The sequence below is a fragment of the Dendrobates tinctorius genome, unplaced genomic scaffold, assembly GCF_039654945.1.
Source record: "Dendrobates tinctorius isolate UK_male_01 unplaced genomic scaffold, ASM3965494v1 ptg000155l, whole genome shotgun sequence".
NCBI classification, from domain to species: domain Eukaryota; kingdom Metazoa; phylum Chordata; class Amphibia; order Anura; family Dendrobatidae; genus Dendrobates; species Dendrobates tinctorius.
Window position 1 is genome coordinate 16,685,882 of NW_027361822.1, and position 65,079 is coordinate 16,750,960.

At 42.9% G+C, this 65,079-nt stretch overlaps 1 protein-coding gene across 1 annotated transcript; it reads right to left on the reverse strand.

Moving 5' to 3' along the window:
• Nucleotides 1-16,097: 16,097 nt before the first annotated feature.
• LOC141051033 (uncharacterized) lies at nucleotides 16,098-54,830 on the reverse strand. The gene is made up of 7 exons (XM_073547832.1): nucleotides 54,734-54,830; nucleotides 36,844-36,987; nucleotides 36,535-36,714; nucleotides 36,328-36,451; nucleotides 36,147-36,244; nucleotides 31,860-31,950; nucleotides 16,098-18,167 (listed from the first exon to the last, which is right to left on the reverse strand). Exons 1-7 carry the CDS (start codon nucleotides 54,758-54,760, stop codon nucleotides 16,381-16,383), a joined length of 2,451 nt encoding a protein of 816 aa, XP_073403933.1. The 5' UTR covers nucleotides 54,761-54,830; the 3' UTR covers nucleotides 16,098-16,380.
• Nucleotides 54,831-65,079: the final 10,249 nt, after the last annotated feature.

Here is a 65,079-nt window from a genome sequence, read left to right on the forward strand (position 1 = left end):
TAGTGCTGGGTGTCAGCTGTGATAATCAGCTGACACCCGGCTGTTATGATGAGTCACCGAAGGAGGAAAAAACAAAATACCAGCTAAGTCCAGAAAAAACAGAGAGGTTGGCAGCTATCGGATTGCAGACCCCTGAACCTATCCACAACAACTAGCAGTAGCCGTGGGGGATTCCTACGGTGCCCTAGACTCCTCGATCACAGCCGGAGAGTTACATAGCCTACATAGGACAGGATAGGAAAGCTGCTGTATGCCATCCGCAAAAACCCTATCAAAATGAGCCAACCGACTGATAGGAAAAACAGGCCCTGAAGTCGCTAGGCTTCAAAAGACTATATCAGCATTCAGGTATATTCTGAAGACAGAGCAAAGGATCAACAGATCAGAGACAAAAATGGAATTCAGCTCACCCCCGGCCGGGGATGGCAGAACTCCCAAAAAACAAGGCAAAACAAAAACAAAACTGAAGAGTACAAAGCAGAACAGAAAAACTTAGCTTTGAGACGCAGGAATCAGACTGGTCTCCAAGAATCCAGCAGGAAAATCACCAGCCAGGAAGAAGGGCGTCGGCAGCCTTATATCCAGTCCTCAATTCCAGCCACCCAGTTATCATCTAGCTGCCCAGGTGTTTGGTAATCAGTCTCACTACCTTCCTTCACCAGAGGAGGGAGTTCATCAGACCTCAATGGTGAAGGGAAAAATGAACTCACAACAGTACCTCCCCCTTGAGGAGGGATCACCGAACCCTCATCCATGCCACCAGGGCGATCCGGGTGAGCCCGATGAAAGGCACGCACCAATCTTTCGGCAAGAATATCAGAGGCAGAGACCCAGGAATTATCCTCCTGACCATAACCCTTCCACTTAACCAAATACTGGAGTCTCCGTCTAGCCAGACGGGAATCCAGTATCTTCTCTACCTCATATTCCATGTTACCTTCAACCAATATAGGGTCAGGAGGTGCCACCACAGGAACTACTGGTTCAACAAACCTCTTCAACAAGGACTTATGAAACACATTATGAATTTTAAATGTGACAGGAAGAGCCAACCGAAAAGAGACCTGATTAATAATCTCCAAAATCTTGTAAGGTCCAATAAATCTAGGCTTAAACTTAGGAGAAGCCACCTTCATAGCGATATTTTTTGATGACAACCAAACCATATCACCCACCTTAAACTGGGGGACCAACGGTCCTACGCCGGTTGGAAAACCGCTGGGCCTTTTCCTGGGAGAAAGACAACTTATCCACTACTTGGTCCCAGATCTGGTGCATTCTCTCCACCACAGTGTCAACACCTGGGCAGGCAGAAGGCTCCACCTGCCCTGAAGAAAATCGAGGGTGAAAACCAAAGTTACAAAAAAAAGGTGACATCAAAGTGGCAGAACTAGCTCTATTATTTAAAGAAAATTCGGCCAAGGGCAAAAATGAAACCCAATCATCCTGATTGGCAGAAATAAAACATCTCAAATACGACTCCAAAGTCTGGTTTGTTCTCTCCGTCTGCCCATTGGTCTGAGGGTGAAACGCAGAGGAGAAGGACAACTGAATTCCCAGCTTGGAACAGAAAGTCCTCCAAAATCTAGACACAAACTGAACTCCTCTGTCAGATACAATGTTCTCAGGAATCCCATGCAAGCGAACCACCTGTTGCAAAAACAAGGGCACCAACTCAGAGGAAGATGGCAACTTAGGGAGTGGTACAAGATGGACCATCTTAGAGAACCTATCACAAATCACCCAAATAACAGTCATTCTCTGAGAGACAGGCATATCAGAGATAAAATCCATTGAAATACGGGTCCATGGCCTCCTGGGCACTGGCAAAGACATCAACAAGCCACTAGAGCGAGAACAAGGTTTAGACCGGGAGCAAGTCCCACAGGACTGCACAAAATTCCTGACATCACGAGACAAGGCGGGCCACCAAAAAGATCGACTCACCATATCTCTAGTACCAAAAATACCTGGATGACCAGCCAATGCAGAGCAATGAACTTCAGACATCACTCTCTTCCTCCACTGGTCAGGAACATACAACTTTCCACTGGGACAACGCTCAGGTTTGTCCTCCTGAAACTCTTCCAGAGCACGTCTCAAATCGGGCGAGATGGCAGAAAGAACTACCCCCTCGCCTAAGATGGTAGCAGGCTTAGTCACAACAGGAGAATCAGCAAGGAAACTCCTAGAGAGGGCGTCTGCCTTGACATTCTTAGTGCCCGGAAGAAAAGAGACCACAAAATCAAAATGTGTGCAAAACAAGGCCCACCTAGCCTGTCTAGGATTCAAGCGCTTGGCCGACTCCAGGTAAATCAAATTCTTGTGGGACCACGACTTGGTGTTTGGCTCCCTCCAACCAATGTCTCCACTCCTCAAAATGCCCATTTCATGGCCAACAGTTCCCGATTCCCCACATCATAGTTACGTTCGGATGGGGAGAACTTTCGGGAAAAGAAAGCACAAGGATTAATTTTAGGTGTCACAGGATCTTTTTGGGACAACACCGCTCCTGCACCAATCTCAGAAACATCCACCTCCACCTGAAACGGGAGTGATACATCAGGTTGCCGCAAAACTGGAGCAGAAGTGAATCTTCGCTTCAGCTCCTGAAAGGAAGAAACAGCCTCCGGAGACCAATTCAGCACATCAGCACCCTTCCTAGTCAAATCCGTCAATGGCTTGGCAATACCAGAAAAATTAGCTATAAATTTCCGATAAAAATTAGCAAAACCCAAAAACTTCTGGAGGACCTTCAAAGAAGTGGGCTGAACCCAAATCATAAATGGCCTGTATCTTGGCCGGGTCCATTTCAATAGTTGACGGAGACAAAATAAATCCCAAAAATGAAACCCTCTGTACCCCAAAAAGGCATTTCGATCCCTTGACATACAGGGAATTCTCCCTCAAAATCCGGAACACAGTCCGAACATGTTCCACATGAGAGTCCCAATTCTTGGAGAAGATCAAAATATCATCCAGATAGATAATCAAAAATTTATCCACAAAGTCTCGGAATATATCGTTCATGAAGCACTGGAAGACAGAAGGGGCATTAGTGAGCCCAAAAGGCATCACCAGGTACTCAAAATGTCCTTCCGGAGCATTAAACGCCGTCTTCCATTCATCCCCATGCTTAATGCGAATAAGATTATACTCCCCCTGAGGTCAAGCTTGGTAAACCAGCAAGCACCTTTAACTCTGGAGAATAGATCAAAAATCAGGGGTAACGGATACTGATATTTAACAGTAATTTTGTTGAGGGCACGATAGTCAATACAAGGCCTTAATGAACCATCCTTTTTAGCCACGAAAAAAAAACAGCACCTAAGGGTGAAGAGGATGGTCTAATATGACCCTTCTCCAATGCCTCCTTAATATAGGATCGTATAGCCTCGTGCTCGGGTACAGATAAATTGAAAAGCCGACCCTTGGGGAATTTACACCCCGGGTTCAGCTCAATTGCACAGTCATAACTCCTATGAGGAGGCAAAGACGCAGACTCATTCTCACTAAATACATCATAAAAGTCAGCCAAATAGTCAGGAACATCATGCGACTGGGGAGAGGTGGAGAAAACAGGAGCATCACTAAGGGCACACCGACAACCCCAACTCACCACAGACAAAGATTTCCAATCCAGAACTGGATTATGGATTTGCAACCAGGGAAACCCCAGAACAATGGTATCATGCAAATTATGCAACACCAAAAATCTGCAATTTTCTTGATGGTCTGGGGCGACCCGCATTACCACCTGGGTCCAAAACTGAGGTTTATTCTTCGCCAAAGGAGTAGCATCAATACCCCTCAAAGGGATAGGCGTCTGCAGAGGCGTCATAGGAAATCCACAACGTTTAGCAAAATCCAAGTCCATCAGGTTCAGAGCTGCTCCTGAATCCACAAAAGCCTTGGCGGAAAATGTGGACAGGGACCAGATCACAGTAATTGCCAGAAGAAACTTAGGTTGAACACCACCCACAGAAAACGTGTGTGCACAACGTTTCTCTCGTTTAGGGCAGACAGAAATAATATGCAAGGCATCTCCACAAAAAAAACACAGCTTATTACGCCTTCTGAACTCCTGACATTGCGCCCTAGACAAAACTCTATCACATTGCATAGGTTCAGACATTTGTTCAACAGGTGGCAACATCTCTCGTGTAGTTTTGCGTTCACGTAAACGCCGATCCACCTGAATGGCTAATGACATAGAATCGTCAAGACCAGAGGGAACAGGAAATCCCACCATAGTAGCTTTTACAGTTTCTGACAAACCCTTCCGAAAGAGGGCTGCTAAGGCACCATCATTCCAGGTAGTAAGGACCGCCCACTTTCGGAATTTTTGACAGTACAACTCTGCCGAATCCCGACCCTGGCTTAATGCCAACAGGGTCTTTTCAGCCTGATCAATAGCATTAGGTTCATCATACAACAACCCCAAGGCTTGAAAAAATGCGTTCACATTATTCAGAATAGGATCATCAGGTTTCAAAGAAAACGCCCAATCCTGGGGATCGCCGCGCAGCAAAGAGATGACAATTTTAACCTGCACGGAGTTCCCCGACGAGTTAGGCTTCAAGGCAAAAATTAATTTACAATTATTCTTGAAATTCAAGAATTTAGACCGATCCCCAAAAAACACATCAGGAGTAGGAATCTTTGGTTCAGCAGCATGTGAATGAGCAAGATAGGCAGAAATTCCCCGCACTTCAGCAGCGAGCTGCTCCACACGATCAGACAATTGCTTCATCTCCATTGAGAGAAAAATTCCCCCTACGGCCTCAGAGATATAGAGGAAAAAATATGCACACACACACAAAAAAAAAAAAAAAAAAATTCTGACACTTTTTTTTTTCCCTTTTTACAATTCTCTCCTGCTATTGAGTACCCTAGGATCTGCGGTATGGCTGGTGATTCTGTTATGATGAGTCACCGAAGGAGGAAAAAACAAAATACCAGCTAAGTCCAGAAAAACCAGAGAGGTTGGCAGCTATCGGATTGCAGACCCCTGAACCTATCCACAACAACTAGCAGTAGCCGTGGGGGGTTCCTACGGTGCCCTAGACCCCTCGATCACAGCCAGAGAGCTACATAGCCTAAAGACAGAAAGGGGAAAAACTAAACTGCCCCAGAGCAGACCCCAAAGCAATAGGCAGCCCCCAACATATAATGACGGTGAAGCAAGATGAAAACACTAACACAGATAGAAAGATAGGTTGAGCAAATGATGGGGCCCAAGCTAACTACATAGGACAGGATAGGAAAGCTGCTGTATGCCATCCGCAAAAACCCTATCAAAATGAGCCAACCGACTGATAGGAAAAACAGGCCCTGAAGTCGCTAGGCTTCAAAAGACTATATCAACACTCAGGTATATTCTGAAGACAGAGCAAAGGATCAACAGATCAGAGACAAAAATGGAATTCAGCTCACCCCCGGCCGGGGATGGCAGAACTCCCAAAAAACAAGGCAAAACAAAAACAAAACTGAAGAGTACAAAGCAGAACAGAAAAACTTAGCTTTGAGATGCAGGAATCAGACTGGTCTCCAAGAATCCAGCAGGAAAATCACCAGCCAGGAAGAAGGGCGTCGGCAGCCTTATATCCAGTCCTCAATTCCAGCCACCCAGTTATCATCTAGCTGCCCAGGTGTTTAGTAATCAGTCTCACTACCTTCCTTCACCAGAGGAGGGAGTTCATCAGACCTCAATGGTGAAGGGAAAAATGAACTCACAACACCCGGCCGTGATCAACGGCGCTCCCCCTCCGGTGGCGCCGCTGATCGCTTAGACATACTATCCCGTCCCCGGTCATATGGGCCTGGGTACAGTGGACAGGATAGTACATCTGATGTCAGAAAGAGGATAAACATTAAGTCATTACATATTCATGTAAATTAACAAAGAGGGGTAATAAAAGAAAAAAGCAGAAAAAGTTAAAACCAAAAAACATAAGGAGAAAAGGAAGTGGGGGAAGGGATATATGGGTAAGAGGGTAAGGGTAACTTCAGAGAGGCTCCTGATGTGTAAACGTAGTTCTCCCCTATAAGGTCAAGGTAATCTGCAAAAGATTTAAATTCCAGCCAGTAGAACTGTTTTATAAAATTTATTATGGGAGTTATTGATCATGGAGGTGAGCTCCTTCGTTAACATAATCTCATTTAGCACTACACCTTCATATTAAATGGTGTAATTTTTTTTTTTACCAGTGCAGGGGTCAATCTGCTGAGTTGAGAGCTCCAGGAAGCGTTCCTGCTTTAAGGCTCTCAGCTGTGCACTGTTAGCTACTCCCATCTCCTATATAATCTGGGTCCTGGCTAGCATTCATTGTGAGAGTTAGCTTGTGATGCATGGCTGGAGATTGTTAGTGGTTATTATTGGAGGAGTATGGTGGATTCATCTGTGACTGTTGCTAAGTTTTGAGTGTGTGACAATTCCGTCTTCTCCTGCTTAAGTTTAACCCCTTTCTGACATCAGACGTACTATCCCGGCCATGGGATCCGGGCCCCTATGCCTATGGACGGGATAGTAGGGCTTGCGCGATCAGCTGCGATATCGGGGGGAGCGCAGCTGATCGCGGCCGGGTGTCAGCGATCTGTCACATGGCAGCTATGTGCCCCCTGGGACAATGTGATAAAGTTAAAAAAAGTGTAAAAATTATTTTTAAAAAATCGCTAAATAAATTAAAAAAAAAAGATATTCCCCAATAAATTCATTTTTTGGAAATAAAAACAAACAATAAAAGTGCACATATTTGGTATCGCCGCGTCCATAATGACCCGCCCTATAAAACTGTCCCATTAGTTAACCCCTTTAGTGAACCCCTTAAAAAAAAAAAAAAAAAGCAAAAAATCATTTATTATCATACCGCCGAACAAAAAGTGCAGTAACGCGTGATCAAAAAGATGCATATAAATATCCATGGTACCGCTGAAAACGTCATCTTGTCCCGCAAAAAACAAGCCGCCATACAGCATCATCAGCGAAAAAATATAAAAGTTATAGCTCGCAGAATAAAGCGATGCAAAAATAATTATTTTTTATATAAAATTGTTTTCATTGCATAAGAGCCAAAACATAAAAAAACGACCTAAATGAGGTATTGCTGTAACCGTACTGACCCGAAGAATAAACCTGCTTTATCAATTTTACCGCACGCGGAACGGTATAAACGCACCCCCCAAAAGAAATTCTTGAAATGCTGTTTTTTGTTCATTCTGCGTCCCAAAAATCGGAATAAAAAGCGATCAAAAAATGTCACGTGCCCGAAAATGGTACCAATAAAAACGTCAACTCGTCCCGCAAAAAATAAGACCTCACATGACTCGGTGGGTCAAAATACGGAAAAATTATAGCTCTCAATATGTGGTGATGCAAAAACTATTTTTGCAATAAAAAGCGTCTTTTAGCGTGCGACAGCTGCCAAAAATAAAAACCCGCCATAAATAGTAAATCAAACCCCCCGTTATCACCCCCTTAGTTAGGGAAAAATAATAAAATTTTAAAAAAATGTATTTATTTCCATTTTCCCATTAGGGTTAGGGCTAGGGCTTGGGTTAGGGCTAGGGGTGTGTTGGGGTTAGGGTTGGAGTTAGATTTGGGGGGTTTCCACTGTTTGGGCACATCAGGGGCTCTCCAAGCGAAACATGGCGTCTGATCTCAATTCCAGCCAATTCTGCGTTGAAAAAGTAAAATGGTGCTCCTTCCCTTCCAACCTCTGCCATGCACCCAAACAGTGGTTTACCCCCACAGCCTACTCAGGACAAATTGCAAAACAACTCTTGGGGTCCAATTTCTCCTGTTACACTTAGGAAAATAAAAAATTGAGGGCAAAAATATCATTTTTGTGGAAAAAATATGATTTTTTTATTTTCACGCCCGGACGTTATGAACTTCTGTGAAGCACTTGTGGGTTCAAAGTGCTCACCACACATCTAGATAAGTTCCGTGGGGGGTCTAGTTTCCAAAATGGGGTCACTTGTGGGGAGTTTCAACAGTTTAGGCACATCAGAGGCTCTCCAAACGCGACATGACACCCGCAAACCATTCCATCAAAGTCTGCATTCCAAAACGTCACTACTTCCCTTCCGAGCACCGATGTGTCCCCATACAGTAGTTTTCTCCCACATATGGGGTATCAGCGTACTCAAGACAAATTGGTCAACAACTATTGGGGTCCAATTTCTCCTGTTACCCTTGGGAAAATAAAAAAATTGAGGACTAAAAGATCATGATTGTGGAAAAAATATGATTTTTTTATTTTCACGCCCGGGAGTAATAAACGTCTGTGAAGCACTGGGGGGGTTCAAAGTGCTCACCACACATCTAGATAAGTTCCTTAGGTGGTCTAGTTTCCAAAATGGGGTCACTTGTGGGGGGTTTCCACTGTTTAGGTACATCAGGGGCTCGCCAAAGGCAACCCTCACTCTACTAAAATGCATGCCCTCATCATCTCCCGTCTCGACTACTGCAACATCCTTTTCTGTGGCCTCCCTGCTAACACCCTCGCACCTCTCCAGTCCATCCTTAACTCTGCTGCCCGACTAATTCATCTCTCTCCTAGCTACTCATCCACTTCTCCCCTCTGCAAATCTCTTCACCGGCTCCCACTCCCTCAGCGTATCCAATTCAAATGACTAAGGCTAGTTTCACACTAGCATTCTGAGGCGCAGCGCAGGGCCGCCGCTAAGCTCCGCCTCTGGTCAGATCCTCCTATGATCGCATGCCGAGATATATCTCTGAATTAATCTCCCGATATCTTCCCTCACGTAATCTCCGATCCTCCCAAGACCTCCTTCTCTCCTCCACACTTATTCGCTCCTCACCCAACCGCCTCCAAGACTTCTCCCGAATATCCCCATCCTCTGGAATAATTTGCCCCAACACGTCCGGCTATCAACCACACTCGAATCCTTCAGACCTGAAAACCCATCTCTTCAGGAAAGCCTACAGCCTGCAATGATCCCCGCTGCCCCCTCACCACTACTGGAGCTACCGTCTCACCACCACTGGAGCTGCTGCAACCCCCCAACCTACTGTCTCCTTCCCCACCATCCTGTAGAATGTAAGCCCAAAAGGGCAGGGTCCCCTCCCCTCTGTATCAGTCTGTGATTGTTAGTGTGTTTACTGTAAGTGATATCTGTAATTTGTATGTAACCCCTTCTCATGTACAGCACCATGGAATCAATGGCGCTATATAAAAAATTAATATTAATAAAATAATAAATCTGCTACATAGAGGCGATCTGAGCATCGTCTCTATGTAGCAGAGCTGATCAGGCTATGGCAGCTTCTAGCCTCCCATGGAGACTATTGAAGCATGCAAAAAATATATATATATTTTTTTAAAAATATAAAAAAATATAAAAGTTCAAATCACCCCCCTTTCGCCCCATTCAAAATAAAATAAAAATCAAACATACACATATTTGGTATTGCCGCATTCAAAATTGCCCAATCTGTCAATAAAAAAAGGATTAACCCGATCGCCAAACGGCGTAGAAAGAAAAAAAATCAAAGCGCCAGAATTACGTTTTTTTTGGTCGCTGCGACATTGCATTAAAATGCAATAAAAGGCGATCAAAAGAACGTATCTGCACCAAAATACTATCATTAAAAACGTCAGCTCGGTGCGCAATAAATAAGCCCTCACCCAACCCGTGATCATGAAAAATGACACTACTAGTCTCTGAAAATGGCGCCATTTTTCTTTTTTTAACAAACTTTGGAATTTTTTTTCGCCACTTAGATAAAAAAGAACCTAGACATGTTTGGTGTCTATGAACTCATGATGACCTGGCGAGTCATAATGGCCGGTCAGTTTTAGCATTTAGTGAACCTAGCAAACAAGCCAAACAAAAATCAAGTGTGGGATTGCACTTTTTTTTTGCAATTTCACTGCACTTGGAATTTTTTTCCCATTTTCTAGTACACGACACGGTAAAACCAATGGTATCATTCAAAAGTACAACTTGTCCCACAAAAGGTAAGCCCTCACTTGGCCATATTGCCAGAAAAATAGAAAAGTTATGGCTCTGGGAATAAGGGGAGTGAAAAACAAAAATGCAAAACTGAAAAAAGCTCCGGTCCTGAAGGGGTTAAAGTTCAGCTATAAAGTATATACAGTAGAGAAAATAATTATTTGATACACTGCCAATTTTGCAAGTTTTCCCACCTACAAAGAATGGCGAGGACTGTAATTTTTAGGTAGGTACACTTCAACTGTGAGAGACCGAATCTAAAAATGAAAAACAGAAATCACATTGTATGAAATAATTAAATTGCATTATATTGCATTAACCCCTTTCTGCCATTAGACGTACTATCCCATCCATGTGCCCTGGGACTTAATTCCCAAGGACGGGATAGTACGTCTAATGCGATCAGCGGCGCCCACGTGGTGAGCGCCGCTGATCGCGGCCAGGTGTCAGCTGATTATAACACCTGACACCCGGCACAATGTGTCAGGGGCGGTCACGGACCGCCCCCGACACTTTAACCCCTTGTACACCGCGATCAAACACGATCGCGGTGTACCGGGGGTTAAAGGGAAGCATCGGTAGGGAGGGGGCTCCCTCCGTGCTTCCCTGTGCCCCCCACAGCAGCGCAATGTGCAGCGCTGCTGTGGGGGGCTCTTTCCCTCGGATCCAAGATGGCGACGGGGGCCTTCGGGGGCCTGTAGGGAGCTGACTTCCTCACTGCCTGCAAAGCGCAGGCATGAGGAAGTCTGCAGAACTGCCTGTGACAGATTGCTGATCTGTCACAGTGATCTGTGATGTGACAGATCAGCGATCTGTCACAGGACAGTGATGTCCCACCTGGGACTATGTAATAAAGTAAAAAAAAAAAAAAGTGTAAAAATAATTAAAAAAAAAAAAAAAAAAAAATATCGCTAAATAAATTAGTAAAAAAAAAAAAAAAATTCCCCAATAAATTCATTTTTTGAAAATAAAAAAAACAAAAACAAAAAGTACACATATTTGGTATCGCCGCGTCCGTAGCAACCCGCCCTATAAAACTCCCATTAGTTAACCCCTTTAGCGAACCCCTTAAAAAATAAAAATAAAAAACGAATCAAAAATAATGATTTATTATTATACCACCGAACAAAAAGTGCAATAACGCGCGATCAAAAAGACGCATATAAATATCCATGTTACCTCTGAAAACGTCATCTTGTCCCGCAAAAAACGAGCCACCATACAGCATCTTCCGCAAAAAAATAAAAAAGTTATAGCTCGCAGAATAAAGCGATGCAAAAATAATTAATTTTTTATATAAAATTGTTTTCATTGCAAAAAACCGACAAAACATAAAAAAAGACCTAAATGAGGTATTGCTGTAACCGTACCGACATGAAGAATAAAAGCGCTTTATCAATTTTACCGCACGCGGAACGGTGTAAACGCACCCCCCCCAAAAGAAATTCATGAAACGCTGGTTTTTGTTCATTCTGCGTCCCAAAAATTGGAATAAAAAGCGATCAAAAAGTGTCACATGCCCGAAAATGGTACCAATAAAAACGTCAACTTTTACCGCAAAGAATAAGACCTCACATGACTCGGTGGGTCAAAATACGGAAAAATTATAGCTCTCAATATGTGGTGATGCAAAAACTATTTTTACAATAAAAAGCGTCTTTTAGTGTGCGACAGCTGCCAAACATAAAAACCGCCATAAATAGTAAATCAAACCCCCCGTTATCACCCCCTTAGGTAGGGAAAAATAATAAAATTAAAAAAAAGTATTTATTTCCATTTTCCCATTAGGGTTAGGGCTAGGGTTAGGGCTCAGATTAGGGTTAGGGGTGTGTTGGGGTTAGGGTTGGAGTTATAATTGGGGGGTTTCCACTGTTTGGGCACATCAGGTGCTCTCCAAATGCAACATGGTGTCTGATCTCAATTCCAGCCAATTCTGCGTTGAAAAAGTCAAATGGTGCTCCTTCCCTTCCAAGCTCTGCCATGCGCCCAAACAGTGTTTTACCCCCACATATATAGGGTATCAGCATACTCAGGACAAATTGTAAAACAACTTTTGGGGTCCAATTTCTCCTGTTACCCTTGGGAAAATAAAAAATTGGGGGCAAAAATATCATTTTTGTGGAAAAAAATGATTTTTTTATTTTCACGCCCAGGCGTTATAAACTTCTGTGAAGCACTTGGGGGGTTCAAAGTGCTCACCACACATCTAGATAAGTTCCGTGGGGGGTCTAGTTTCCAAAATGGGGTCACTTGTGGGGAATTTCAATAGTTTAGGTACATCAGGGGCTCTCCAAACGCACATGACACCCGCAAACCAATCCATCAAAGTCTGCATTACAAAACGTCACTACTTCCCTTCCAAGCCCCGACGTGTGCCCGTACAGTAGTTTTCTCCCACATATGAGGTATCAGCGTACTCAGGACAAATTGGACAACAACTTTTTGGGGTCCAATTTCTCCTGTTACCCTTGGGAAAATAAAAAAAATTGGAGATTAATTGATCATGTTTGTGGAAAAAATACAATTTTTTTATTTTCATGCCTGGGCATTATATACTTCTGTGAAGCCCTTGGGGGTTCAAAGTTCTCACCACACATCTAGATAAGTTCCTTAGGGGGTTTAGTTTCCAAAATTGTGTCAGTTATGGGGGGTTTCTACTGTTTTGGTACATCAGGGGCTTTCCAAATGCGACATGGTGTCCGATCTCAATTCCAGCCAAAAACGTCAAATGGCGCTGCTTCCCTTCCGAGCTCTGCCATGCGCCCAAATAGTCATTTACACCCACATATGGGGTATCAGTGTACTCAGGACAAATTGCACAATAACTTTTAGGGACCTATTACCCTTGGAAAAATAAACATTGGGGGTGAAAAGATCATTTTTGTGGAAAAAATATGATTTTTTAATTGTACCGCTGTACGTTATAAACTTCTGTGAAGCCCTTGTGGGTTCAAAGTTCTCACCACATATCTAGATAAGTTCCTTGGGGGGTCTAGTTTCCAAAATGGGGTCACTTGGGGGGGTTTCCACTGTTTAGGTACATCAGGGGCTCTCCAAACACGACATGGCGTCTGATCTGAATTCCAGCCAATTTTGCATTGAAAAAGTCAAATGGCGCTCTTTCCCTGCTGAGGTCTGCCATGCGCCGAAACAGTGGTTCCCCCCCCCACATATCAGGTATCGGCGTACTCAGGACAAATTGCACAATAACTCTTGCAGTCCAATTTCTCCTGTTACCCTTGGTAAATTAAAAAAAATTGAACCTGAAGTATTTTTTTAGTGAAAAAAAGTTAAATGTTCATTTTTTTAAAAATATTCAAAAAATTCCTGTGACGCACCTAAAGGGTTAATAAACTTCTTGAATGTGGTTTTGAGCACCTTAAGGGGTGCAGTTTTTAGAATGGTGTCACTTTTGGGTATTTTCTATCATATAGACCCCTCAAAGTGGCTTCAAATGTGATGTGGTCCGTAAAAATAAAATGGTGTTGCAAAAATGAGAAATCGCTGGTCAACTTTTAACCCTTATAACTTCCTAACAAAACAAATTTTGGTTTCAAAATTGTGCTGATGTAAAGTAAACATGTGGGAAATGTTACTTATTCAGTTTTTTGTGTGCTATATCTCTGTGATTTAAGGGCATAAAAATTCAAAGTTGGAAAATTGCGAAATTTTCAAAATTTTCGCCAAATTTCCGTTTTTTTCACAAATAAACGCAAGTTATTTGAATGAAATTTTACCACTACCATGAAGTACAATATGTCACGAGAAAACAATGTCAGAATCACCGGTATCCATGGAAGCGTTTCAGAGTTATTACCTCATAAAGAGACAGTGGTCAGAATTGTAAAAATTGGCCTGGTCATTAACGTGCAAACCACCCTTGGGGCTTAAGGGGTTAAATAAGTATTTGATCACCTACCAACCAGCAAGAATTCTGGCTCTCCCAGACCTGTTAGCTTTTCTTTAAAAAGCCCTCCTGCTTTGCACTCATTACCTGTATTAATTGCACCTGTCTGAACTTACCTGTATAAAAAACACCTGTCCACAGACTCACCCAATCACACTCCCACCTCCATGAGTAAGACTCCAAGGAGCTGAAACACGTATGTCTCAGTCACATTGGGACTCCCATGCACTTTTAGTTTCATTTTATCTTGCTGGATTTTTGTTGTTCTGTATTGGATCTTTGGCTTTTGCCCTGTTGTCCGGACTTCTTGACTACCCAGCCTCATGGCTTGTTCGTGAGTAGTGACTGGCATCACATTACAACTTTCCTGTCTTGGGTTTAACCACTCAGCTGATTCAATAAAAGCTAAATTTTTATGATCCGTCACCCCAGTAACCTGATGAATTGCTCTATCCAAAAAATATTAAGCTGAAAGTACCATCAGCGTAGTTGGGGCATAAATTTATTGGCCTGTATATGATTCAGGAGACATTTAATTCAGTGGTCTTTAGATTAAGACTTCCTGCTATTCTTCGCATCCCGAATGTGTTCAAATATCCCTGTTGTGTTTGTCCCTGTCAGTGTTGTATGCCTTGTCTCTGCCTCTTTCTGTCTCTGTTGATGGATTATGAGGTGCAGAGGATTGTGGATTCTTGGAGGGTCAGAAAATTCTCCAATATCTTATTCAATGGAGGGGATATGGACCTGAAAAGAGATCGTTCCGAGGCTGATGATCTGGTCAAGGCCTTCTGTTGTAGGTTTCATGGGAAATCTTGGGGTCCAGTGGTCTCCCTAGAATAGGGGGAACAGTCACAATTCTGTATTCGTGTGCCTGGAAGCAGTGAATGACAATTCAACTGTCCAATCTAGGACACAGGCATGATGAGCTGTCAGTATGGTAGCAAACGCAGCCGCCCAATGGGAGACTGAGACATGCTGAGCTGTCAGTGTGATGAGTGACAATTCAGCTATCCAATCAGGGTTGGGGCTCGTTGTGCTCTGTGTTCCTGTATTTGATCTTTGTTGCCGACCTTGGACCTTGTCTTTGACCCTCCGTTTGCCTTATTGATCTGCTACTTTCCTGGAATTCTGACCTTGAACTGTGAACAGACTATGCCATTGCCTTATCCCTTTGTTTAAGATGAGGCCAAAAGACAAACACAGTATAGCCCATCAGTTTCTTAGAAAAGAGAATAAATAGAAGAAATCAGGAAGGATCTGGACTGGTACCCTAACATGCATTTCACATTAGGTTCTTCCAGGCAGCGTTGTCTATGTGCAAGATTAGCCAAGATCACGACTACAAAAACGGTCAACCTTTTGGAGCTTTCTCACTCTACAAAGTTGAGCATATACCCAAAATTGTCTGAGAGTAAAAATATCAAATGAAAGATTATCCAGTGGATGATAACAACCTAACAATGATGGGGTGAAAGGAAAATGTGAAGACTCACCATGATAAGCAGGCAGTTTACATTGTAGGCAAAACCAACACCATTGATGCCCCAACTAATATGTCCAAACACACAATCCATTGTTCATTGGTACAAGTAGGCTATAATGGTAAATGACCAGTTCCAAAGCCATTGGCATCTAAGGGTTCATTCAGTTTTTCCTGCACGAGAGATATCCGTGATACTTATGAGTAACACTCATATCTATTGTAGCTTATGGGGTAGTTCACATGCACAAATTTTTTCTTCTGAATGGTCCACAAAAAAGCAGAGAAACTTATCTGATAAGGATCATCATTTTGGATCAAACTCACCAATGCAAGTCTATGGAACTGTGAAAACATCGGACAGCACTTGGATGCCATGCGTGCGCTCACTTTTCATGTATTGTTTGACAAAAGAAGCTTAGGAAACGGAAATCAGTTTTGTTTTCATCTGAGAAAAACTGATAACTCTGACCAAAACTCTAATGACAGTAATTCAAAGGCACTGATGAAACCTGAATCATTTTTGCATACAAAAAACTCACATCTGAATGAGAAATGAAAGAAGTAGATAGAGATTCAATTTCTTGCCAGATATGCTACAAGATATCCAGCCTGCAAGCGCCAATATTCCTGCATTTCAATTTTTTTGTGAAAAGAAATTGCTGCACTTAGAAAGGCCATAGGATGTCCAACCTATTAATAGATAAGTGTCTCTAATAAAGCTCCCAATCAGTTAATAGATGCTTTATTTCCATTGTTTGCTTTTTGATAACAGATGTTTTTTGGTAATTGCTTACATTTATTAGTCATCATTTAGTGCTTTAAACAGTTTTCCATTTCTCTTGTATGACGACATGTGAATTTACATTGACTTTAACTCATGCAATTTACCAAGTAAATGATTTAAAAGAATGTGGCTACCTACCCGTGTGATTTCTCTTAGTAAGAAAATTTTCCCCACACTTTGAAAATGAAAATTACTTCTCCCCTGCAGGGCATCTCTGATGTGTAATTAGATTTGATGTGTTTGTAAAACATTTTCCACATTCTGATCACAAAAATGGGAGACTATGTGAATTTTCAGATGTCTAGCAAGAGTTGTCTTCCGATTAAAACATTTTCCACATTTAGAACATGAAAATGGTTTCTCCCCTGTGTGAATCTTTGCATGCAAGATTAAAACTGACTTGTGCTTAAAACATTTGCCACATATGAAACAAGAAAATGGCTTCTCCCCTGTGTGAATTGTCAGATGCTTAGCAAGATCAGATTTTGCAGCAAAGCATTTCCCACATTCTAAACATGAAAATGGCTTCTCCCCTGTGTGAATTCTCTGATGTCTAACAAGATCTGATTTCTCTATAAAACATTTCCCACATTCTGAACATGAAAATGGCTTCTCCCCTGTGTGAATTTTCAGATGTGTAGCAAGAGTTGTTTTCCGATTAAAACATTTTCCACATTCTGAACATGAAAATGGTTTCTTCCCTGTGTGAATCTTTTCATGCAAGACTAAAACTGATTTGTTATTAAAACATTTGCCACATACTGAACATGAAAATGGCTTCTCCCCTATGTGAATTGTCTGATGCTTAGTAAGATCAGATTTTGAAAAAAAGCATTTCCCACATTCTAAACATGAAAATGGTTTCTCCCCTGTGTGAATTCTCAGATGTTTAACAAGATCTGATCTCTCTATAAAACATTTCCCACATTCTGAACATGAAAATGGCTTCTCTCCTGTGTGAATTTTCATATGGGAAGCAAGATTTGTTTTCCAATTAAAACATTTTCCACATTCTGAACATGAAAATGGTTTCTCCTCTGTATGAAATCGCTGATGTGTAACAAGATGCGATTTAATTGTAAAACATTTCCCACATTCTGAACATGAAAATGGTTTCTCCCCTGTGTGAATTCTCAGATGTATAGCAAGATTTGTTTTCCGATTGAAATATTTCCCACATTCGGAACATGAAAATGGCTTCTCCCCTGTGTGAATTCGCTGATGTTTAGTAAGATCAGATTTCGTAGAACAACATTTCCCACATTGTGAACAGGAAAATGGCTTCTCCCCTGTGTGAATTTTCTGATGCCTAACGAGAGCTGATTTGTCTGAAAAACACTGCAAACATTCTGAACATGAAAATGGCTTCTCACCTGTGTGAATTCTCTGATGTTTAGTAAGATCATATTTTGTTATACAACATTTTCCACATTCTGAACATGAAAATGAATTATCCCCTGTGTGAATTCTCTGATGTTTAGTGAGATCAGATTTTGTTGCATAACATTTCCCACATTGTGAGCATGAAAATGGCTTCTCACCTGTGTGAGTTCTCAGATGTCTTGCAAGATTTGGTTTCCGATTGAAATGTTTCCCACACTCTGAACATGAAAATGGCTTCTCCCCTGTATGAATTTGCAGATGTTTAGTAAGCTCATATTTAGTAGAACAACTTTTCCCACACTGTGAACATGAAAATGGCTTCTCCGCTGTGTGAATTTTCTGATGCCTAGCAAGAGTTGATTTGTCTCCAAAACATTTCCCACATTCTGAACATGAAAATGGCTTCTCCCCTGTGTGAATTCTCTGATGTTTAGTAAGATCATATTTTGTTATGCAATATTTTCCACATTCTGAACATGAAAATGGCTTCTTTCTTCTGTGTGCTCTTTGATGTTCACCATCCATTTTGCTATATTTGTCTTGCTTAAGAAGGACTGGAGGTACGTCTGGTATAATGGGATGCTCTTCAAAGGTATCAGATATGATACCATGATCATTTGCATTAAAATCTGAAAATATTAAATATTTATCTGAGTACACGGTCCAGTTATCTGCCAAAAAAAATGTAAATAAAAGAAACAAAACAGGGCGCATCCACTGTGTGAAACCTTTAAAACACAATTGTAATGGTGAGGCAAGGAGAGACTCACCTGATAGGGTTGTGAAACTTCGGTCACAACACCTGCAAACGCATAAAACAGCTGCTGCAGTCTGCACAGGGTCCAAAGACTTGTAAGTGAAGATGGCTTTAAGGTGCAATGATACACTGCGCTGCTGTAGGTATAATTCAAAGAATTTTATTGGTGCCTATGCATTTCCTGAGCTGTCCCAGCTCACTTCATCAGGTGCCCTAATGAAGTGAGCTGGGACAGCTCAGGAAACGCGTAGGCACCAATAAAGTTCCTTGAATTATACCTACAGCAGCGCAGTGTATCATTGCACCTTAAAGCCATCTTCAAAAAAAATGTAAATGTATATATATATATATATATATATACAGTGGGGCAAAAAAGTATTTAGTCAGTCAGCAATAGTGCAAGTTCCACCACTTAAAAAGATGAGAGGCGTCTGTAATTTACATCATAGGTAGACCTCAACTATGGGAGACAAACTGAGAAAAAAAAATCCAGAAAATCACATTGTCTGTTTTTTTTTCATTTTATTTGCATATTATGGTGGAAAATAAGTATTTGGTCAGAAACAAAATTTCATCTCAATACTTTGTGATATATCCTTTGTTGGCAATGACAGAGGTCAAACGTTTTCTGTAAGTCTTCACAAGGTTGCCACACACTGTTGTTGGTATGTTGGCCCATTCCTCCATGCAGATCTCCTCTAGAGCAGTGATGTTTTTGGCTTTTCGCTTGGCAACACGGACTTTCAACTCCCTCCAAAGGTTTTCTATAGGGTTGAGATTTGGAGACTGGCTAGGCCACTCCAGGACCTTGAAATGCTTCTTACGAAGCCACTCCTTCGTTGCCCTGGCGGTGTGCTTTGGATCATTGTCATGTTGAAAGACCCAGCCACGTTTCATCTTCAATGCCCTTGCTGATGGAAGGAGGTTTGCACTCAAAATCTCACGATACATGGCCCCATTCATTCTTTCATGTACCCGGATCAGTCGTCCTGGCCCCTTTGCAGAGAAACAGCCCCAAAGCATGATGTTTCCACCACCATGCTTTACAGTAGGTATGGTGTTTGATGGATGCAACTCAGTATTCTTTTTCCTCCAAACACGACAAGTTGTGTTTCTACCAAACAGTTCCAGTTTGGTTTCATCAGACCATAGGACATTCTCCCAAAACTCCTCTGGATCATCCAAATGCTCTCTAGCAAACTTCAGATGGGCCCGGACATGTACAGGCTTAAGCAGTGGGACACGTCTGGCACTGCAGGATCTGAGTCCATGGTGGCGTAGTGTGTTACTTATGGTAGGCCTTGTTACATTGGTCCCAGCTCTCTGCAGTTCATTCACTAGGTCCCCCCGTGTGGTTCTGGGATTTTTGCTCACCGTTCTTGTGATCATTCTGACCCCACGGGGTGGGATTTTGCGTGGAGCACCAGATCGAGGGAGATTATCAGTGGTCTTGTATGTCTTCCATTTTCTAATTATTGCTCCCACAGTTGATTTCTTCACTCCAAGCTGGTTGGCTATTGCAGATTCAGTCTTCCCAGCCTGGTGCAGGGCTACAATTTTGTTTCTGGTGTCCTTTGACAGCTCTTTGGTCTTCACCATAGTGGAGTTTGGAGTCAGACTGTTTGAGGGTGTGCACAGGTGTCTTTTTATACTGATAACAAGTTTAAACAGGTGCCATTACTACAGGTAATGAGTGGAGGAAAGAGGAGACTCTTAAAGAAGAAGTTACAGGTCTGTGAGAGTCAGAAATCTTGTTTGCTTGTTTCTGACCAAATACTTATTTTCCACCATAATATGCAAATAAAATGAAAAAAAAACAGACAATGTGATTTTCTGGATTTTTTTTTCTCAGTTTGTCTCCCATAGTTGAGGTCTACCTATGATGTAAATTACAGACGCCTCTCATCTTTTTAAGTGGTGGAACTTGCACTATTGCTGACTGACTAAATACTTTTTTGCCCCACTGTATATATATATATACACACACATATATATATACACATATATATATATATATATATATATATATATATATTTTTTTTTCCAATAGACAATGAATCATTACTAGAAACTGATTGCTCCTTAAGTGCTATCTGCCTGACTTCTTTGCATGACCTGGATCATTTTTGACTTGATAATGTATAAAATGCCAGTCCGCGACTAACTCCTGTGACCCAGGTAATCCCTGCAGTGAAGTCCAAATCGTAGTTAAAAAGTGACACTCAGGCATTCCTTCACCCACTGTCTGTTTCGTCCAGCACTAGGCTATCCACAGTTTGCACCACCTTGCTGGTAAGCATAATAATAACAGAATAACTGACCAATATAAAATTTAAAGGGTTGTTGCCTTGTAAATATGTCCATCGCTGCATTTTGCTATAGAAACTAACTGTAGTGGACTCACCATCCTGGGGTTCACTGGCGAGTCTCTGCCACTGCTCCAGATGTCTGGCATTGACTGTGGCACTCTTGCTCACTGATTGGTTGCTGTGCTGTTGAAACGATGTCAGCCTGGCAGGCAATGCTAGACCTCGGGAGCAGCGACAGAGACTTTCCACAATATGTCAGACTGGCAACACTCCTCAATATAGAAACTGCAAAACCCAGAAGAAAAAGTTCTGCAATTTTTGAAATCACAGGATTTAAAAACTTGTGAGTACGGTAATATGTAAACAAAATGGAAACAAAATATCACCATTTTTTCAGTATCGAGTATGAGCATCTTGTGCAAAAATACACTTGCTCACTTTGGTTGCTATCAATCAGGTTATTAATGGTCATCTCAGGAATCTTCAGCCGCACTGAATACACTTTTGCAAGAAAATCCTAAAGATCTTCTGCTGGCAGCTCCCTTTGTAATTGATATCTGAGCAACAATATTGAGGAAAAAGTAAATCCAGGCAATTCTCAAAACACTAAAATATCTCCCAGGCACCACCAGCTCCAGGTCACGCCTATAGGGAGTCCTTGTGCCCCACTTATGCCAACTTGCTCTTTGTCTGCTTGGAGGAAGCCATAATATTTGATGATGATGGAGAATCAAGTATTGAGAAGATTGAAATGTCGGCCGGTTATATCGACGGTGTCTTTTTAATAATGGCAGGGCACAGCAAATGGATTTGTCACTAGACTTAACCTTAACTCCATATGCTTGTGTTTTACGTATGAATATAGTTGTACAAGTCTGCATTTTCTGGATGCTTTGGTTAGGAATACTGAGGAGGGCTCACTGGTAAATTGTACCCACAGGAAATCAACATTTACCAATTCTCTCCTAAGCAAGAGCAAACACAAACAATGTGCTGATCTAGCATATTGTTAGGCATCAGGTTTCTGCCTCTGCACAGCAGGAATCCCGAGCCTTGCCATCTGCGGTCTCCCATTCCTCTCCGACCACAGAGGAGCCTGCTCAGCAAGGACGTTGTTATTGGCATCTTGCTCAGTCTACTACTGTTGGCTTGGTTACTGCTGCTAATCAGGGTTCAGCTATAGTAACCTGCAATAGCCAGCAGCGAGCAGCTCCTGGGACTAAGTCCTTCTTTCAGTCCACTGAGGATGCTCGTGGGAAGTCCTCTCATTGGAGGTCTGAGGTCACATGCTCAGGTCCTATTGCTGCTCCCATTGGACCACTAGGAAGGTCCCGGAAGGACGCTGCTATAAAAGAGTCGCATGGTGGCACGGCCATGCGCTAGTATAGACTCTTATGCTTATTTGTGTGTATGATGATGGATGCATGTATCTGGTGTCTGACTCATAACTCCCCTCCCTTGGATACGTATGTTGGTTAGGGATTCAGAGTTAGAGTCAGCGCCAATGGGTGGCTATGCTCACACCACTGTGCTCTGAGTACTCTGCACACACTAGCGCCCGATGGTGTCGCCCACTGCAGGGCACTATCGTACCGTGGCAAGTGTCAGCTACTGCCTGAGCAGCGCCTCGCGCAACCTGTGCGCTTATCTGGCCCAACCCTGGGCAATTAGAGGCGTCTGCCTGAGCTTATCTGGGATTATTATTCCGTGCTGGCACCGCTGCAGCGGCGCCGAGCTCTAGTGGACTAGAAGGACTCTAATCCCGTGTCCTTGGGACAGAGTCCTGTGTCCGTATTCTAGCGCTCATCTGGCCGAGCCCTGAGAGCTTAACAGGCTGCAGCATTTACTTTGTGCGGCACCGCGGTTCTGTGAAGTAACAGAGCTCGCTTCTGTACACACCGGGTGACGCTAACCCGCGTATGGTCATTTATTGTCTGCCGTTCTACATCTCTGCACGGTGGACCCCAAGCTGCGAATGCACCTCATTGTCATTTTTATTATTTGGTGCATTCCGCCAGCCTAACACATGACTTTGCAATTGCCAACCAATGACGTCTCACATTTCCTCGATGGTAGAAAAGTCCAGAGACACTGCAGGACATGGGAGCACGCTGCTCGCAACAGGACAAGCAACATGTGGCCTGGGGTTGTCGTGTGTACTGAAAAATGACTACTGTGATACTTTGGAAAATTGGCCATACCACTGCTTCCTCATTCAAATCAATATATGGCTGAGTTATTAGTGTACCTGAATGAAGATGACAGGGGTAAAGATATGGCAAATTATGCCACCCCACGCCATAACCCTGAGAGTTTCAACAATGTGACGTTCCCTCCTTAAGGCTTCTTCATGGCACGGTATGCATAGTCTCCAGACCATTCTCCAGTCTATCATTGCATCTAAGGCAAAAACTGGACTCATCATTGAAGGGGACAGACCTCCATTCTAGTCTTCATTGCCATCTTGTTCTGCACCTTCTTAGCTGGTGATTTAGTGGCTTATAAAAATTCAGAACTTTGTAAAAAATATAAAAGTGTATAATTTACCTTAAAGGGTTAATGAATGCTATATTTGAATAGATCTGTCTTTTTCGGATGTGGAGATACGAAACATGCCTACTTTTCACATTTTTTTTTTTTAGTTTTACGAAAAAGTGAATGACTGGATTTTCTTTTTACCCTCTTCAACACCTTTTTAAAGCTACTTTTTGTTTATTTTTTAGACTCTTCCATTTTAAAGAGTGAAAACAGACATATTAGATAAGACAACATTTTATGGAGGTTTACCCTGGTGATGTGTCAATGTTAGAAGACGTTGGTATTTGTAAACCCTCAAAAGGAAACTGTACTCGAGAACCAAAAAGTATAAATGAAATAAGACAGATCTCATGTTCCTCTATTAGTCTCCTACATGTATTCTTCTTAAGTTATTATTAAAAAGTGTGAATGAGCATGAAACCCGTCGGCGGGGATGTGGCCATTAGTGTGTGTGTTTTTCATTAGTGCATGCGTGCACAGAAGGACTGTTTTTAACCAGGGAATAAAACTGATGTTTCAAACTTTCTATGTGCAACAGGATTATGGCTTTACAATATTCTCCGAATCCTTATTTTGAGATCATAGATGCCCATCGTATTAATGGGTTACTTACCTCTACTGTGCAGCCACTGCACCAAATCCATAGTGGGGCTGGTGCACAGTGCTTGAAATAATATTGGTTTGATTCACGTGATTAGTTTAGAAAGTGCTAAAAGGACTAATACCATTAAAAATTAACTTTCAATAGAGTAATTATAAACGACCATCAAAAAACATATAATACCTAACCAGCAACTAAAAATTAGCTGACCTACAGCTGACTAGTACTATAAAGAGGGGGTTCATACTGGATGCACCTGGTCCACCCTTTTATCTCCTGATTAAATTCTGCCAATCAGCGTAGGTTGGCAGCCTAACTTGAACGAAGGATGGCACCCCTGCTCAACGGCGACTCACCCTGATGACTCTAGAAGTCTCTACTCAACTTGTGTCAAAATAATGTACCATACCAAATGAGGCAACCTATTACTCCAAAAAATACCACCTACAGGTGCTTCTCCCAAAATTAGAATATCATCAAAAAGTTAATTTATTTCAGTTCTTCAATACAAAAAGTGAAATTCATATATTATATAGAGTGATTACAGACAGAGTGATCTATTTCACGTGTTTATTTCTGTTTATGTTGGTGATTATGGCTTACAGCCAATGAAAACCCAAAAGTCATTATCTCAGTAAATTAGAATCCTTTATAACATCAGCTTGAAAAATGATTTTAAAATCCAAGATGTTGGCCTACTGAAATGTATATTTAGTAGATGCACTCAATACTTGGGTCATTGCTCCTTTTGCATCAATTACTGCATCAATGCGGCGTGGCATGGAGGCGATCAGCCTGTGGAACTGCTGAGGAGATATGGAAGCCCAGGTTACTTTGATAGCAGCCTTCAACTTGTCTGCATTGTTGGGTTAAGGTCAGGCGAGATTGCTGGCCAATCAAGCACAGTGATACTGTTGTCTGTAAACCAGGTATTGGTACTTTTGGCAGTGTAGACAGGCGCCAAGTCCTGCTGGAGAATGAAATTTCCATCTCCATAAAGCTTGCTGGCAGAGGGAAGCATGAAGTGCTCTAAAAATTTTTGGTAGAACGCTGCGCTGACTTTGGTCTTGATAAAACAAAGTGAACCTACACCAGCAGATGAAATGGCTCCTCAAACCATCACTGATTGTGGAAATTTCACACTAGACCTCAAGCACACTCTACACCCCATCTTGCCTGAAAAAAATAACAGAAATGTAGGCTGTGCGCACACGGTGTTGAAACTGCTGAGGAATTTTCCCTGTAGTTTTTGCTAAGGCCAGGTTCACATAGTGTTAACACAGCCTGTTCAACATATAGAGTTGATGGGCTGCGTTAACGCTAGAGCATAACGGTGGCTAGCGCTGATGATTCATCAGCACTAGCGGTGACGGAGCCTCAGACGCTTCAGCCCGCGTCCGAGGCTCCGTCAGTGCTTGACGGCACATCGCGAACGCGTGCCGCTTTACGCCATGCGTCGTGATGCGCCACATAATGAGACTGAAAGGCAGCGTTAACGGACTGCCTAATGCAGTGACCCCAGCCTAAATCCACAGGTAAAATGACCTGCGTTTTACCTGCGGTTTTGCTGCAGTTTTTGTGCGGTTTTCCCCTGCAGTTTACCACCTGCGGTTTTCTAGAATGGAGCAGGTGGAAAACTGCAGCAAATCCGCACAAAAGAAGTGACATGCTGCAGTTTTCAATCCCCATCAAATCTGCACGGAAAAAAACGCAGCATGTGCACTGCGGATTTTGATTTACATTGCCTTTAATGGTACTGTACATCACATGCAATTCTGCTGCAGATCCGCAGGGCCAAATCCGCTGCGGATCCGCAGCAGAATTCGCACGGTGTACACATAGCTGTAGAAATTTTTCCAAATTTATTAAAAAAGCAAAACTGAAACATCACAAGGTCATAAGTATTCAGACCCTTTGTTCAGTATTGATTAGAAGCACCCTTTTGAGCTAGTACAGACATGAGTCTTCATGGGAATGATACAAGTTTTTCACACCTGGATTTGAGGATCTTGGGGATCCTTTGCCATTCTTCCTTGCAGTTCCTCTCCAGTTCCGTCAGGTTGGATGGTGAACGTTGGTGTTCAGGTCTCTCCAGAGATGCTCAATTAGGTTTAGGTCAGGGCTCTGACTGGGCCAGTCAAAAATGGTCACAGAGTTGTTCTGAAGCCAAGCCTTTGTTATTTTAGCATTGTGCTTAGGGTCATTGTCTGGTTGGAAGGTGAACCTTCGGCCAAGTCTGAGGTCCAGAGCAAATTGGAAGAGGTTTTCATCCAGAATATCTCTGTACTTGGCCACATTCATGTTTCCTTCAATTGCATCCAGTTGTCCTGTCCCTACAGCTGAAAAACACCCCCATAAGGCTGGTTTCACATTTGCGTTTTTTTGCGCTGGAAAAAAACGCATACGTGCGCATGCGTTTTTTCCCCTATATTTAACATGGGTGCGCATACCTGCGCGCTGGTAAGCGCACGTATGCGATTTTCATGCGCTGCGTTTTTTTGGGGTGTGCGTTTGTATTTTCCAGACGCAGCATGTTGCATTTTTTGGCCCTGCAAAAAAGCGCATGCGCACGTATGCGCACGTTTTGCGCTAAAAATGGCCATTATAGCCTATGGATGCGCATACGTGCGCACTGGCATGCTCATGTATGCGTTTTTTTGCACATGCGTTTTTTTTTGTTAACCATGGAATTTAGGGGTTTGGGTTAGAGTTAGGGTTAGTTAAGGGGGTTTAGGGTTAGGGTTAGGGTCAGGGTCAGGGTTAGGGTTGGGGTTAGGGTCAGGGTTAGGGTTAAGTATGGTTTGGTTAAGGGTCAGGGTTAGGGTTAAGGTTAGTTAGGGTTTGGGTTAGGGTTAAGTATGGTTTGGTTAAGGGTTAGGGTCAGGGTTAGGGTTAGGGTCAGGGTTAAGGTTAGTTAGGGTTTGGGTTAGGGTTAAGTATGGTTTGGTTAAGGGTTAGGGTCAGGGTTAGGGTTAGGGTTAAGGTTAGTTAGGGTTTGGGTTAGGGTTAAGTATGGTTTGGTTAAGGGTTAGGGTCAGGGTTAGGGTTAGGGTCAGGGTTAAGGTCAGGGTTAGGGTTAGTTAGGGTTTAGGGTTTGGGTTAGGGTTAAGTATGGTTTGGTTAAGGGTTAGGGTCAGGGTTAGGGTTAAGGGTTAGGGTCAGGGTTAGGGTTAGTAAAGTCATGGTTTGGGTTAGTGTGCGGGGCCACCTAATGTTGGAAAAAAACGCAAACGCGGTAAAAACGCACTAAAAACGCATACAAACGCATAAAAACGCTGCGTTTTTTTCATGCATGCTCATAAAAATGCTTGAAAAAAACGCAGCAGTTGTATGCTTTTGTATGCGTTTTTTCAATGCGTTTTTTTGCGGGAAAAACGCGCTGCAAAAAAAAGCAAGTGTGAAACTAGCCTAACATGATGCTGCCACCACCATGTTTCACTGTTGGGATTGTATTGGACAGGTGATGAGCAGTGCCTGGTTTTCTCCACACATCACTCTTAGAATTATCACCAAAAAGGTCTATCTTCGTCTTATCAGACCAGAGAATCTTATTTCTTATAGTCTGGGAGTCCTTCATGTGTTTTTTAGCAAACTCTATGCGGCTTTCATATGTCTTGCACTGAGGAGAGGCTTTCATTGGCCAACTCTGCCATAAAGGCCCGAATGGTGGAGGGTTGCAGTGATAATTGACTTTGTGGAACTTTCTCCCATCTCCCTACTGCATCTCTGGAGTTCAGCCACAGTGATCTTGGGGTTTTTCTTTACCTCTCTCACTAAGGCTCTTCTCCCAGTATTGCTCAGTTTGGCTGGACGGCCAGGTCTAGGAAGACTTCTGATTGTCCCAAACTTCTTCCATTAAGGATTATGGAGGCCACTGTGCTCTTAGGAACCTTGAGTACTACAGAAATTATTTTGTAACCTTTTCTAGATTTGTGCCTTGCCACAATTCTGTCTCTGAGCTCCTTGACCAGTTCCTTTGACCTCATGATTCTTATTTGGCCTGACATGCACTGTGAGCTGTGAGGTCTTACATAGCCAGGTGTGTGCCTTTACTAATCAAGTCCTATCAGTTTAATTAAATACAGCTGGACACTTATGACCATGTGATACAAAAGTTTTTCTTTTTTAATAAATTTGCAAAAATTTCTAAACTTAAATATCACATGGTCATAACTACGCCTGCGCAGAAGCGTGCTGCCAGTGGCGATGAAGCAAGCAGAAGGACAATGTCGCAAGAAGATGGGAGGCGCCGGATCAGGATCTGCGACACCCATCGGACCGCCCCCCCGGGTGAGTATAATAAAACTTATTTTTCTTATCTTTCAGGTTGGATCGGGGACTTATCTACAGCATTATAGAATGCTGTAGATAAAACCTGAAAGGAGGGGGCCGCATCTTATAGCGGCAAAAAGAGATGACAGGTGCAGTTTAATATTTCCCCCTCTCCTCCCTGACTTAAATTTAAGGATAAATTCTTTGGTTACTGACCGTCTCTTCTTCTTACTAATATTGTGATTTTTGGATATGTAGATACTTTCCTCATATTGTTGGCATTTTCAACTTTGGCTGCTTTAATTCAATTCCCCACCCCTGTTGCTTCTATATATACAGTGGGGAAAAAAAGTATATAGTCAGTCAGCAATAGTGCAAGTTCCACCACTTAAAAAGATGAGAGGCGTCTGTAATTTACATCATAGGTAGACCTCAACTATGGGAGACAAACTGAGAAAAAAAAATCCAGAAAATCACATTGTCTGTTTTTTTTCATTTTATTTGCATATTATGGTGGAAAATAAGTATTTGGTCAGAAACAAAATTTCATCTCAATACTTTGTGATATATCCTTTGTTGGCAATGACAGAGGTCAAACGTTTTCTGTAAGTCTTCACAAGGTTGCCACACACGGTTGTTGGTATGTTGGCCCATTCCTCCATGCAGATCTCCTCTAGAGCAGTGATGTTTTTGGCTTTTCACTTGGCAACACGGACTTTCAACTCCCTCCAAAGGTTTTCTATAGGGTTGAGATCTGGAGACTGGCTAGGCCACTCCAGGACCTTGAAATGCTTCTTACGAAGCCACTCCTTCGTTGCCCTGGCGGTGTGCTTTGGATCATTGTCATGTTGAAAGACCCAGCCACGTTTCATCTTCAATGCCCTTGCTGATGGAAGGAGGTTTGCACTCAAAATCTCACGATACATGGCCCCATTCATTCTTTCATGTACCCGGATCAGTCGTCCTGGCCCCTTTGCAGAGAAACAGCCCCAAAGCATGATGTTTCCACCACCATGCTTTACAGTAGGTATGGTGTTTGATGGATGCAACTCAGTATTCTTTTTCATCCAAACACGACAAGTTGTGTTTCTACCAAACAGTTCCAGTTTGGTTTCATCAGACAATAGGACATTCTCCCAAAACTCCTCTGGATCATCCAAATGCTCTCTAGCAAACTTCAGACGGGCCCGGACATGTACAGGCTTAAGCAGTGGGACATGTCTGGCACTGCAGGATCTGAGTCCATGGTGGCGTAGTGTGTTACTTATGGTAGGCCTTGTTACATTGGTCCCAGCTCTCTGCAGTTCATTCACTAGGTCCCCCCGCGTGGTTCTGGGATTTTTGCTCACCGTTCTTGTGATCATTCTGACCCCACGGGGTGGGATTTTGCGTGGAGCACCAGATCGAGGGAGATTATCAGTGGTCTTGTATGTCTTCCATTTTCTAATTATTGCTCCCACAGTTGATTTCTTCACTCCAAGCTGGTTGGCTATTGCAGATTCAGTTTTCCCAGCCTGGTGCAGGGCTACAATTTTGTTTCTGGTGTCCTTTGACAGCTCTTTGGTCTTCACCATAGTGGAGTTTGGAGTCAGACTGTTTGAGGGTGTGCACAGGTGTCTTTTTATACTGATAACAAGTTTAAACAGGTGCCATTACTACAGGTAATGAGTGGAGGAAAGAGGAGACTCTTAAAGAAGAAGTTACAGGTCTGTGAGAGCCAGAAATCTTGATTGCTTGTTTCTGACCAAATACTTATTTTCCACCATAATATGCAAATAAAATGAAAAAAAAACAGACAATGTGATTTTCTGGATTTTTTTTTCTCAGTTTGTCTCCCATAGTTGAGGTCTACCTATGATGTAAATTACAGACGCCTCTCATCTTTTTAAGTGGTGGAACTTGCACTATTGCTGACTGACTAAATACTTTTTTTCCCCACTGTATGTTGGACTGCTCATTTGATCCAAACTTATCTAATTAGGTTTGGAAATAGGTGATATTTTTTTTGGAGTTGTTTGGAGTAATAGGTTGCCTCATTTGGTATGGTACTTTATTTAGCCACAAGTTGAGTAGGGACTTCTAGGGTCATAAGAGTGAGCCGCTGCTGAGTGGGGGGCGCCATTTTGTATTCAAGTTAGGAAGCCAACCTCGGCTGATAGGCAGGATTTAATCAGGGGATAATAGGGTGAACAAAGAACATCCAGTATGAACCCCCTCTTTATAGCATTAGTCTGCAGTAGGTCAGCTAACTTTTAGTTGCCTGGTTAGGCGTTACATGTTTTTTTGAAGGTCGTTTATAGTTATTCTAGTTATAGTTAATTTTTAATGGTATTAGTCCTTTGCACAGTGCTATCCCTATACACATTGTTGCTAAGTTCATGCCCTCAAGAGTTTATATCTTGTGAGATATCATCTATATATATATATATATATATATATATATATATATATAAAAATGAGTGCATGTATGTGTGTATGTATGTGTGTATCGGCCACGCCCACTCCACATAGCAAACAATCACTAAACATCTTTCAATTCACCAGAGCTGTTTAAAAGAAGCTGAGCTGTGATTGGTTGCTTTGAGCAACAGTTTTCCTTGTAGACAGTTGTGGTAACTGAGGCCTATTATTCTTATCATTTCTATGGTGTTATCGTCCTTCTGTAATGCTGGAAATAACACAATTTATTACCGCGCCAACACAGACCACCCTCTGACACAGACTGCAGGGGGAGCCCAGTATCACACACGATAGTATTAGATACACGGCTCAGCAGACAGTATCACACAGGATAGGATTAGATACACAGCTCAGCAGACAGTATCACACAGGAGAGGATTAGATACACGGCTCAGCAGTCAGTATCACACAGGATAGGATTAGATACACAGCTCAGCAGACAGTATATTGCAGGATAGGATTAGATACACTGCTCAGCAGACAGTATATTGCAGGATAGGATTAGATACACTGCTCAGCAGACAGTAACACACAGGATAGGATTATATACACAGCTCAGCAGACAGTATCACACAGGATAGGATTAGATACACGGTTCAGCAGTCAGTATCACACAGGAGAGGATTAGATACACAGCTCAGCACAGTAACACACAGGTTAGGATTAGATACACAGCTCAGCAGACAGTATCACACAGGATAGGATTAGATACACAGCTCAGATTTGCAATCTCCATGCTTTTCTCATGGACAACTTTATGTGGCCTGTTGAAGAGTTGGAACTGCCAAAAATCTGTTCATTTTTGCACCGGAAGGAAAAACCAAAAATGTTGTTTATCAAAAGGCTCTTGAAGGAGTTGAAAATAAAATACTATCAATACTTGGGTAATCGTTTAGTTAATTTGTGTTGCAAATCTGTAGTGTTGAATATATGATGTGAAATGTTTTTATGTGCAATAAAATCATTATAATTTGTTATAACTAACCACAGTTGGTTACTATGCCCAGGCAACACCGGGCTCTTCAGCTAGTTAATAATAATAATCCTCTACCACTGATGGCCAGGCTCCCCATCAGTCATGCATCTTCTTCCGGATGGAGCAATCACATAACCAAACAAAAAGAACTGATTGTACAGAGATCGACCCAATAATTTTCTTTGTGGAGAAACAGTATTTCAGTTTTAGCTTGTGAAATGTTGCGGCTAAAATGCGTTAATATAAATAAAAATTAAAAAGTGTGTTTTTTGTTGAAGAACTAAATTTTTCAGTCACTAAAAATGCACATCAAAAAGCTCTGAGTGAACAAACCCTAAAAAACTGCAACATATAATTCTACAGGGAGAAGAATCTGTGACTTCTCTGCATTTAGTGGTTACTACTCACCTGGGCAGTGATCTGTAGGAATCTCCTCTTTACACCGTTCATCACCCCTCACATATGTCTCTGTGGTATTAATATGGATCAGATCTTCACCCTGAAACAAATATAGTAAAAGTCACAGACAGATGGAGAAGTCACATCTATGATCAGCTCTAATCCTGCCATCTCCACCGTTCTCATTACACAAGTATAAAACATATACAGTGGGGAAAAAAAGTATTTAGTCAGCCACCAATTGTGCAAGTTCTCCCACTTAAAAAGATGAGAGAGGCCTGTAATTGACATCATAGGTAGGCCACAACTATGAGAGTCAAAATGAGAAAACAAATCCAGAAAATCACCTTGTCTGATTTGGCAAGATTTATTTTGCAAATTATGGTGGAAAATAAGTATTTGGTCATTAACAAAAGTTCATCTCAATATTTTGTTATATATCCTTTGTTGGCAATGACAGAGGTCAAACATTTTCTGTAAGTCTTCAGAAGGTTGGCACACGCTGTTGGTGGTATGTTGGCCCATTCCGCCATGCAGATCTCCTCTAGAGCAGAGATGTTTTGGGCTTGTTACTGGGCAACACGGACTTTCAAATCCCTCCAAAGGTTTTCTATGGGGTTGAGATCAGGAGACCGGCTAGGCCACCCCAGGACCTTCATATGCTTCTTATGAAGCCACTCCTTCATTGCCCTGGTAGTGTGCTTGGGATCATTATCATGCTGAAAGACCCATCCATGTTTCATCTTCAATGCCCTTGCTGATGGAATGAGGTTTGCACTCGAAATCTCACGATACACAGCCCCATTCATTCTTTTATGTACACAGATCAGTCATCCTGGTCCCTTTGAAGAGAAACAGCCTCAAAGCATGATGTTGCCATCCCCATGCTTCACAGTAGGGATGGTGTTCTTTGAATGCAACTCGGAATTCTGTCTCCTCCAAAAAAACGACAAGTCTTGTTTCTACCAAACAGTTCTACTCTGGTTTCATCAGACCATATGACATTCTCCCAATACTTTTCTGGATGATCCAAATGCTCTCTAGCAAACTTCAGACGGGCCCAGACATGTACTAGCTTAAGCAGGGGGACACGTCTGGCACTGCAGGATCAGAGTCCCTGGCGGCATAGTGTGTTACTGATGGTAGCCCTTGTTACAGTGGTCCCAGCTCTATGCAGGTCATTCACTAGGTCCCCCGTGTGGTTCTGGGATTTTTGCTCACCATTTTTGTGATCATTTTGACCCCATGGGGTAAAACCTTGCATGGAGCTCCAGATCGAGGGAGATTATCAGTGGTCTTGTATGTCTTCCATTTTCTTTTTATTGCTCCCACAGTTGGGCGGTTCCATGCGGAGAAGGAATATTTTCAACATTTTCAAATATTTTGGAAATAGTTAATTTTTTGTAAGTTTTACTTCATTACACATGGCATAAGGTGGAAACACTGTTTCTTTCAATTTCCACATATTTCCAAGATGGCAGAGGGTTGCATGTGAACACCTACTGTTCTTACTGGAATCATACAGTTACAGGCTATATTGGTAAGTGGATTACTATTAGCTAGCAGCATGTATAACTTAAGTTCAGTAAATATAAAAGAAGCACTGTTAGGAAACCAAAATACTCTAATATCTTTGGTTCTGTAAGATTATTGTTTACCAGAAATTTTGCACATATCCATTGTAGACATTTTCTCAGTAACTTAAGTTACCAAAAAGAGAAAAAGTTTTGGTAGGATTGAGAACGAAGCATAAATTAAGTTGTTACTTGCAGAGTTCTTATATTGCATCATGTATTAACTAAGTTTCATGTTGCTCCTAAAAGTTTCACAGTTTCTGTATGACGTTAACTTATCGTAACGTAAGTTACTTCAGCTTTTCAATGTAAGTTACATGCTTTTCAATTTTTGAAAAACACTGACAGTCAGCTTTTTGAAATAATTAAATACTATCATAATTTTGATGTTCATTTTACTTTATATTTATAAGTATTATTATACTTTATAATATATTATATTGTATATTTATATTATATATATTACTATATATTATATTATAACGTAATATTATATTTCCAAATTTTCATGCTATAGGGTATTTTGCAGGCAAATTTATTGGCTTTAGAACCACTAAAAACATGGTCTGTTACAATGCTAATAACTGCAAGTACCCTGAGATTGAATACAAAGTTGATGACTGGGTTGAAGTAATGTATGATGGCAGAAAGTATCGTGGAATTGTTATTGAGGTTGCATGCAATGAGATGAAAATGAAAACCATGGAACTCTATGACAAGAATAAAAATACCTGGAAATGGCCATCTAAAGATGATGACATTTATTATGATGTCCGTCAAATTTTAAGAAAGGTTGGTCAAAATAGGTTCTAGGGACATTTGGGAATTTTTTGATTAGCCAGGAAGTTAAATGAGCAGTGAGCACAAATTTACATCCTTGATGAAGTTCTTCATTAGCTGTGTCTGAATTCATTAGACTGGACCACATATGTAGGCCTAGATTAAAACTTAGTCTACATTATAGAAAAATATTCAGAATTGAGAGTCCTCAGAGGTTGATACCTTTTAATGACTAACTGAAAAGATCGTAACAATTGCAAGCTTTCGAGACTACTCACGTCTCTTCATCAGGCATAGACTAATACAAAATCTGAAGAATCACATATTTATGCACAACACAGAACAGAAAAAACGCAATAGATAAGACAAGTGACGTGAAGCAGAACTATCATTATGGGGGAGTGATAGACAGTTATGGCCATAAATATTGGACCAGTTCATAGATAAGGAGTGAAAGTTTTATTGTCCTCTGATTGGGGTCTGGTTCTGTGTTGTGATGCCCCCTCAAGGTCTTAGGAGCAAATTCCTTAATTGATGTAAAAAGACATAAATCCATGCGACACATTCATTCCTGCATTGATAGTGTCAAAGGTTTTCATGAGTTTGTACTCACAGACTCTTCTGACTCTCTGAGATGTGAAGTTACCTTTCAATACCAGTAATTTCATATCCATGGTGTTGTGATCAGGCATACAAATATATATTTTTCTATCTACTGGCTAACACGGTACAAAGATATACATCTTTCCTGTAGTCTACATTATGTAATTGATCAACGGTCATATTTTGTAATCAAAATTTCCACTCTGCAAAAATGTTGACAACTGAAGTATGAATATTGATTACATTTTTATACTAAATTTTAGTCTACATATGTAGTTCACACCAATGAATTCATATGAGCCTATGTTTTGTCTAAATAAAGGCAGTTTGCTTTCTCAAATATGAACACTGACAAAGCTGAACACATTCTTTGTTTTGTAACGTAAGTTACTAAATTGTGTTGTAACGTAAGTTACCTACATTTCTTGTAATAAAAACTGTTGCATTTAACCTGAGAGGTTAGAATAAATTTGTTAAAGTTGCTTGGACTATGGTGTTTTAATACAATAAAAATAGTGCTTCTCCCCTGTATACCAGAACAGAAAATTTGGCAGTCTCATGATATGGACAATTGCCTTTCCTTTTTGTGTAACGTAAGTTACCAAGTAATGACACTGTATTTTGTATTTATTTTGTATTGTTGAAAAACCAAACTGTGTAGAAATCTATTGAGAATAGTGTAATGTACAATATACATTCACTCATTTTTGTGCCTGCCTTCAAAGAACAGTCTGTAGCCATTATTAACTCAGTTTTTGGCTTGTGAATGTAATGTAAGATACCATGGAATCGCCCAGTTGATTTATTAACACCAAGCTGCTTGTCTATTGCAGATTCAGTCTTCCCAATCTGGTGCAGGGCTACAATTTTGTTTCTGATGTCCTTCAACAGCTCTTTGGTCTTCACCACATAGAACTTTGGAGTGTGACTGTTTGAGGTTGTGGACAGGAGTCTTTTATACTGGTAACAAGTTCAATCATGTGCCATTACTACAGGTAATGAGTGGAGGACAAGAGGAGCCTCTCAAAGAAGTTACAGGTCTGTGAGAGCCAGAAATCTTGCACGTTTTAGGTGACCAAATACTTATTTTCCACCAAAATTTTCAAAATAAATCTTGCCAAATCAGACAAGGTGATTTTCTGGATTTGTTTTCTCATTTTGTTTCTCATAGTTGTGGTCTACCTATGATGTCAATTACTGGCCTCTCTCATCTTTTTAAGTGGGAGAACTTGCACAATTGGTGGCTGACTCAATACTTTTTTCCCCATTGTAATACTGGTGGATTAAACAAGACTACACATCATAGGGGACATCTCATGACACCTTCTCTCCCATCTACCTGATGATCCTGAGGAACATTGAGATGTTCTTGTTTACAGTCATGAGGAGGATGAGGACGGGGACATCTCTCTGGTGCTGTCCTCCTACTGGATAGAACTGGAGGAAACACATACAGGGACTGATTTCATCCTTTACATACAGATAATTATAGACCGTGTGTATTTAGTTCTGTCTGTTACCTGCTGATGTGAGGGGCTGGGGAACCTCCATCATGACGTCCTTATGCAGATTTTTGTGTCCTTCTAAGTACTCCCACTCCTCCATGGAGAAATAGACAGCGACATCCTGACACCTTATAGGAACCTGACACATACAATTATATGGTCATCCCCCCGATCCCTTCAAAGTGTAACAATATAATGTCCCAGCATTCCCAGCAGTGTCACCTCTCCAGTCAGCAGCTCAATCATCTTGTAGGTGAGTTCTAGGATCTTCTGGTTACTGACGTCTTCATGTATCAGGGGGTGAGGTGGAGGCCCCATGATTTGACTCAGGGGTCTTCCCCATCCCTCAGACACAGCGTCCTGACAACGCTCACTAGAGGTCTTCTTCACTACTGTGTAATCCTGGTTATGGAGAGACGCATTAATAAATCTCACTACAGACATTTCCAGAGTCCTCACCTCTCCAGTTCTGTCCATCTGTTATTCCCATAGATAAGAATGATGTAATGTGACGTCATCAGAATCTCTCACCTCTCCAGTAAGCCGGAAGAGGATCTCTAGGGTGAGGTGTAATATCCTCTCCACCAACTTGTTCCTGTTCATCCTTGAAGGGTCAGTCAGGAAAATTCTCTTATACCAAAGATCTCTCCTGAGAGGATCCAGTATTGTTGGGACCTGAATGTGAAGAAGATGATGATGTAACATCATAAAAATCCCATGGAAGAACACAGTTACTGGAGATAAGGGAAACTTGAGATGAGATGTACAGTTGTGGCCAAAAGTATTGACACCCCTGCAATTCTGTCAGATAATACTCAGTTTCTTCCTGAAAATGATTGCAAACACAAATTCTTTGGTATTATTATCTTCATTTAATTTGTCTTAAATGAAAAAACACAAAAAGAATTGTCCTAAAGCCAAATTGGATTTAATTCCACACCAAACATAAAAAAGAGGGTGGATAAAAGTATTGGCACTGTTAGAAAAATCATGTGATGCTTCTCTAATTTGTGTAATTAACAGCACCTGTAACTTACCTGTGGCACCTAACAGGTGTTGGTAATAACTAAATCACACTTGCAGCCAGTTGACATGGATTAAAGTTGACTCAACCTCTGTCCTGTGTCCTTGTGTGTACCACATTGAGCACGGAGAAAAGAAAGAAGACCAAAGAACTGTCTGAGGACTTGAGAAACCAACTTGTGAGGAAGCATGAGCAATCTCAAGGCTACAAGTCCATCTCCAAAGACCTGAATGTTCCTGTGTCTACCGTGCGCAGTGTCATCAAGAAGTTTAAAGCCCATGGCACTGTGGCTAACCTCCCTAGATGTGGACGGAAAAGAAAAATTGACAAGAGATTTCAACGCAAGATTGTGCGGATGTTGGATAAAGAACTTCAACTAACATCCAAACAAGTTCAAGCTGCCCTGCAGTCCGAGGGTACAACAGTGTCAACCCGTACTAATCATCAGCGTCTGAATGAAAAGGGACTGTATGGTAGGAGACCCAGGAAGACCCCACTTTTTACCCCGAGACACAAAAAAGCCAGGCTGGAGTTTGCCAAAACTTACCTGAAAAAGCCTGAAACGTTTTGGAAGAATGTTCTCTGGTCAGATGAGACAAAAGTAGAGCTTTTTGGGCAAAGGCATCAACATAGAGTTTACAGAAGAAAAAAAGAGGCATTCAAAGAAAAGAACACAGTCCCTACAGTCAAACATGGCGGAGGTTCCCTGATGTTTTGGGGTTGCTTTGCTGCCTCTGGCACTGGACTGCTTGACCATGTGCATGGCATTATGAAGTCAGAAGACTACCAACAAATTTTGCAGCATAATGTAGGGCCCAGTGTGAGAAAGCTGGGTCTCCCTCAGAGGTCATGGGTCTTCCAGCAGGACAATGACCCAAAACACACTTCAAAAAGCACTAGAAAATGGTTTGAGAGAAAGCACTGGAGACTTCTAAGGTGGCCAGCAATGAGTCCAGACCTGAATCCCATAGAACACCTGTGGAGAGATCTAAAAATGGCAGTTTGGAGAAGTCACCCTTCTAATATCAGGGACCTGGAGCAGTTTGCCAAAGAAGAATGGTCTAAAATTCCAGCAGAGCATTGTAAGAAACTCATTGATGGTTACCGGAAGCGATTGGTCGCAGTTATTTTGGCTAAAGGTTGTGCAACCAAGTATTAGGCTGAGGGTGCTAATACTTTGTCTGGCCCATTTTTGGAGTTTTGTGTGAAATGATCAATGTTTTGCTTTTTGCTTCATTCTCTTTTGTGTTTTTTCATTTAAGACAAATTAAATGAAGATAATAATACCAAAGAATTTGTGTTTGCAATCATTTTCAGGAAGAAACTGAGTATTATCTAACGGAATTGCAGGGGTGTCAATACTTTTGGCCACAACTGTATAATGTAGATGTTCTATTCTTTTTTTCTTAAAGACATGAACATGATATGAATGGCTTAGTAAGACAGCTTCTCCATTCTCGATCACTGGCTGCTGGTCACTTCTTAAGAGTGGAGTGAGTGCGGAAGGAGGTTAATGCGGTTATTACCATTTTTATTAGTTTACAGCATTTTGGACATTTTTCCTTCATATTTATTACTAAAACCTACAGCCCATTCCTATCTACTCTGCCCATCTATGTCTTCTATCTTCTATCTACTCAGCCCATTTCTATCTATCTACTTTGGCCACTCACTCATAGTCGGTCTTGCTTTTTTTGTGACATGAGCTGTAGTAGTGCCATTTTGCCAAACAAGTCTGGAAGGTTTTGTTCACACATAGCACACATGTTGCATATTTTTCTACAGAGTTTTTTGGGCAGAAAAAAAGTGATGAGAAAGTGGATGTGATTTCATGAAAACAAGGCCCGCTGTGAGCCTAAATACAGTCATATGTAAAAGTTTGGGCACCCCTATTAATGTTAACCTTTTTTCTTTATAACAATTTTGGTTTTTGCAACAGGTATTTCAGTTTCATATATCTAATAACTGATGGACTCAGTTATATTTCTGGATTCAAATGAGGTTTATTGTACTAACAGAAAATGTGCAATCTGCATTTAAACAAAATTTGACCGGTGCAAAAGTATGGGCACCCTTATCATTTTCTTGATTTGAACACTCCTAACTACTTTTTACTGACTTCCTGAAGCTCTAAATTGGTTTTGTAACCTCATTGAGCTTTGAACTTCATAGCCAGGTGTATCAAATCATGAGAAAAGGTATTTAAAGTGGCCACTTGCAAGTAGTTCTCCTATTTGATTCTCCTATGAAGAGTGGCATCATGGGCTCCTCAAAACAACTCTCAAATGATCTGAAAACAAAGATTATTCAACATAGCTTTTCAGGGGAAGGATACAAAAAGTTGTCTCAGAGATTTAACCAGTCAGTTTCCACTGTGAGGAACATAGTAAGGAAATGGAAGAACACAGGTACAGTTCTTGTTAAGCCCAGAAGTGGCAGGCCAAGAAAAATATCAGAAAGGCAGAGAAGAAGAATGGTGAGAACAGTCAAGGACAATCCACAGACCACCTCCAAAGACCTGCAGCATCATCTTGCTGCAGATGGTGTCACTGTGCATCGGTCAACAATACAGCGCATGCATAACGCCTTTTTGAATGACCAAACAACTCAATCTTTGTTTCACCAGTCCACAGGACCTTCTTCCAAAATGTAACTGGCTTTTCCAAATGTGCTTTTGCATACCTCAGGCGACTCTGTTTGTGGCGTGCTTGCAGAAACGGCTTCTTTTGCATCACTCTCCCATATAGCTTCTCCTTGTGCAAAGTGCGCTGTATTGTTGACCGATGCACAGTGACACCATCTGCAGCAAGATGATGCTGCAGGTCTTTGGAGGTGGTCTGTGGATTGTCCTTGACTGTTCTCACCATTCTTCTTCTCTGTCTTTCTGATATTTTTCTTGGCCTGCCACTTCTGGGCTTAACAAGAACTGTACCTGTGTTCTTCCATTTCCTTACTATGTTCCTCACAGTGGAACCTGACAGGTTAAATCTCTGAGACAACTTTTTGTATCCTTCCCCTGAAAAGCTATGTTGAATAATCTTTGTTTTCAGATCATTTGAGAGTTGTTTTGAGGAGCCCATGATGCCACTCTTCATAGGAGAATCAAATAGGAGAACTACTTGCAAGTGGCCACCTTAAATACCTTTTCTCATGATTTGATACACCTGGCTATGAAGTTCAAAGCTCAATGAGGTTACAAAACCAATTTAGTGCTTCAGGAAGTCAGTAAAAAGTAGTTAGGAGTGTTCAAATCAAGAAAATGATAAGGGTGCCCATACTTTTGCACCGGTCAAATTTTGTTTAAATGCAGATTGCACATTTTCTGTCAGTACAATAAACCTCATTTGAATCCAGAAATATAACTGAGTCCATCAGTTATTAGATATATGAAACTGAAATAGCTGTTGCAAAAACCAAAATTGTTATAAAGAAAAAAGGTTAACATTAATAGGGGTGCCCAAACTTTTACATATGACTGTATACAGTTGAACTGTGCATTTTTGTTCCTTGTTTTCCCCATAGGCTTCTATGTGAAATCTGAAAAAAAAATGCATGTAAAAAAAAAAAAGTGGCATCTTAAAGGACAGAATCAAAGCTTTTCTGTACTAGAAACGCTTTAAAACATGGCTTCACATCTGCACCAAACCCATAATGAGGGGTTTAGTACATTATGTGCAGGTGTTAGGCTAGTTTCACAAGGACGCATGCGCCGCAAAACGCATACCTGCGCACGGCCTGCGTCCCCAGTGCCCATAGGCGGAGCTACCGGAGGAGGTGCGGCAGGGGGCGGGGCTTAGCGGCGGCCATGCGCAGCCTGACGCTGCTGCCGTAAACGCTAATGTGAAACTAGCCTTAGTTCCTATACTATGGTATAAAAGGTGTGGGGGAACAAAAAGACCATCAGGAAAGTAAAAGGAAGGGGCTCAGCCGAGCTGGTTGTGTCCAGGCACAACTCCTATGAACACCTGATGATGATATCAGCTGCTGCTGCCTCGTGGCTGGGGATGATCTCCTCTAGGACAGTTGACCAGTTTGGACGATAACACAATATCAGGTTGCGCTGCTGTAATAATGGATCCTTGGGACCAAGATGAGTTGAACGGTTTTTATTTCTACAACGCGTTTCCACGCTGGACTAGCGTTTTTTTCATGTTATCTTCCAAACTGATCAGTTCCTGCACTATGACGTACTAAAGGGGTTGTCCGGTCCAAACCAAATAAGTCTGCAGTCACTCTATGTGACTGCAGACTTATGAATTCCCCCAGTGCACGTAAGATATGAGTTATACATGTTCCCGGCCAGAGCCCATCTAGTGGGTGCGACCTAGCTTTCATACACTTGTGGCCTTGCTCTATACAAATATATGCAGTGAGGCCGTGCCCACTGGACGGCCTCTGGCCAGGAGTATGTATAACTGGTCCCGGTTCAAAAACCAGTGTGCGTTGGGGGGATTCTTAAGTCTGTAGTCACACAGAGTGACTAGAGACTTATGGATTTGAACCGGACAATCACTTTAACTGTCACTGTGTGGAATAACACAGTGATAGTTCCGTGCTGATAGCAGTCACAGATAGGATAACTGAGAGCTGCGCGCCTGCGATAACAGCCAGGGTCAGTGCCCGCAGCACTGCTTCTGGCCAATTAACCCTCCAGATGCCACGATTGCAGCACTTAGCAGATTGTGAAAAGAAGGGGGCTCCCTCTCTCACCCCCATCGGCATTCCAATGAGGCAATCACATGGAGCAGATGGACATCATGACCTCCTGGTGTGCCAGATATAGTTGCCTTTTAGACCCAGCTATAGGTAGGGTCTAACAGGTGTTCTGCCATTGTAATCTCACAGGTCTCATGCACTGCAATACATGTGTATTGCAATGCATTAGACTAGTGCTCAGACAAACAATTTAGGCTACATTTTCACGATGAGTTTTTGAAATTGCAAATTTTCTGCATCATGTCTGCAAACATTAACCCCTTAAGGACCAGGGGTATTTCCGTTTTTGAGTCTCAGTTTTTTTGCTCCCCTTCTTCCCAGAGCCATAACTTTTTTACTTTTCCATCAATATGGAAATGTGAGGGCTTATTTTTTGATGGACGACTTGTACTTTTGAACGACCCCATTAGTTTTGCTTACTGGAAAATGGGGAAAAAAAATTCAAAGTGTGGTGAAATTGCAAAAAAAGTGCAATTTCACGTTTTTTGGGTGACGGCTTATTTTTTGTGTGCCAAGCTGATGTTTTTATTGATACCATTTTAGTGCAGATACGATCTTTTGATCGCTTGCTATTGCAGCAACCAAAAACCTTAATTCTGGCGTTTTGATTTTTTTTTTGCGTTACACCATTTACTGATTGAATTATTTTTATATATTGACAGATCGGGCGATTCTGAACGTGCGCTAAAAATAAAAAATACACATATTTTGTATGTTATTGTTTTATTTTGAATGGGGCGAAAGATTTGAACTTTTATTTTTTACTTTTTTAATATTTTTTAAAAACATTTTTTTCACTTTTTAACTGCTTCAATAGCACAAAGTCTCTGAAAAGCCTCATAGATCCACCACACTCCCAGTAGAAAACCAATGAAATCTGCACTTCCAAATCCTAGTGCCCCCCTCCCTTCTGAGCCCCACAATGTGCCTAAACAGCAGGTATAGTCCACAAGGTTGACATTACTGTATCAAGGAGGACCCACTTCATTTACGGGGAGCATGTATGCAGAAGCAGGAGCTGGGCACAATGTGCAGGAAACTACAATGTACGGACACTACCGTACAATTGCAATTTTCACTCTGCAATGTCCCCCTGCTGCTTATTTTTAGAAAACAACAATGGAGAAACAATTGGCACTAAAACCACAGATGAATATCCAGAGAGGGGTGTAATTTCTGTCACAGATTAAAAGGAAACTGTCAGCAGTTTTGGCCAATATCAGATACAGCCATCACCTTTCAGGGCTTATACACAGCATTCTATAGTGCTGTATATAAGCCCCCAACCGGGAAGAGAAGAAAAATAACTTTTGTTATACTCACCAGCAGGGTGGTCCGGTCCAATAGGTGACGCTGGTCCAGCACCTTCCATCTTCTTATGATCACCGTCCTCCTTCTTGATTCGTGTGGATAACGCATCCCTGCATCATCCACTGTTCTGTCCAGCCATATAATTGCAGCCATATATAATTAGAAAACCAGGTTTTTTTGGAAAAAATACCCAAAATTTGTTTTGAGTCCCTAATATACCCTGGAGTTCGCTGTGCCAGGGGTTGAAGGAGCGAATCTACCCATTGGCATAGATGTTCATTAAAGATCCAATGCCCGACACTATCGGACGCATTGGAGGAATGCCATCCGATTTGTGTATCTTAGGGACTCCATAAATAATTGGAAGAACGGGATTTTTTATTTCCAGAAAATCAGCCTGAGCAGATGTCAATATTCCAAGACTGAGACCTTCTTTAATAATAGCACTGCTTTTTTCGCTGATTTCTTTTGAAGGATTATATTTTAATTTTCTGTACGTAGTGTTATCTGATAATAAGTCCATCATTTTCAGGTAATAATCTGATGAATTTAACAATACAACCATTCCACCCTTGTCAGACATTTTTATGACCAGATCAGAATTTTCCATTAATTGCTTTAGTGTAATACGTTGCTTGGATGATAAATTTCTATTAGATTTTTTGGAACGTTTGGTCTGGTTATAAAGAGTGCGTAATTCTTTTTCCACCATCTCCTGAAACCGATCCATACAACTAGATCTTGTTTGTATAGGATAACAATATGGATTTTTTTGTTGCAAAGGTAGAAGATTGATTACATTCATCTTTATCTTGAGATGTAGAAAATTCTAAATCCTGTAAATTTAGTTCGACCAGACAATTAAAAATACGTATAAGAGAGCACCTATATGACATCACGAATACCACTAAATTTGGAAGAAATATATCAGCGGCATCTAGACATTTTATAGAGTGTCATGCTAGAAGTACGGCTCATTTTAAAATAGAAGCAATAGAACGGGTTAATTTGTCATCTCGGGGAGGAGATATGAAACGGCGGCTTCTCACCCGAGAAGCATTTTGGATTTATCATTTAAACACGAGACACCCAATCGGTCTGAACAAAAGACATGACTTGATGTTGCATTACTATTAATGTTTTTAATTATGTATTGTTATATGTGATATTTTGTATGCGCAGGACCTGAACTAGGTGTCATGTGATGTATTGCATGTTTCCTATTGGCCAGTCTTGTATTTATAGCTTAGCTGCACTAGAGACTGGGTATGGCTTTGATAAAGATCTTATAGGTCGAAACGCATAGCCTCTGCTTTACCTGAATCTGGTGTGATTATATGGAGAATTTTATCATGTGTTAACCGATTCACATTCAATAAAAGAAGACTTTTATGCAGCTGGAGCGAATTCCCCTTTTTTTCTTCTATTACCTCACGGTACCTATGTATTACCTCACGGTACCTATGTATTACCTCATGTTTCTGTATTGCAAACTATCTGTATTTTTATGCTCTGTGCCGTTATATATTCTGAAATGCTCCTGTTATTGCATCCTATAGTTTCACCCTTTCCTGTCACATCTGCAATCAATAATAGAAGGTTACAATTTTACAGCCTCTTTTGTTAAAGAAGACAGGGGGTTTAGCTACATGTCTCATTGCACACCCTGCTAACGTGTATGAGGACTGTATAGTGAAACAACTGCCGAGAACAAGCTCAGAAGATATGACGGTACAGAGCCCGCAATTATCCAAGCATACGGTTACTGCATACAGATATTGCAGCAACTTCCTAACGGTCGGACCGAATAATCGGACCATACGGAGCCCGCCATTATCCACGCAGAGCCGACAAAGGGATATCACAGCGGTCGCCTAACTGTTGAATCATGTCTCAAGGACGAGCATCCTCTTTCAAGACGAGATCACGAGTTGGTTCCTCCAAGACATCATCCTTCAACAATGCCGCCGCTATTGCCCACGCAAAAGCTGAAGCGGCAAAAGCAAGAAGCACCTTTGCTGAGCAAGAGATAGAATTGAAACTACAACAAGCATCTCTGGATGCAGAAAAAGCACACCAACAAGCATGCCTGGATGAAGAGAAAGCACGCCAACAAGCATGCCTGAATGAAGAGAAAGCGCGCCTTCAAGCAACATTACAGAAACTTGCTATTGAAAAAGAAACAGCAGCTGCCATAGCAGAAGCAGAAGCCTTAGAAGCTGCCGTATATTCTGACGATGAACACAGCAGACGCAGCAGTGTGCTAGGCCTACAGCAAGTTACTCACGATCCATTGCAGCGTACCGCAGAGTACGTCCATCAGCATTCCAAATCAAATGACGATCCAGACCCACAGACAAAGACAGAGCATTTTGTCAACAAGTCAAGCCAACCAGATAATTCGGACCCCCAGAAAGCCAACTATCAGTCTCCCTACCAAAAGCAAGGAAATACACATTGGGATGATACTGACTACAATAATCTTTCTCCAGAACAGAAGATCTGGAATCTGTCCTGGCTTAAAGAGAATCCCTTCGCTTCAGAAAGGTACTACAGCAGTTGGACCAAACCAGAGACATCTAACAGGTATGATCGCACAGCACACATGTACTCTGACAACACTCCATCAACTGGCATCAGTGCCAATCAAGCCACGATGGACTCTGCCAAGTTCCTTGCTCAACGAGAGTTGGTCACTAAGGGACTTGTAAAGTTCAGTGATCGCGCTGAAAACTACAGGGCTTGGCGAGCCTCCTTCAAAATACCATAAGAGACATAGGTCTATCATGTAGTGAAGAAGTGGATCTCTTGGTAAAATGGCTAGAAAGTGAGTCTGCCAAACACGCAAAGAGAATCAGAGACATTAATGTAAATTATCCAGATGTCGGCCTCAAAAGAATTTGGAATAGACTTGATGAATGCTATGGCTCAGTAGAGGTTATAGAAAGTGCCTTGTTTACAAGAATAGAGGACTTTCCTAGATTAGCGAACAAGGATTATTCAAAGCTCAGAGAATTAACTGACTTGTTAATGGAGTTCTGTGTAGCAAAAGCAGAAGGAGATCTTGTGGGGTTGACATATCTCGACACTGCTAGAGGTGTGAACCCCATAGTTCAAAAACTCCCATATAACCTGCAAGACAAATGGGTTACATATGGTTCTAGGTATAAACAGACTTACAATGTACCATTTCCTCCATTCAATGTGTTTGTAGATTTTGTCTCAGAACAAGCAAAAATTAGAAATGATCCTAGCTTTGATTTCATGCTGTCATGTGCCAATAACTCTGTTAGTAAATCTCGTAGAACAACTGTAGAGGTCCACAAAACTAACATTTCTTCCACAGGTTCAGTTCGCAAAGAGTTCAGCTCCGGTCAAGGAGAAGATAAATCCAAGGACCCAAGCAGGCAGTGTCCCTTACACAAGATGCCACATTCCTTAAGTGCAGAGCTTTCAGAGAAAAGTCATTGGAAGAAAGGAAGGCCTTCCTTAAAGAGAATCGCATCTGCTACAAATGCTGCTCTTCAGCATCCCACTTCGCCAGGGACTGTGAGGTTAGTGCAAGGTGTACCGAATGTGACAGCACCGAACATAACTCAGTTCTACACCCTGGACCACCATCGGATGCTTTTCCCCAAGAGCATAGCGGGGAGCTGAATGACTTAAATACTGACACTCCAGTCATTACTTCTAAGTGTACAGAAGTTTGTGGAAATCTCATAGGAGGCAAGTCCTGCTCTAAAATTTCCCTAGTGAGAGTCTACCCGGCAGACGAAAAGGATAAAGCCATCAAAGTATACGTGATTTTAGATGATCAGAGTAACAGGTCATTAGCCAAGTCTGCCTTCTTTGATAGCTTTAATGTCAGAGGACCCAGTGCCCCCTACTCTTTGAAAACTTGTGCCGGTATAGTAGAGACAGCTGGTAGGAGAGCAACAGGCTACGAAGTGGAGTCTATAGATGGCCAAATGAGTCTGCCCTTACCAACCATATTGGAATGTAACCAGATTCCTGACAACAGGTCACAGATACCTACGCCTGAAGTGGCATCGTATCATCCTCATCTGAAGCGTATAGAACGCCTGATTCCTAACCGTGACCCAGAGGCTCAAATAGTCTTGCTCCTTGGGAGAGATATTCTACGAGTCCACAAGGTTAGGCAGCATATCAATGGCTCTCACAACGCTCCATATGCCCAGAGACTCGACCTTGGGTGGGTCATTGTAGGAGAGGACTGTTTAGGAGAAGCACACAAACCGACAGTGGTTAACATGCTTACCAGTACGCTTAATCTCTCCTTCAACCATGTGAAAATCACTACTTCATAAAGGAGTTGCTACACAGCACTTCAGCACCAAGTATCTTAGCGACTTGTGCCAATGATGATTGCATTCAGAATTGCGACCAAGATCACCTTGGGTGAGTGGTCTTCCGCAAGATCAAAGAAGATAATAGTACAGCAATGTAATTTGAAGATAGACTGTTCCTCGAGATGATGGAGCAAGGAATGGTGCAGGACAAAATGAAGAGCTGGATTGCATCTCTACCCTTCAACTCTCAAAGACAACGCTTGCCTGACAACAGAGAACAAGTTTGCAAACACTTTGTCTCCCTCATGCACAGCTTCTGTAGTGGACCAAAGATGAAAGACCATTTCTTAGCCTTCATGGAGAGGATATGTAGGAACGGTCATGCAGAGTTAGCACCTACGCTTCAAGACTTTGAGGACCACTGGCACCATGGTAAACACGTCCACACAGCTCTACAGCTAGAGCAGTCGGAGAGTATGGTTGTCCGGGCTGTACAGCGGGAGAACTGTGCCAAAGAGGTCGACTGTTTAGCCCGTCAACGACCAATACCCAAGGATAGTGTTCTGAGGAAACTTGGAGCAGCAAGAGAACTGCGACTCTCTTCCAACTTGGATATGAAGGACGTAGAAAAATACCTAAGTGTACATGGGTGTACTTGGACTTTTAACCCACCACATTCTTCACACATGGGAGGTGTATGGGAGAGAATGATAGGTGTCGCAATGAGAATCCTCGATTCAATCTTCTTACAGGAAGGATCTGCAAGACTGACACACGAAAGCTTGACAACATTTATGGCCGAAGTGTCAGCCATCATAAACACCAGACCGTTGACTCCAATTTCCAGTGATCCTGATGACCCAACTGTTCTCACTCCAGCCCTGCTGCTTACGCAGAAGACCGACCCTAATTGCTGTCCACCTGAAGAATTTAATGTTAAAGACCGTTACAGGAGTCGATGGAGACAAGTACAGAGTCTCTCCAATGCCCTTTGGGACAAGTGGAAAAAACAGTACCTGCCTACTCTGCAACATAGGAGAAAGTGGCAAACCAGCAAGCCTAACCTCCAGCCTGGCGATATAGTACTAATGAAAGACTGTCAGTCTCGAAGAAATGAATGGCCATTAGGTCTTATTACCCAGACATTCCCAAGTAAGGATGGAATCGTACGTAAGGTGGAAGTAAAAATAGGAAAACAAGGCGAGACCAAATTGTTCCTCATGCCAGTAGAGGAACTCGTTCTGCTGTTCTCGTCCAATAAACACAATAGTGATGTCGGCTGACGTCAAGCGGGGAGTGTTCTGTCCAGCCATATAATTGCTGTCTAGAAAGTCATTTATGTGTGTATTAATCTAATATATAAAGCTCAAGTGTGTATGTGTGTGTGTGTATGTTTGTTTGTATGTCCGGGATAGGCATCCGCACCGTCGCAGCTACAGCCACAAAATTTGGCACAGTCGCACATCTGGACCCCGAGAGCGTCCTAAGCTATGTTGTGAGGCGAAATTTTAACCCCGCGCATTCCAATTCACCAAACAATGTTACCCCTATCTACATACTGGGGAAAAAGTGTGTGCGCGTCAAGCCCCGCCCCTCATTGTGATGTCACAATGCCCCTATTTGCATACCGGGGAAGCAGTGTGCGCTCGCCAAGCCCCGCCCCTCATTATGATGTCACAATGGTTGCCATGGCGACCCTGATGTCATCAAAGGTTGCAAGCCCTGCCGCCGCTCATTATGATGTCATAATGGTTGACTATGGGTTGGAGGATGTGTGATGAGTATATGGGCACCGGACTATGGGATGGAGGATATGTATGACGGGTATATGGGCACGGGACTATGGGATGGAGGATATGTATGATGGGTATGCGGGCACGGACCTATGGGATCGTGGATATGTATGATAGGTATATGGGCACGGGACAATGGGATGGAGGATGTGTGATGGGTATATGGGCACTGGACTATGGGATGGAGGATATGTATGACGGGTATATGGGCACGGGACTATGGGATGGCGGATATGTATATGGGCACGGGACTATGGAATGGAGGATGTGTGATGGGTATATGGGCACTGGACTATGGGATGGAGCATATGTTTGACGGGAATATGGGCACGGGACTATGGGATGGAGGATATGTATATGGGCACGGGACTATGGGATGGAGGATATGTATGATGGGTATATGGGCTCGGGACTATGGGATGGCGGATATGTATATGGGCACGGGACTATGGGATGGAGGATGTGTGATGGGTATATGGGCACTGGACTATGGGATGGAGGATATGTATGACGGGTATATGGGCACGGGACTATGGGATGGCGGATATGTATATGGGCACGGAACTATGGGATGGAGGATGTGTGATGGGTATATGGGCACTGGACTATGGGATGGAGGATTTGTATATGGGCACGGAACTATGGGATGGAGGATGTGTGATGGGTATATGGGCACTGGATTATGGGATGGAGGATATGTATGACTGGTATATGGGCACGGGACTATGGGATGGCAGATATGTATATGGGCACGGGACTATGGGATGGAGGATGTGTGATGGGTATATGGGCACTGGACTATGGGATGGAGGATATGTATGATGGGTATATGGGCATGGGACTATGAGATGGCGGATATGTATGATGGGTATTTGGGCACGGGACTATGGGATGGAGGATATGTATGATGGGTATATGGGAACGGGACTATGAGATGAAGGATGTGTGATGGGTATATGGGCACTTGACTATGGGATGGCGAATATGTATGATGGGTTTATGAGCATGGGACTATGGGATGGAGAATATGTATGATGGGTATATGGGCATGGGACTATGGGATGGAGAATATGTATGATGGGTATATGGGCATGGGACTATGGGATGGAGGATGTGTGATGGGTATATGGGCACTCGACTATGGGTTGGAGAATATGTATGATGGGTATATGGGCACGGGCCTATGGGATCGTGGATATGTATGATGGGTATATGGGTACGAGACTATGGGATGGAGGATAATTATAATTTTCTATAACTAACCACAGTTAGTTACTATGCCCGGGCAGCGCCGGGCTCTTCAGCTAGTCCTTCATATATTTCATACTGTAAGGTAACAGCACCACCTGCTGGCCATTTAATGCATAGATTCTAGTTTAATTTGCAATGCATTGTGGGATTGTTCCTGTTACATCATAGTCTTGTTTATGACACTGTGAGGGGAACAGCAGCCATTATTCCTCCATATGTCTTAGGATAAACTACATAATTCGTGTTCTTCATGCTTCTTAAACAGCCTGCTCTAAGCATAGTTGGTAAGCACTATCTAGGTGTTATAATCCTGTGTTAATAACGTTGTTGTATTAAATAGGTAATCATCAGCTATGTATTACCTCACGGTACCTATGTATTACCTCATGTTACTGTGTATTGCAGACTATCTGTATTTTTATGCTCTGTGCAGTTATATATTCTGAAATGCTCCTGTTATTGCATCCTATAGTTTCACCCTTTCCTGTCACATCTGCAATCAATAAAAGAAGGTTACAATTTTACAGCCTCTTTTCTTAAAGAAGACAGGGGGTTTAGCTACATGTCTCATTGCACACCCTGCTAACGTGTATGAGGACAGTATATCCACACAGCCTCTTCAGCATTGCACTCCTGCGCAGGCGTACTTATCTGTCCTGTTGCGGGCAGAGTAAAGTACTGCAGTGATCAGGACTCTCTGACCTTTTCTGGTGCCTGCGCACTGCAGTACTTTGCTCTGCCCTCAATAGGACAGATCTGTACGTCTGTGAAGGAGCGCGACACAAAGCAAGGAGGAGGACAGCATCACATGAAGATGAGAGGCACGGGATAAAGAAGCGTGACACCTATCAGACCGGACCGCCCCCACAGGAGAGTATAATAAAAGATTTCTCTTACTGGTCAGGTTGGAGGCTTACATGCAGCATTACAGAATGCTGTATATCAGCCCTGAAAGGCAGTGGCCGCATCTTATAGCGACCAAAACAGGTGCACTTTAACCCTCCCCCCCAAGAAGCCGCAATCTGGCTGTAGGTGCAGAGAGCGGTGCGAGATTGTCTCAGTGATGGTCACATGTGGGGAATCGTCTCATCAGGGATCGGCTTCTTGTGTTGTAGATTGGAACATACACGACTGAGGGTCAGAAGTGACGTCACGTTATATATTACCCCGGTCACTATTCTCAGGGGGAGGGAGGGGCACAGAGTGCGCGATATGTGTCTGTACTATCCCAACCGCCAGGTCTGCGTCTATATCACTGGGAATGGGGGAAAGTATGTCTCCTGGAGCAGAGACCCCCAACATCACCTCAGTAATGGAGGGGTTACTGCCCCCGCCCAGTAATGGAGGGGTTACTGCCCCCTGCCCTCGCCCAGTAATGGAGGGGTTACTGCCTCCTATGCCTAGTAATGGAGGGGTAACTGCATCCTGTTCCCAGTAATGGAGGGGTTACTGCCCCCTGCCCCCCACCCAGTAATGGAGGGGTTACTGCCAGGGCTGTGGAGTCGGTAAGCCAAACCTGCGACTCCGACTCCTCAGTTTCCCTTACACCGACTCCAACTCCCACATATATTGCTTATATTTAAGTGAAAAATTTATTGTAGTACAATGTGAACATCAGACATTTAATCATTTCTATGATCCAATAATCAAGATATTTAGATAGAACATAATATCTATTTATTGGAATACAACTTTAGAACACAAAAAACTGTAATAAATTGTAAATATGTAATACACTGTATAATATCGATTACATACACACGGTACAGACCAAAGTTTGGACACACCTTCTCATTCAAAGAGTTTTCTTTATTTTCATGACTATGAAAATTGTAGATTCATTCTGAAGGCATCAAAACTATGAATTAACACATGTGGAATTATATAATTAAAGTGTGAAACAACTGAAAATGTGTCTTATATTCTAGATTCTTCAAAGTAGCCACCTTTTGCTTTGATTACTGCTTTGCACACTCTTGGCATTCTCTTGATGAGCTTCTAGTGGTAGTCACCAGACATGGTCTTCCAACAGTCTTGAAGGAGTTCCCAGAGATGCTTAGCACTTGTTAGCCCTTTTGCCTTCACTCTGCGGTCCAGCTCACCCCAAACCATCTCGATTGGGTTCAGGTCTGGTGACTGTGGAGGCCAGGTCATCTGGCGTAGCACCCCATCACTCTCTTTCTTGGTCAAATAGCCGTTACACAGCCTGGAGATGTGTTTTGGGGTCATTGTCCTGTTGAAAAATAAATGATGGTCCAACGAAACACAAACCGGATGGAATAGCATGCCGCTCGCTGCAAGATGCTGTGGTAGCCATGCTGGTTCAGTATGCCTTCAATTTTGAATAAATCCCCAACAGTGTCACCAGCAAAGCACCCCCACACCATCTCACCTCCTCCTCCATGCTTCACGGTGGGAACCAGGCATGTAGAGTCCATCCGTTCACCTTTTCTGAGTCGCACAAAGACATGGTGGTTGGAACCAAAGATCTCAAATTTGGACTCATCAGACCAAAGCACAGATTTCCACTGGTCTAATGTCCATTCCTTGTGTTCTTTAGCCCAAACAAGTCTCTTCTGCTTGTGGCCTGTCCTTAGCAGTGGTTTCCTAGCAGCTATTTTACCATGAAGGCCTGCTGCACAAAGTCTGCTCTTAACAGTTGTTGTAGAGATGTGTCTGCTGCTAGAACTCTGTGTGGCATTGACCTGGTCTCTATTCTGAGCTGCTGTTAACCTGCGATTTCTGAGGCTGGTGACTTGGATGAACTTATCCTCCGCAGCAGAGGTGACTCTTGGTCTTCCTTTCCTTGGCGGTCCTCATGTGAGCCAGTTTCTTTGTAGCGCTTGATGGTTTTTTGCCACTGCACTTGGGGACACTTTCAAAGTTTTCCCAATTTTTCGGACTGACTAACCTTCATTTCTTAAAGTAATGATGGCCACTCGTTTTTCTTTACTCAGCTGCTTTTTTCTTGCCATAATACAAATTCTAACAGTCTATTCAGTAGGACTATCAGCTGTGTATCCACCAGACTTCTGCACAACACAACTGATGGTCCCAACCCCATTTATAAGGCAAGAAATCCCACTTATTAAACCTGACAGGGCACACCTGTGAAGTGAAAACCATTTCCGGTGACTACCTCTTGAAGCTCATCAAGAGAATGCCAAGAGTGTGCAAAGCAGAAATCAAAGCAAAAGGTGCCTACTTTGAAGAACCTAGAATATAAGACATACAGTATTTTCAGTTGTTTCACACTTTCTTGTTAATTATATAATTCCACGTGTTAATTCATAGTTTTGATGCCTTCAGAGTGAATCTACAATTTTCATAGTCATGAAAATAAAGAAAACGCTTTGATTGAGAAGTGGTGTCCAAACTTTTGGCCTGTACTGTGTGTGTGTGTGTATATATATATATATATATATATATATATATATATATATATATACACACACACACACACACACTATGACTTATCTCGGCTAAGATAAAGCCTAGATCCTCAGGCTACATTCACACTATGGGCGTAGCCAGGATCAAACCTGGGGGGGGGACAGAATCTCATACTGTTCCGCAGAATTTCATACTGCACACCTCAGCTGCTGCAGAACCTCATACTTCACACCCCTACACTTGGAAATAAAGCCTGCACCTTAAGAAGATGTGGTGAATGCAGTCTATTTATTCCAACTATCAGTTGATGTTGATGTTACTGAAGACGAGCAATGCCTGTCCTGGGCGTCCTTTTGGGCAGCTATGAGGTGTACCTGACTGGTGCTAAAAAAAAGGAGTGTTAGTCTGTGTGCTATCCGGCTTACATTCTTTTTGGTACAGATATGATATGGATAGACCGATATGGATAAATGGATATAGAGCAGATTTCTAATCTGCTTTTGCTATTGAAAACATTATCTATGAGCTCAAAAACCTTTCAGGTGATGCGGTTTTTTAAAAAGATTATCTGCTTTTGCAACTGAAAAACGTATCCTCAAAAAACGGGAATCTCCAGCACCTACCTCCACCTGCAGAGCCGCACTCCACATATATGGCTGCTCTGTGCGCACAGGACCTGGGATGAGGTCACAGGAGGGGAGGAGTCAGGAGTCACATGATCAGGGGCCTCAGTGTATGCAGGACTGTGCTGTGCTGGATGTCATGGTGCTGGATGAGGGGAAGTTTCTGTGTGGGGTCAGGAGGGGTTTACAGGGGGATGTAGCAGAGCCGTGTATGTACGGGGTGTACGGAGCGGAGCCGCGTGTGTACGAGGTGTACGGAGCAGAGCCGCGTGTGTACGAGGTGTACGGAGCAGAGCCGCGTGTGTACGAGGTGTACGGAGCGGAGCCGTGTGTGTACGAGGTGTACAGAGCGGAGCCGTGTGTGTACGAGGTGTACGGAGCGGAGCTGTGTGTGTACGAGGTATACGGAGCGGAGCCATGTGTGTACGAGGTGTACAGAGCGGAGCCGTGTGTGTACGAGGTGTAAGGAGCAGTGTGTGTACGAGGTGTACGGAGCGGAGCCGTGTATACGAGGTGTACGGAGCGGAGCCGTGTGTACGAGGTGTACGGAGCAGAGCCGTGTGTACGAGGTGTACGGCGCGGAGCCGTGTATGTACAAAGGAGAACCGCGTGTGTACAAGGTGTACGGAGCAGAGCCGCATGTGTACAGAGTGGAGCCGTGTGTGTACGAGGTGTACGAAGCGGAGCCACGTGTGTACGAGATGCACAGAGCGGAGCCATGTGTGTACGAGGTGTACGGAGCGGAGCTGTGTGTGTACGAGGTATACGGAGCGGAGCCGTGTGTGTACGAGGTGTACAGAGCGGAGCCATGTGTGTGTACGAGGTGTACGGAGCGGAGCCGTGTGTACGAGGTGTACGGAGCAGAGCTGTGTGTGTACGAGGTGTACGGAGCGGAGCCGTGTGTACCAGGTGTTCGGAGCGGAGCCGTGTATGTACAAAGGAGAACCGCGTGTGTACAAGGTGTACGGAGCGGAGCCACGTGTGTACGAGGTGTACAGAGTGGAGCCGTGTGTGTACGAGGTGTATGAAGCGGAGCCACGTGTGTACGAGGTGTACGGAGCGGGGACGCGTGTGTACGAGGTGTACGGAGCGGAGCCATGTGTGTACGAGGTGTACGGAGCGGAGCCATGTATGTACAAAGGAGAACCGCGTGTGTACAAGGTGTACGGAGCGGAGCTGCGTGTGTACGAGGTGTATGGAGTGGAGCCGTGTGTGTACGAGGTGTACGAAGCGGAGCTACGTGTGTACGAGGTGTACGGAGCGGAGCTGTGTGTGTACAAGGTGTACGGAGCGGAGCCGCGTGTGTACAAGGTGTACGGACCAGAGCCGTGTGTGTACAAAGGAGAGCCGCGTGTGTACGAGGTGTACGGAGCGGAGCCGCATGTGTACGAAGTATATGGAGCGGAGCCGCGTGTGTATGAGGTGTACGGCATGGAGCCGTGTGTGTATGAGGTGTACGGAGCGGAGCTGCGTGTGTACAAGGTGTACAGAGCAAAGCCGTGTGTGTACAAAGGAGAGACGCGTGTGTACGAGGTGTACGGAGCGGAGCCGCACGTGTTCGAGGTGTACGGAGCGTAGCCGTGTATGTTCAAGGTGTACGGAGCGGAGCCACATGTGTACGAGGTGTACAGGGCGGAGCCACATGTGTGCAGAGCTGCGTGTGTACGAGGTGTGCGGAGCGGAGCTGCATGTGTACAAGGTGTACGGAGCTGAGCCACGTGTGTACGATGTGTACGGGGCGGAGCTGCATTTGTAAGAGGAGTGTGGAGCGAAGTCGTGTGTGCTGCATCCTCGCAGTGTTATGGGCCCAGCTCCATTCCTGGCAACTACAATGTGAAGTGTTGAGAGGGCAAGAGCGATAAATCTTTCCTCAACAAAGACTCACTCTGTTGTGGTGGTTATCTTAGAATCATAGAATGGTAGAGTTGGAAGAGACCTCCTGGGTCATCTGGTCCAACCCCCTGCTCAAAGCAGGATTCACTAAATCATCCCAGACAGATGTCTGTCCAGCCTCTGTTTGAAGACTTCCATTGAAGGAAAACTCACCACCTCTCGTGGCAGCCTGTTCCACACTTTGATCACTCTGTCAAAAAGATTTTTCTAACATCTAATCTGTGTCTCCTCCCATTCAGTTTCATTCTATTGCTTCTAGTCTTTCCTTGTGCAAATAAGAATAAAGATGATCCTTCTACAATGTGACAGCCCTTGAGATATTTGTAGACAGCTATTAAGTCTCCTCTAAGTCTTCTTTTTGTTGATGTTGTTTAATAATTCATGTTCAATAATTTGTTCAAATATCTTTCCTGGTATAGAAATCAGAGTCACCAGCCTATAGTTCCCTCGGTCCATCTTCGTCCCCTTTTTGAAGATAGGAACAACATTTGCTTTTCTCCAGTCATCTGGGACTTTTCCTGTTCTCCAAGAATTTTCAAAGATTATGGAGAGTTCAAAAATTTCTCCTGCTATCTCCTTCAGTACTTTGGGGTGTAATTCATCTGGACCTGGAGACTTGAATTCATTTATGTTGTTAGGTTGAACAATAGGAAATGTTCACTAGTTGCCTGCTCCTTGCCCAATGTTTATTAATCAAATGCGCACTAAAGAAATAACACCAGACACACAGTCGGATGTAACCTCTCTTTGACCAATCTATGGCACAGCTCCAAGATAGTTTATTTAACCTGAACATAGCTTTATATATCCCCTGTAAGGGGGCTCGATTAGCTCTAAAATGGGAGTGATTGGATGTATTCCATTGGTTAGTGGGTTGGGCAACGAGCTAGTCTGAGGTCATCAGGTTGGGTTGGTCCATGAGGTCATCAGAGTGGGCGTCAATGTGGGAGGATCCATGAGGTCATCAAGCTTGGTTGGTCCATGAGGTCATCAGGGTGGGCATCAACGTGGGCGGATCCATGAGGTCATCAGGGTGGGCATCATCTTGGATACCAGCATATGGTGTGTGGTGAAACAGGAAATGACAGCCATCTTTAGTGTCATACTTTGATCTTAACAAGCTCATGTAAGGTTAAATAATATATTTTTGGGGTAGTTTCAATCTCTTATGTCTTGAGGTTAATTAAGTATTTGATCTTATGGCTCTCCTTAACAGTGTTAGCTAATATTTCCACACCATCTTTCTGTTTATAGATATCCTGGATTCTTCTATTCCTTTAATAGGACAGTGAAGAACAGTTGATGTTACATTTCCTTTCTGAGAGGAAACAGATGCAAAATAGAAATTTAAAAGTTCGACTTTCTCAACATCCTGTCTTACCATTTCATCATTTTCATCCTGTAAAAATCCTATAGCATCTTTGACTTTTCTTTGACTTTTCACATATCCCCCAAATCCTTTTTTATTGCTTTTGACGTCTCTTGCAAGCTAACATTGTCAGCTTTAATAATCTGATTTGTGCCCTGCAGGTTCTGCAGATAGCATTATATTCTTCTTTATATGCCTCCCTCTTTCCATTAGAAAGACATTTCTTTCTTCCTTTTTAGCATGCGTTTAAGTTCTGTGTTCATCCATCCTGGTTTCTTTAAATGCTTCCTATTCTTCCCTCTTTTTGGAATTGTTAACGATTGTACTTTGAGAATCTCATTTTTCAAGATTTCCCTACCTTCCTGGACATTTTTGTCCATAAGGATATCCAGCCGTTGGATCCCTCCAATTCTCTGAGTCCCTTAAAATCTGCCTTTCTGAAATCTAACCTTGAAGTTTGAGTCTTCACAGGTCTTCCGCTTCTAGTTATCCAAAATTCTAAAATAGCATGGTCGCCACCTCATAGGGTCCCAGCCACTCTTGCCTCCTTAACCATTTCCTCCCTGTTTATAAGGATTAGATCCAAGGTATCAGATCCCATTGTTTTCTCCCCTACCTTTTGGAAAATAATGTCAGCTAGAGAGGATAAGAATTTGACCTGTTGGTTTTGCTTGAGAAAGATTCCCAACAGATGTCTGGATAGTTGAAATCTCCCATGACCACTATGTCATATTTTTTTGAGAACTTGGCCATTTGATGCATAAAGAGTTCATCCATATCTTCAGCGTGCACAGGCGGCCTGTAGTAAATGCCTACAATGGTGTCCTTTCCATTGTTCTCTCATTGTATTCTTACACAAACAGTTTCCACAGAACTCCCAGTCTCTGAAGCTTGGATCGCAGTACAGATGTACGCTTTACTAACATACAATCCAACATCTCCTCCTCGTTTATCAAGTCTGTTTCTGGCAAATAAGTTGTATCCTTCTAGCCTTGTATTCCAATCTTGTGTATTGTCCCACCAAGTTTCAGTGATTCCAATGACATCATATTTCTTTTCCTGCATTAGTAGTTCCAGTTCTCCTTGTTTGTTGCTCATGCTTTTTGCATTCGTATAGAAACATTTTAGTCTGTGATTGGTTTCTCTTTCTCCAATATTTTTATTATTTAGATTTTTTTTGTCTTTGCTTTTTCTTTCCACTTCTAATAGCAGAGTCCTCAGTAGTATTTGTCAGGTGTATGACTTTTTCTGGCCTCTTGCTTCCCTTCCCACAATGTTCTAGTTAGATATAGAAAATCTATCAGCAGGAGTTCCATGGGTAAATCCATTATGATGTGATGTCATAACAACAGAGGTAAGCATGATTGGATGGGGGGGACGTCTAAGAGTGTGTGTAGTCCAGGGTGTGTGGATGAACCATGAAGAAAATAAGTCTTCCAACATAAGGGAGTTTGCTGTGCGGATTGAAAGCGGTTTTCTTTGTGCTGCTGGCAAACTTATGTGGATGACTGAATTCACAGGATGAAGAAATGCAGGAAAGGATTTTGTTGAAAGGTTGTACAGTCGACACATTTCGAAGTTATCTGACCTCTTCCTCAGGACATAACCAAACTAGAGATCCAAAGCAGACCATCAGTTATATACAGTGAAGGAAATAATTATTTGATCCCTTGCTGGTTTTATAAGTTTGCCCACTGACAAAGACATGAACAGTCTATAATTTTAAGGGTAGGTTAATTTTAACATTGAGAGAATATCAAAAATAAAATGCAGAAAATCACTTTGAATAATGATAGAAATTTATTTGCATTTTGCAGTAAGAAATAAGTCTTTGAGTCCTCTGGCAAACAAGACTTAATACTTGGTGGCAAAACCCTTGTTGGCAATCACAGCAGTCAGACATTTTTTATAGTTGATGATGAGGTTTGCACACATGTCAGGAGTAGAGTTGAGCGAAACGGGTCGGTCAAATTCATAAGTCGCTGAAGTTGGGTTCCATGAAACGAAGCCCGACCATAGCGTAAGGTCGGCCACGAGGTCGATGACCAAAGCGCCAAAGTCGCATTTCAAATGAAGCTTCCAGCGCCCTTTTTCAGCCAATGATGGAGGACGCACACTGTGGGCAACGCGATGACATGGGCAGCGGTCACCACTATCTTTGAGAAGGGCATGCAAGTGATTGGCTTGCTTTGTGTGGCGTCACAGGGGCTATAAAAGGGCGTGCACGCCGACCGCCATGTTACTTCTGCCGATATTAGCATTAGAGAGAGGTTGCAGCTGTTGATTCTGAATAAGGGAGTGCGTTAGGCAGGGAAGAAAAACAAAAAAACTGCTTCTGCTGTTAGTGATTTCCACTGTACAACACAACAGTTTGTGTGCAGTGACAGGGGAGGATATATTTTTGTGCATCAGCTCTGTTAGTTATTAGGCTGCCTTATAAGGCTCCCTGATAGCTGCATTGCTGTTTGCACACTGCTGTGTAAACTGCTTTTTTAAAAGCAAAAAAACTTTTCTTCCTCTTTTCTGCACAGTTACCACCAAGCGTTCATTTTTCCACCCTTTTGTGTGCAGCAGTCCTGCTTATTAGGCTGCCTGCTGCCATACTTGGACTGAGAGCATCATTGTCAGCCTCCTAAAATCTCTAGGGAGCTTCCAATTCTCCCCAATACTATATACACCTTGTGCCTGGTCATACACCTGCCTATTTCAGCCTGTTCAATTGAGGTGTAATTTATAGTGGGCCTGAGATAATAGTTCAGCCTCCTAAAATCTCTAGGGAGCTTCCAATTCTCCCCAATCTAATATATAAAGCTCAAGTGTGTGTATGTATGTATGTATGTATACATGTATGTACTAGCTGAAGAGCCCGGCGCTGTCCGGGCATAGTAACTAACTGTGGTTAGTTATAGCAAATTATAATTATCCTCCATCCCATAGTCCCGTGCCCATATACCCATCATACATAGCCACGATCCCATAGGCCCGTGCCCATATACCCATCATACATATCCTCCATCTAATAGTCGAGTGCCCATATACCCATCACACATCCTCCATCCCATAGGCCCGTGCCCATATACCCATCACACATCCTCCATCCCATAGTCCCATACCCATATACCCATCACACATCCTCCATCCCATAGTCCCATGCCCATATACCCATCATACATATTCGCCATCCCATAGTCGAGTGCCCATATACCCATCACACATCCTTCATCTCATAGTTCCATGCCCATATACCCATCATACATATCCTCCATCCCATAGTCCCGTGCCCATATACCCATCATACATATCCTCCATCCAATAGTCGAGTGCCCATATACCCATCACACATCCTCCATCCCATAGACCCGTGCCCATATACCCATCACACATCCTCCATCCCATAGTCCCATACCCATATACCCATCACACATCCTCCATCCCATAGTCCCATGCCCATATACCCATCATACATATTCGCCATCCCATAGTCAAGTGCCCATATACCCATCACACATCCTTCATCTCATTTCCCATGCCCATATACCCATCATACATATCCTCCATCCCATAGTCCAGTGCCCATATACCCATCACACATCCTCCATCCCATAGTCCCGTGCCCATATACATATCCGCCATCCCATAGTCCCGTGCCCATATACCCGTCATACATATCCTCCATCCCATAGTCCAGTGCCTATATGCCCATCACACATCCTCCATCCCATAGTCCCATGCCCATATACCCATCATACATATTCGCCATCCCATAGTCGAGTGCCCATATACCCATCACACATCCTTCATCTCATAGTCCAGTGCCCATATACCCATCATACATATCTTCCATTCCATAGTCCCGTGCCCATATACCCATCACACATCCTCCATCCCATAGTCCCGTGCCCATATACCCGTCATACATATCCTCCATCCCATTGTCCAGTGCCCATATACCCATCACACATCCTACATCCCATAGTCCCATGCCCATATACCCATCGTCCCATGCCCATATACCCATCACACATCCTCCATCCCATAGTCCCATGCCCATATACCCATCGTCCCATGCCCATATACCCATCACACATCCTCCATCCCATAGTCAACCATTATGACATCTTAATGAGCGGCAGGGCTTGCAACCTATGATGACATCAGTGTCACCATGGCAACCATTATGACATCATAATGAGGGGCGGGGCTTGATGCACACACACTTTTTCCCCATTATGTAGATAGGGGCAAAATTGTTTGGTGAATTGGAACGTGCGGGGTTAAAATTTCACCTCACAACATAGCTTAGGACACTCTCGGGGTCCTGATGTGTGACTGTGCCAAATTTTGTGGCTGTAGCTGCGACGGTGCGGATGCCTATCCCGGACATACATACATACATACACACACTTGAGCTTTATATATTAGATGTATGTATGTCCGGGATTGGCATCCGCACCGTCGCAGCTACAGCCACAAAATTTGGCACAGTCACACGTCTGGACCCCGAGAGCGTCCTAGGCTATGTTGTGAGGTGAAATTTTAACCCCGCACATTCCAATTCACCAAACAATTTTGCCCCTATCTACAGTACATAATGGGGAAAAAGTGTGTGTGTATCAAGCACCGCCCCTCATTATGATGTCGCAATGGTTGCCATGGCGACGCTGATGTCATCATAGGTTGCAAGCCCCGCCGCTCATTATGATGTCATAATGGTTGACTATGGGATGGAGGATGTGTGATGGGTATATGGGCACGGGACTATGGGATGGAGGATATGCATGATGGGTATATGGGCACGGGACTATGGGATGGAGGATATGCATGATGAGTATATGGGCATGGGACTATGGGATGGAGGATGTGTGATGGGTACAGTATATGGGCACTGGACTATGGGATGGAGGATATGTATGATGGGTATATGGGCACTGGACTATGGGATGGAGGATATGCATGATGGGTATATGGGCACGGGACTATGGGATGGAGGATGTGTGATGGGTACAGTATATGGGCACTGGACTATGGGATGGAGGATATGTATGATGGGCATATGGGCACGGGACTATGGGATGGCGGATATGTATGATGGGTATATGGGCACGGGACTATGGGATGGAGGATATGTATGATGGGTATATGGGCATGGGACTATGAGATGAATGATGTGTGATGGATATATGGGCACTCGACTATGGGATGGTGAATATGTATGATGGGTATATGGGCATGGGACTATGGGATGGAGGATGTGTGATGGGTATATGGGCATGGGACTATGGGATGGAGGATGTGTGATGGGTATATGGGCACTCGACTATGGGATGGAGGTTATGTATGATAGGTATATGGACACGGGCCTATGGGATCGTGGATATGTATGATGGGTATATGGGCAAGGGACTATGGGATGGAGGATAACTATAATTTGCTATAACTAACCACAGTTAGTTACTATACCCGGGCAGCGCTGGGTTCTTCAGCTAGTACTATATACACACCTTGTGCCTGGTCATACACCTGCCTATTTCAGCCTGTTAAATTGAGGTGTAATCTATAGTGGCCCTCAGATAATAGTTCAGCCTCCCAAAATATCTAGGGAGCTTCCAATTCTCCGCAATACTATATACACACCTTGTGCCTGGTCATACACCTGCCTATTTCAGCCTGTTAAATTGAGGTGTAATCTATAGTGGGCCTGAGATAATAGTTCAGCCTCCTAAAATCTCTAGGGAGCTTCCAATTCTCCCCAATACTATATACACCTTGTACCTTGTTTTACAGTACCATATAGCTAGTGGTATTTTGGGTACATTTTTCCAAAAATGAGGAAGTATGGTGGAAGAGGCCGTGGAAGTAGGCGGGGGTTGCCAGCTGGTACTGATTGTGGTGGTGGTGGTGCATCTGCTGGTAGTGGCCAAAGCACAATAGCACCTAAGGCAGGAGGTGTTGAGCCTGCGTCATCGTCTGGCTCCACAAGGCCTCGAAGGCTCCCTTTTCTGGGAGTAGGTAAACCGCTTTTAAAGCCGGAGCTTCAGGAACAAGTTTTTGCTTACATTGCTGACACAGCCTCCAGCTCTATTGCCTCTTCTTCTGAAGTTTCCAAAAATAAAAGCACTGAGTCTTCAGTGGAGGCTCCTGGTCAGGAACAACACCTTTCCTTGTGTCCTTCACCCCTACCAAAAGTGAAGGATGCGGCAGGCCACACTACAGATTACTCCATGGAGCTCTTTTCACATACCATGCCTGGCTTAATAAGTCAAATTGTGAATTCACCAGTCCAAGATGAATCTGACATGGAGTGCACTGATGTACAGCCACTGCTAGATTTTTCTGCTGGTACATTCACTCAGAGCACTACATTGTCCTCGCAGTGTACAGAGCCAGAATCTGACTGTCATGTCCACCATGTTTGTCATGTCTGCCATGTCTGTTTTGTCTCAAGAACTCCTTGAGCGATGTGCATGTGCATATCCTGTCTGCTGTCCTGCATGTTCACTAGAGCAGTGTGCACACTCACCTCATGTCTGAGCTGCAGGATGCCTGCGTTTCTGCTCTGCCTTCTGTGATCTTCTCGTCATGTCTAGGATTCCTGATCATGTGTTCCTGCCTGGATCTTGCACTGTCTGGTTCTGCAATCATCTCGTCATGTCTGAAACGCTGATCATGTGACCTGTCTAGGTTTCAGCACTGGATCTGCAGTCATCTCGTCATGTCTGGATCTCCGATCATGTGTCTACGCTCTGTTATCCTGTGGATCTGAACCCGGAAGTGCTCCCCTGGTCCTGACCTGGAAGAGGAGGTGCTATTCCCTATATCAGGCCGCTCCTTCCTATGCTCAGGGCCTGAGTATTGTGTGGTGTCCCTGCATGGCTGCTTGGTCTGTGGGGCGCTCCCTCTATTCTGTGCCCTTGCACTCTGCTCTGTCGTGCATCTCTGCACACGCTCCGTGCTCGTATTCCGTCTCTTGTCTTGTCTAGTGTTTGTCTCTCGTGCCATGTTCTGTCCCTGCTCTGCTTTGCCTTGTAGTCCTTGTTTGCTCTGCTTCTGTTCCGTGTTTCTGTCCTCGTGTCATGTCTCGCTC

Coding starts and splice junctions, on each gene's coding strand:
- LOC141051033 (XM_073547832.1), bottom strand. CDS start 54,760: ATGTGGAGTGCGGCTCTGCAGGTGGAG. Junction 36,245..36,327: donor CCAGCCCCTCACATCAGCAG/GTAACAGACAGA, acceptor TGTTTCCTCCAG/TTCTATCCAGTAGGAGGACA. Junction 18,168..31,859: donor TCCTACAGATCACTGCCCAG/GTGAGTAGTAAC, acceptor TAATATTTTCAG/ATTTTAATGCAAATGATCAT.